Below are 72,089 nucleotides of genomic sequence, written 5' to 3'. Positions count from 1 at the left end.
AAGAAGTAAACATCCGATTTGAGCAATTTTAAGAAGCTAAGGGTTTCTGCACGTTTTAATGAATCGTGGCAACCATTAACATTAGCCGAAATAACGGACAGAGACATAATCAAGACAACAACCAAACAAGCCATTGGAAGATACGTAGGTAGATAGAAAGTTAGGATTTATTCAGATGGTCGACAAGTCTTGTTATCTTCCTTTGGTCCCCCAACGAAAGTTTGTTTGTACTTCTGTAGTTGCGAAGACTTCTCTGCAGCTTCCCGACATCATTAGTAAACTCTTTAGCCTTTAGCAGGGGCTTTGGAGAACCTTTAACGTATTTTAGAAACTCGATGACCCTCCTGTTCGAGAAGAGATCTCCTGATTCGTTTGCTTTTATGATGGCAAATGGGTCAGACTGTACATCTGAAGCTTGAGACATGTTGTCGAATGAGACGGATATCTGGGACATTGTGTCAAAGGAGCGATCCAGATCCATAGCTGATCCATCCTCCGCATCATCATTCCCAAGCTCCGCAATGGGTTCATCAGGAGGTTGTGCGTTTGTTGCAGATATAGTTTTTTCAATACGTGGGACCTTGCGCGAGGCCGAGTCACTATTGTGCGGTGACGTTGATGGGGTAGGCGACAAAGACCTAGCACGCGACTTTCTAGTTGCTGGCTTGGATGGAAGGCACGCTTGATGACTGTCATTCTTTGTCGGAACTGAATCACTCTCAGCAGCATTTCCAGATACGTAAGGGGCCGTTAGAGAGAAGTTCAAGCCATCGAGAGTGAACGGCAAGCCCGTATCCACAAGAGTATCGACTGAGGGCGTGTCAACTGGTTGATGGGGCTGTGCATTGCCAACAAGAGGGTTGAAACTGTCTATTTGAGAGGTTTCCATAGGATCTTGCAGAGAATCCGTATTCAATCCTAGGCGTGGTTGAGTGTCATCTTGAGAGGAATCTAGATTTTGACGGTCAGTGCTGGCCTTTGGGTCCACAACAACACTCCTGATTGATTTTGAAACATAGTCTCCAACGGACTCCTGCGCTGCAGGTCCTGCGACAGTGGGAATGGCTGGGGTGCTTGTTTTTGGATCATTTGTCGAAGCCAACAAAGCGGCTTGTGCTTTTCCTGCGACAGGAGGAGCCACAGTAGTTGAATTTGCTTTTGAACGACAACGACGCGTAGGATGGCCGATTTTCTTACACATATCGCACCGTAGATTGTTATCTGTTGACAAGTAGACCTTGACCAGGTCAGGACCAGACGGAACCATCAGAGTATACGGCAGCTCTGCCCCGGGATCGAGACTTATCCTAGTTTGTCTACGAAAAGACTTGATGTGACTTAGGCCCTTTTGCCTGGTACCAAGAGGGATGTAACGGATGTTATTGGTTACTGTTCCGAATTGACGAAGCTGCATTATTATGGCATCGTTGGGCAGAAAGGGTGGTACTCCGGAAATAATGAGGTTGGTAGTCGGCTTTCCAACCGGATGAACGTCTAAGAAGTGTCCATTCACAGTCAACCCATGAGCAGTGACAATATTCGCAAAAGTCATAGACGTGAAGAAAACCTTCGCTTTTCTCTCACATTTAGAAGCAGCGACAATATTCTCTGCTCCGACAATTTTAGCTATTGGGAGCAAGTAATCGTCCAAGGTAGCGTCATCAATAAACCTGCATTGTATTCCGTGTTCTCGGCTCATACCCCAGAAAAGGTCCTCTTTTATCAATTGACTCATTGGATTATCCAATACCTCTGCAAATGATTTGCTGCTATTGATTGGTGATCTAGGCCCGTCTGCACTACCAGTGCCTGACGTATGTGTAGGCCTATTGCATGGTGTAGTGTATGCCTTGCTAGGCCCAGGAACCTGAGAATCCTGCATGATTTTGAAAACCAAAGTTCCCAAAAGCCCACAAAGGCCACAAAAAGTGACCAAAACTTACCAGCCAGAAGCTAGCCTGAATATTAACGAAAACAAAGAACCAAAAAGCGAAAAGAAACGTGAAACCTAAATAAGCGAAAACTGTGAAAGTATCGGAGACCGACATGAAACGTGACCTCCCCCTACGAGAGAGAGAGAGAGAGAGAGAATATTTCATAGCGAAGATACTGCTATGACCGTCACAACAAAAGGGTCTTCATGAAGAAAAGAAAAGAAAAGAAAAGAAAGGGAGGGAGGGAGGATGTCGACGATCTGGTCCTATTTATAATGCAATAATCTTGAAAGAACATTGCTCTCAATGTTTATTTCTCCGTTTCCATGACAAAATCCTACCGTGAAACCAGAAATCACTCGTCCACAACACAAGCCATTTCAATCTTCCGTAGAAAGCGCATGCGCACTAACTCAAACGCAAGCGCTACCCTCAGAGGTCTCATTAGGGAGTTTTTTTGTACTCTTGCGCGGCCAACCCGTAACCGTAGTTCCTAAAAAATCATTGATTTCTTGGTTCTCACAGTACGCCAGTGATGATTTAGCAGTTGCCTTGCCAAAGACATGTTTTTTGAAGTTTCTGAAACCTGCGTTTTGCGTTTTTCGCTGATTTGTGCAAAATTCAACATATCTCAAAAGTTCAATGGTTGACCCTCGATTTTTAAAAATTTTTGTGTAGCGTAGGCAACTGTCTTTCACGGGAGAGTGGTTAGTACAAGAATTATTCAGGAAGAAATGTATATATATATAATATTTGGCGTTTGCCGTGATTGTCCGGCCCAAGTGGCAATATTGCCATTTGGGATGGTGAACAGTGCCAGGAGCAAATGCGACGCTTATGATTTATTTAAAGAAATAAAATGCCCGATTTAACATCCTACAGAATCAGGGGAATCGGGCATTTCCAGTGATATACGACACAAATGGGTTTTCCTCATGCAATCACTTTGGAAACGGATTTTAAAATAGATGTTACGTCCTGTTGATGGGGCACTTCATCATCGCGTACATTTGGGAAAAACTCCCTAACGAGACCAAACTATTCAGGACAGGGGGTCGGCTAGGGTCTTTTTGAATTCAAATCCTACACTTGGGTCTTAGGATCATTATGCTTATCTCCGGGAAAAAATACCTATTCTTCTCCTGTTTTGTTTAGTTTCCTTCCCACATTCTCCCCACCTATTTTCTATACTGCGTCAGCGTCTATTGGGTCAACTGCTATGATGGCATCATCCTAACTATATCCCTTCCTCTCCCCACCACCAACTACACGCCATCATTGACATTGTGTGCTAGCCAACTGCTTCTTCGGCCAACTGCCATGATGGCATCATCTTAACTATTTACCCAAGCCATATAACTATATGCGAACCGACGGTTCTCACTGCCTTCTAATCTGATGAAACTGACCCTCCCTGAGGACATCGCTCATGGGGGTAATTGTCACAACATACTGCTTATAATTCAAGCAGCCTGGTTGGTGAAATCATGATCACTTTTGATGTCATAAAACCCCATATAAAGTTGTCGCTTCGCTTCATGCATGTCCTTGTCTATTATATGTCACCCAAAATGCACACCCACTTTTAAAGAAACAAGAATGGTCACTGACCTAATGATCTTCCACCAAATGAGGAACCTGCAGAACTAAAAATCCAGATGGCAGAACCAATACCAAAAGGGATCTGACGAATACAGTGGCAAAATTTATTTGGTCTCTATGATATATGATCAAGGCGCACACTAGCTCTGTATTGTTTACATAGTGCATTGGTGGTGGTGTAAACGGAAAGATAGTCCCTCGAATCATAGAGTCCTTCGGTCGAGTGGCAATGGAATTTTGCTGACAGTACAGTGATGAAGCAGAATTCCAAAGCAATCACGACAGCTTTCTCCTCAATAACCCGACGCACATCCAGAATTAGCCCTGCTAGGCCTGGCTACAAATACTAATCCTTGCCCAAACCAACTCACAACTCAGTCGTTGGACTCCAAGCAGTAGTGCAGTAGCATCTTTTTAAAAGGTAAGTGAATTATGCCATTAATTCTAAACTTTTACGTCGTGGTGTGGTTCGCCGCCCACTTCCAAATCGGTTTACACTTTCGAATCGGTTTAAAATATCATGACATCCACAATGTTGTGATTGCGGCGCAAACAGTCGAAAATGCGATTATGTTCAGCTCATCATCAACAGTTTACCACCTCCATTTGAGTTCATCCCCCTCACCTTGCAAAGGTTGCTGAACGTGACCTTGCTAATGCTAGCAACATGTCGACCCTTTATACCGGGACCCTCTGTATTTCAAAAGAACCTTAATCCTATGTTAATGCCTACTGACATCGATGAATGATATTTGACGCGGTTTCAGATGAATTTCACAACGCATGCGATTTTCGGGTTGTTTTCGTCACTCGGGTGGAGCGTGAAAGAAAAAAACCACCGCCACATGCCTTGTCCAATCAGTGTTAACATATCCTTACTATATGGACGCAACAAACATATCGTTTTCGATACATTTGCTCTTTCCATTTCTCATTTGACATGTTGTTTTATACGTCAAAAAGAGGTGTTTTTGTTCTTCAAATCGTTTTTCTTTTCTGACCACGCTCTACGATGCGTGAAAAGTCAATCACAATGGCAAGGAGAGAAGGCATATCTGCTTTGGAGAATGGTGGAGTTTTGATGGCTGGTTTAATCAAACCTTCCAGAGTAGCTTGAAACACGATACGTCCTTTGGGAGGTCTACATTGAGCTGCATGTTCGCGCACTCGAAGTTCTTAAGCTTTGCGGAATTCTTCATTTGATTTTAAATTGGTTGATCGCGCGTAAACACACCACAAACTGCTAAAGATCCCCTGTTTGCTGCAGCGATGAAAGCAAACTGGTTTAGTGTATATGTGTGTATTTTTACATATTGAGATTTGTTTTAGGGCAGTGCAGTGTAGCGTGAATTGAAAAAGCATTGCATGCGTTGTCGTAATCCGCACGAAAACTTTTTTAGTTCGTTTTTTGCAGGGGGGCGTCAAATGACCAAGCCCAGAGGCCATTCGCTATCTGAGAGGTTTCCGATCCCTGTAATTACGATTGCAGCAACGCACACAATTCATACGGCTTGGTTATTTTACGTCACACTGCTCCCCCAAACACCCAGACGAACGAGTTTGTTCTGCTGCGATTCAAGCAAACTCGCGTTTGGCGGGAACCAACTTTAAACCTACATCCTTATATGGTAGCATACCACTGATCGCGATTGCAAGAACGCTCTTAAACGCCTTTGCTCTTTCATGCTTCACTGCACCCAAACCGCAACAGCACCTCTTGCTTTGTGACATCGGAAGTGGCTGATGCGATTCCGACATCGCAAGTGGCAATGCACCATATACAATGCATAAATCGTTATTGCACTGGAATATTTTGCATTATCGCGTAAGTTGGCATTCTTTCAGATAAAAACCTACCTTATCCATGGACGTTGTCTGGTACATGAATATAGAAACTCCAGCTCCAGTGTCAACACTTGTACAATTTTATGTGCGAGTGTGTTTTTCAGTCGATTTTGGGGTTGGGGGGCTTTTGAGCTCTTATTTTTACGCGCCTGTGGTGCATACTGGTGCGTTGAAACGGTAGTTAGAGCAGGATGATACCTTGTTATGGTCATCGTAGTAAGTGGCGAGTGTTGGCCAGCAAAAAGCTCAAAAATCTCAGTTTCCTCTTTTCGCTACATTCCAGGAAGTTACGTCTCTCTAGCAAGATTTCTCACAGAAAAGATGAAGACCATTTGTGTCCTGTTCGTTATGGTGGTGATCTTCTCCTTGGTCCTTGGTAGGTGTACATACAACGTTCAAAGCTCTGTTCCTACGATTATCATCGGTGCTATTTACGACAAAAAGATCTCACGTCTGCGGGTAAAACGGGTACCGAATCGCTGGGTTTGAGATAATGTTCTACATCATGACATTAACTTTATGAACGAGTACAGATATTAATCTTTGTTATCTCAAAGCCCATTATCCAACCTATTCTGGGGAGATCAGGGGTTTCTCAAATAACGCCCCCTAGCCTCCTCGGAGCGAATTCTTCCTCCAATGATCGGTGCAGGCTGATCGAAAGCTTGACCGAAATTGCGCGCCAACTTTCTCTACCGGGAGGCGAGAGACAGCGCTTTTGGGCGGGTTATAGGTTTGATTAATTATTTGGTATGCGATTGAGACAACGCATGCGACAGTGCATTTGCTATTTCACACGGCTTTTTCAGCTGACACTGTACTCAAACAGTACAAAAATTGTGTGCGTGGTGAAATTCATGGGACCAAGTCTAAATGTATTTGGTGACGCGATTCAGCTCCCATGGATTTCAAAACTTATCCGATGTTTTGCATTGCTTTGGTGCAGTGCAGTCCGGCGTAAAATGACAAAGCAGTGTATGCCCTGTCCCAATCGCATTCACTCTACCCCAAACTTACTACCCTTAAACACCTGAATTATCATACCCCGTTTATCCGTTTGTTGCAGGAGATAAAGTCGAGGAAGGATTCAAGAAAGAACCCATTCCCCTCGTACGACGTCATCGTGAAATATTTCCCGATCTCGAGCCGGTCTTTATGAACCAAAACGCTGTATATCGGCCGCTATTTCGGGATCGGGAACTCGGGAAATGGCGGACTAATCAGTTTTCGGTACGGAATAGCAAAACCTCACTATTGACGCCCTTTTATCCCGTTTTCTTCCAGGACTGATGATTGCATTCCTGTCGGTAACTTTTGTACCAAGACCTGGACTTGCTGTGGCAATGCAGTGTGCACCTGGGAATTTAAATGTGAATAATGATCAGACGACATACCAGTACGAAGGATGAAAAGACTTGGATAGAACCTTACAGCATCCTTCTGTACCACATTCGTGCTGTTCCGTAATTGCTCCGACCAAGAATCAATAAAGATTAGTCTTTTTTGCTTCTTGCTATACCAAATAAAGAATAAGTTGCAACAAATAAGACTTGTCCTTTATCCAATGACCAGAGACCATCATCCTTTGATTCAGTGTTTTCTTTCACTCCTATATGTTACACACATACATCGAGAGGCCGAGTATCATCCATACTGTATTATGCTATAATATTTTGTCTGCTTTGGAGAATGGTGTTACAAATAAATGTCCACATCCTTTAGGGCATCCTGAGCCCCAGGCCAACACTCGGCACCAACGACCGAGGGGATGAGGAAACGACTGACACTGGTTTTTCGAGGACCTTTTGGGCCGCTGGGCGAAAACTACTGGCGAAATTTCTTCAAAGTTTGGCCTTGGACCCAAAAGTACTTTTGCCTTTCAGCAACCAATAATTGGTCTATACCTTGCTTAGTCAGTCATTCTACATCCGTGCAGTGGCCAATCAGCGCTACCCGTGGGGCCTAATGGTACCTCGCTTGCAAACAATTTTCCCCATCAGCTCCTGCTACCTATGGGATCATTCCAGTATGTCAGGTTATTGGTATATAATTCTATGTCGAGTGATAAACCCTTCATCATTGTTTTGTGCCTTTAGCTATTTAATAGGATTTGACTGGGAATACTAGGCTAATAAAAACCATCAAGCTCTTGTTAGTTTTGTTCAAAATTATTATCTACAGGATAGAGAAATGTTACTGTCAACTTGATTGTTGAAAGAATGTATTTAAAAACAGTTGTGATCCATGGTTTTTATATGAATAACATACTTCTCTAGTTGACATTTAAATTTAAACAGATATTTAGATAATCAGAGTACACTATATTGTATTTCCTTTGTTGTACTACAACGTTTAGGCCAACAATAGATTGATCACTCCTTAGGGGAAGATTTTCTCTTACAGACTCCCTGGGCAGTCGATTGCGTCAACCTAGTTCGGTCTCCTTATGGTGAGGAACGAGGCCGGTCCACTGCGCCCGGTGTGTCAACGCAGCAGGTTCACGTAAATTTGGCGTAATTGTAACTTATACCAAACGTCGATAAAAACCCGCAAGGTTTCCACTGGGAAACAAAAGGGCAGAAAGCACAAGGCTTCAAATAGATGGTGCTGACGCCAGAATTACTTAAAGGCGATATGCCGTAGCATTACTTAAACGCGATAAGCCGTTACAATCTGATTACGTGGCCAACCAGTATATAAACCCGAGGTCACAAACTGAAATAAAGGACGGTGAGGGTTAACGACAAATCACGCAAACACCAACTTTTTAATAGAACAAACTAAAAGAGGAATAGGCTTCAGAATACACAATGTACCTTGTTTATGCACATTGTATTTATATATGAGTAACACACCTGCGTCACGTGAGAGATTACCTAAACTAATATCCCCCAGACAGTCAGGTGACTTCAGGTGACTTGACTATTCTGCCAAACTCCTTTGTTCAAGCCCCCAGTTGACCCGGGACAATTTATTCTTCGAATTGAAACCGACCTGGTCTGGCCCCTCCTTAGTCCCTATGACGTTCTAACGACAATGGCATGTTGCACCAAAGCTCAGTCGTGACCTGCATTGTGGAACTCTCTAAACTAACATTGATTTTTGTCTACAGAGTTTAATCCCTACAGTTTGACAATGTGGTTGCTCGGTACTCGCTCTCAAATTACACTCCTTAATGCGCATGGTATAAATCATTCTTCACGTACGTCTGTTCAAAAGTTTTCCTCTAGACCGATGTGTAACCACTGTTTACGTTGTCACCTGTCGTCTCTTTTACTTTGGCTTGTATATCATTCGCGTCATTCGACACCATCGTGTGTTTTTTGGAGAAGCTCGCCAACTCTGCCGCCGGTACATCTTCCGCCGTTGCTTTCCATCGGAGAATCACCGGGAGGATATCTTTCCCTTTCAACGAATGTTCGGGCTTTAGCTGAGCTGTCACTGGCAGATAATGGCACCAGGCCTTGTCCTGTATTTATATATGAGTAACACACGTGCGTCACGTGAGAGATTACCTAAACTAATATCCCCCAGACAGTCAGGTGACTTCAGGTGACTTGAATATTCTGCCAAACTCCTTTGTTCAAGCCCCCAGCTGACCCGGGACAATTTATTCTTCGAATTGAAACCGACCTGGTTTGGCCCCTCCTTAGCCCCTATGACGTTCTAACGACAATGGCATGTTGCACCCAAGCTCAGTCGTGACCTGCATTGTGGAACTCTCTAAAATAACATTGATTTTTGTCTACAGAATTCAATCCCTACAGTTTGACAATGTGGTTGCTCGGTACTCGCTCTCAAATTACACTCCTGAAGTAGTGGTGCCATTAATGCGCATGGTATAAATCATTCTTCACGTACGTCTGTTCAAAAGTTTTCCTCTAGACCTATGTGTAACCACTGCTTAGGAGTGTAATTTCATACTTACATGGGCCCCCTTTCAGAGTAGAGAGATCAGATAAATTTTACATAGTTTCCCGCTCATGCATGTAGCTTCCATAACCTGAACTTTACCATAACAATGCAGAACACTGTACATGCAACCAGGAACTAATCATTACTGATGTTGGTACTAAAACTTACTTCTTAACTTTACTTAGTTATGCTACTTTTACCATACAATGACTCCCTGTCATGAAAGTCTTTATCAATTATTTCTCTACGTGCTATACTTAGTATCAAGTATAATTACTCAAACACTCATGAAGTTCCGTTTCATGAGTAAATCTTGATGCATAGTAGCCCTTCGCTAAGCTATATCTCACTGCCATGGTGTTCTTCTATCATGACCAACTCTCAATGCGCAGCCGTCCTACGATATGCTTATTTGTTTTCCTTTCTATCTTTTTTTATTCATTTTCCTTTTTCCTTTTCCTTTTTCTTTTTCTTTTTCTTTTTTCTTTTCTTTTCTTAATTTTTCTTTTCTTTTCTTTTCTTTTCTTACTTTTCCTTTTCTTTTTCTTTTCGTCACGAAGACCCTTTTGTCGTGACGGTCATAGCAGTCTCTTCGCTCTGAAATATTATCTCTCTCTCTCTCTGTCAGAAGTTCCTTTATCGTGACAGTCATAGCAGTCTCTTCGCTCTGAAATATTCTCTCTCTCTCTCTCTCTCTCTCTCTCGTAGGGGGAGGTCACGCTTCATGTCGGTCTCCGATACTTTCACAGTTTTCGCTTATTTAGGTTTCACGTTTCTTTTCGCTTTTTGGTTCTTTGTTTTCGTTAATATTTAGGCTAGCTTCTGGCTGGTAAGTTTTGGTCACTTTTTGTGGCCTTTGTGGGCTTTTGGGAACTTTGGTTTTCAAAATCATGCAGGATTCTCAGGTTCCTGGGCCTAGCAAGGCATACACTACACCATGCAATAGGCCTACACATACGTCAGGCACTGGTAGTGCAGACGGGCCTAGATCACCAATCAATAGCAGCAAATCATTTGCAGAGGTATTGGATAATCCAATGAGTCAATTGATAAAAGAGGACCTTTTCTGGGGTATGAGCCGAGAACACGAAATACAATGCAGGTTTATTGATGACGCTACCTTGGACGATTACTTGCTCCCAATAGCTAAAATTGTCGGAGCAGAGAATATTGTCGCTGCTTCTAAATGTGAGAGAAAAGCGAAGGTTTTCTTCACGTCTATGACTTTTGCGAATATTGTTACTGCTCATGGGTTGACTGTGAATGGACACTTCTTAGACGTTCATCCGGTTGGAAAGCCGACTACCAACCTCATTATTTCCGGGGTACCACCCTTTCTGCCCAACGATGCCATAATAATGCAGCTTCGTCAATTCGGAACAGTAACCAATAACATCCGTTACATCCCTTTTGGTACCAGGCAAAAGGGCCTAAGTCACATCAAGTCTTTTCGTAGACAAACTAGGATAAGTCTCGATCCCGGGGCAGAGCTACCGAATACTCTGATGGTTCCGTCTGGTCCTGACCTGGTCAAGGTCTACTTGTCAACAGATAACAATCTACGGTGCGATATGTGTAAGAAAATCGGCCATCCTACGCGTCGTTGTCGTTCAAAAGCAAATTCAACTACTGTGGCTCCTCCTGTCGCAGGAAAAGCACAAGCCGCTTTGTTGGCTTCGACAAATGATCCAAAAACAAGCACCCCAGCCATTCCCACTGTCGCAGGACCTGCAGCGCAGGAGTCCGTTGGAGACTATGTTTCAAAATCAATCAGGAGTGTTGTTGTGGACCCAAAGGCCAGCACTGACCGTCAAAATCTAGATTCCTCTCAAGATGACACTCAACCACGCCTAGGTTTGAATACGGATTCTCTGCAAGATCCTATGGAAACCTCTCAAATAGACAGTTTCAACCCTCTTGTTGGCAATGCACAGCCCCATCAACCAGTTGACACGCCCTCAGTCGATACTCTTGTGGATACGGGCTTGCCGTTCACTCTCGATGGCTTGAACTTCTCTCTAACGGCCCCTTACGTATCTGGAAATGCTGCTGAAAGTGATTCAGTTCCGACAAAGAACGACAGTCATCAAGCGTGCCTTCCATCGAAGCCAGCAACTAGAAAGTCGCGTGCTAGGTCTTTGTCGCCTACCCCATCAACGTCACCGCACAATAGTGACTCGGCCTCGCGCAAGGTCCCACGTATTGAAAAAACTATATCTGCAACAAACGCACAACCTCCTGATGAACCCATTGCGGAGCTTGGGAATGATGATGCGGAGGATGGATCAGCTATGGATCTGGATCGCTCCTTTGACACAATGTCCCAGATATCCGTCTCATTCGACAACATGTCTCAAGCTTCAGATGTACAGTCTGACCCATTTGCCATCATAAAAGCAAACGAATCAGGAGATCTCTTCTCTAACAGGAGGGTCATCGAGTTTCTAAAATACGTTAAAGGTTCTCCAAAGCCCCTGCTGAAGGCTAAAGAGTTTATGTCGGGAAGCTGCAGAGAAGTCTTCGCAACTACAGAAGTACAAACAAACTTTCGTTGGGGGACCAAAGGAAGATAACAAGACTTGTCGACCATCTGAATAAATCCTAACTTTCTATCTACCTACGTATCTTCCAATGGCTTGTTTGGTTGTTGTCTTGATTATGTCTCTGTCCGTTATTTAGGCTAATGTTAATGGTTGCCACGATTCATTAAAACGTGCAGAAACCCTTAGCTTCTTAAAATTGCTCAAATCGGATGTTTACTTCTTACAAGAAACGCACGCTTCCTCAGCAGATGAGGCATTTTGGAACGTTGCTTGGGGTGGCACTATTCATTTTTCTCACGGAACCATAAATGCTAGAGGAGTAGCCATTCTCTTCTCTTCCAGGATGCTAGGGTAAGATGTTTCGGTCAATTATCCCGTAGCTAGTAGGTGCATTCATATCCACGGTACCTTCAAAGGACACGGTCTCAACTTCCTAAATGTTTACGCGCCCAACAATGGGGCTGATCGTATAGCGTTTTATAAAACAATTGGTACATACCTCGCTTCCATAGACAACGATGATCCTTTCATTGTGGGTGGTGATTATAACTGTACCCTTACGCCTAGTTTTGACCGACTGAGCGGCAAGGAAACCAACGTTGCTTCGAGTCATGCTTTGAGAGACGTCATCGATAAGCATGAGCTAATTGACATTTGGCGTTCAAAAAATCCAGATAAGATTGAATTCACATGGTCCTGTCGCACGAACCTAAGGAATTCCGCAGCGAGGCTTGATCGTTTCTATGTTTCAGACTACATTGCAAATCACGTTTCTCAAGTGGAGACCCTGAAAGCTTTCAGGTCTGATCACTCACCGGTAAAACTTCTTATCCAGTTACCAAACAAAACGTCAATTCCTTCACCACACTGGTGTCTGAACACTGATATCCTCTCTGAGACTGCATATGGCAGGGAAGTTCGTGATTTGGGACATCTTGGCAAGCCTGCAAAACCCAGTATGACTCTCTCTCTCTTTGGTGGGAGATTGGAAAGAATCGGCTCAGGTTGATCTCTAAGCAACATTCCATAAGGAAGAACAGAATAGCCGCTGCTGAGGAGAACAAACTAAATCAAGGGATTCATAGGTTGGACTTGCTTCCCAAGCCACTTGACTTGGCCGATACAGCTGAGATTGAGGAGAAAAAGCAGCTACTTCAGACTTTGAAGGAAAGGAAAATTCGCGGAGCATGTGTCCGGTCACGTTTCCAGTTCTTGCATCATTTTAACGCGTCAACGTCTTATTTCTTTAGCTTTGAAAAGAAGAAGGGCATAAACAGGACAATTTCTAACCTGAGGAAAGAATCTGGAGAAGTGGTCACTGACCCCAACGACATACGGGATATGGCAAAAGATTTCTACTCCAATCTCTTCGCAAAGGAGCCAACTGATTCCGATGCTCAGGATCATTTGCTTCGTGATCTACCAACACTATCCGAAGACCTCAGGAACTCTTGTGATAGTCCCTTAACGCTCGATGATCTCACGGAAGCTTTGTCAACCAGCTCGAGTAATAAATCCCCAGGTATAGACGGTCTACCTTTTGAGTTTTATAAAACGTTTTGGAGCATACTAGGTCCTGACTTACTAGATGTTTTCACCTATGCTGTCGCAAAAAGCGAGCTACCTATATCGTGTAGACGCTCAGTTGTTACACTTTTGCCTAAGAAAGGGGACCTCAGTTGCCTAAAAAATTGGCGTCCTGTATCACTTCTGTGTTGTGATTATAAACTCTTCACAAAGGCCTTATCAAACCGTTTAAAACACTGCCTACCGGAGGTCATTCACCCTGACCAGTCGTATACGGTTCCAAATAGGTCAATTCTCAATAACATATCGCTTCTACGAGATACGCTTTTCTACTACAACAAGAACAACCTAGATCTTGCAGTTGTTTCCATTGACCAGGAAAAAGCGTTTGATCGGATTGATCATGATTGGCTCTTTCGTGTCCTCCGGACTCTTGGTTTCGGAGAGTTCTACATATCCTGTATCAAACTTCTAAACGTTGATGCTGAGTGTATTTTGAAAATCAATCGATCTCTTGGTGCTCCTTTTGGATTCACTCGTGGAATTCGACAAGGTTGTCCATTGTCGGGGTCGCTCTATGCTATTGCAATTGAGCCTCTTCTCAATAACATTCGGATGAATCCTGATATACAAGGGTTGTCTTTTCCAGATACGGATTTACCACCTACTAAACAGAGTGCGTATGCTGATGACTTAAATGTCTTTATTACATCCAATCCAGGGTTCGTGGCTTTAAAAAACTGTATCAGCACTTATGAGAGGGCCAGTTCGTCCAAGGTCAACTATACAAAATCCACAGGTCTATGGTCCGGTGCGTGGCGGAATAGACCTGATCGACCACTCGGGTTGTTGTGGAACAACAAGGGCGTAAGAAGTCTCGGAATCTTTCTTGGCAACGAAACGTTGTTTGAAAAACAAAACTGGGATAACACCATGGAGAAGCTCAAGGTGAAATTTGGGGCGTGGACGCCTGTCCTTAACTGCTTGTCTGAAAGAGGCAAGGTGTTGCTTATTAACAGTCTTGTTCTGTCGACACTTGTATACAAGCTTCAAGTCATTACACCCCCGGCTACATTGGTGGCTGATGTTCAGCGACTCATGCTAGATTTTTTCTGGACCAACAACAAACACTGGATACCTTCGGAAATTTTGTCTTTACCAGTTTCCGATGGTGGCCTTGCGCTTGGCAATGTCAAATGCAAAATCAGAGCTTTCCGTCTACGGTTCCTCAGAGACGTCCTTTACGGGGAAAGGGGTCATCCCTGCTACGCTGTTGCTCTCTACTACCTCAAGAGCCTTCTAGGCCTCAACTATACCCAGGAATTTCTAGTTGCTCGTTTTCCAAACGAGATCATCCGCACTCTCCCAAGGTTCTATTCGGAGTCAATTCGTACCATCTCCCAGATCTCCATAATTCGGAAACCTGACACTCTAACCCTCGAGCAAATTATCTCCGAACCAGTCTTCTTTAACCCGGATATTCTCCCTAACTTCTCTCCAGTAAACTCGCTCTTAGCCAAGGCTGGTGTATCTTTACTTAGACATCTTCTCCAGTCGGATCTGTCCTTCAGGAATATTGATGAAATTCATCGAGCTGTACCTGACAACTCCAAACGACTACTTTCAAAGGAGCTAAAGGCCCTAGTTGAGTCCCTTCCTAGGAAATGGGTAGATTTTCTCGCATCTCCAACTTCAAATGTTAGCTCCTTTGATAAGCCTCAGCTAAGGGATGTTCTGGTTGCAGTTCCAAGGATTCATGAGAAGGGTGATGATGTCTCCCTAAACGGGGACAACCTCCCCTTCGCCTCCATAACAGTCAAGCAGGCATATAATGTCCTCTGTCTGAATGCCTATCAGGAGAAGTATTTCAGAAGGCCTGGTCACAGGTGGGATGATTTTTTGGCCGGGTCTGATGTTGCTCCCATCTTCACCTCTACGTTTTCAAAGCCTATCAAGGACGACCACGCATTTACTCATTTTAGACTTCTACATGGTGCAATGCCCACTGGTTTGTTCAGATATAACGCAGGTTTTGTAAACAACCCCCATTGTCTGTTTTGTGGGAGTCACGACGACCTACTACATTCCTTTGTACAATGTCATCATCTTACCCCTCTAGCTCAATGCGTAGCAAGCTTAGTGCTGAAAGTCAACAACGAATACTCTTTCTCGATAAAAGACTATATATCGTTATTACCCCTCACCTCTCTCGCAAACAGGTACATCAATTACATTTTTGTCACCGCCCAAGCAGCAGCCTACAAGGCACTTGTGCATAAAATCTTTGGTGAAGGAGCCACCGATCCGCTAGAGATATTTAGATCATTTTTAAAATACCGTATCAACATAGACTACCTCTATTACAAACTAGAGGATGAAATCATGGTATTTGACAATATGTGGTGCAGGAATGGCGCTTTCTGCACCATCAATGATGCAGAAGAATTGATCTGGAACTTCTAATTTTTCACATCTGGGTTTTACAATCTACCATTTTAGATTTTATCACTTTTGTTTCAGAAAATTCCCTCTAACACTTAATTACGTAACGTCTTTTTTTTTAGCAGACAATGTCTTTTTCTAACCGCTTTTAATAGACGTTTCAATATCTAGACCTCAAAATCAATATCAACAAAAGCCAACCAATTGTTATTCACTCCATGCAAAACCACTCCCTGGAGAGGTGCCGCAGCCTAAATGTACGTACCTTGCATTATATTAGTGTAGGAGTGCTTAGATAGGGCTGTATTTATCAGTAGAGGTCATGAAGTCATTATCTAATTGTCTAACTATGTATATGAAATGTACCAACTTCTCGTTTGGTTAACAAAATCTTTGCTTTTTTTACCTAACAACTTTCTTTAACCCTCCTAACTAACCCAAACAGAAATGAGGAGAATGTACTGACTGCACAAGACAGTCCAAATAGTACTACATACTGATCTGTTAATATCCTCTCTCTCTCTCTCTCTCTCTCTCTCTCGTAGGGGGAGGTCACGTTTCATGTCGGTCTCCGATACTTTCACAGTTTTCGCTTATTAAGGTTTCACGTTTCTTTTCGCTTTTTGGTTCTTTGTTTTCGTTAATATTCAGGCTAGCTTCTGGCTGGTAAGTTTTGGTCACTTTTTGTGGCCTTTGTGGGCTTTTGGGGAACTTTGGTTTTCAAAATCATGCAGGATTCTCAGGTTCCTGGGCCTAGCAAGGCATACACTACACCATGCAATAGGCCTACACATACGTCAAGCACTGGTTGTGCAGACGGGCCTAGATCACCAATCAATAGCAGCAAATCATTTGCAGAGGTATTGAATAATCCAATGAGTCAATTGATAAAAGAGGACCTTTTCTGGGGTATGAGCCGAGAACACGGAATACAATGCAGGTTTATTGATGACGCTACCTTGGACGATTACCTGCTCCCAATAGCTAAAATTGTCGGAGCAGAGAATATTGTCGCTGCTTCTAAATGTGAGAAAAAAACGAAGGTTTTCTTCACGTCTATGACTTTTGCGAATATTGTTACTGCTCATGGGTTGACTGTGAATGGACACTTCTTAGACGTTCATCCGGTTGGAAAGCCGACTACCAACTTCATTATTTCCGGGGTACCACCCTTTCTGCCCAACGATGCCATAATAATGCAGCTTCGTCAATTCGGAACAGTAACCAATAACATCCGTTTCATCCCTCTTGGTACCAGGCAAAAGGGCCTAAGTCACATCAAGTCTTTTCGTAGACAAACTAGGATAAGTCTCGATCCCGGGGCAGAGCTGCCGTATACTCTGATGGTTCCGTCTGGTCCTGACCTGGTCAAGGTCTACTTGTCAACAGATAACAATCTACGGTGCGATATGTGTAAGAAAATCGGCCATCCTACGCGTCGTTGTCGTTCAAAAGCAAATTCAACTACTGTGGCTCCTCCTGTCGCAGGAAAAGCACCAGCCGCTTTGTTGGCTTCGACAAATGATCCAAAAACAAGCACCCCAGCCATTCCCACTGTCGCAGGACCTGCAGCGCAGGAGTCCGTTGGAGACTATGTTTCAAAATCAATCAGGAGTGTTGTTGTGGACCCAAAGGCCAGCACTGACCGTCAAAATCTAGATTCCTCTCAAGATGACACTCAACCACGCCTAGGTTTGAATACGGATTCTCTGCAAGATCCTATGGAAACCTCTCAAATAGACAGTTTCAACCCTCTTGTTGGCAATGCACAGCCCCATCAACCAGTTGACACGCCCTCAGTCGATACTCTTGTGGATACGGGCTTGCCGTTCACTCTCGATGGCTTGAACTTCTCTCTAACGGCCCCTTACGTATCTGGAAATGCTGCTGAGAGTGATTCAGTTCCGACAAAGAACGACAGTCATCAAGCGTGCCTTCCATCCAAGCCAGCAACTAGAAAGTCGCGTGCTAGGTCTTTGTCGCCTACCCCATCAACGTCACCGCACAATAGTGACTCGGCCTCGCGCAAGGTCCCACGTATTGAAAAAACTATATCTGCAACAAACGCACAACCTCCTGATGAACCCATTGCGGAGCTTGGGAATGATGATGCGGAGGATGGATCAGCTATGGATCTGGATCGCTCCTTTGACACAATGTCCCAGATATCCGTCTCATTCGACAACATGTCTCAAGCTTCAGATGTACAGTCTGACCCATTTGCCATCATAAAAGCAAACGAATCAGGAGATCTCTTCTCGAACAGGAGGGTCATCGAGTTTCTAAAATACGTTAAAGGTTCTCCAAAGCCCCTGCTAAAGGCTAAAGAGTTTACTAATGATGTCGGGAAGCTGCAGAGAAGTCTTCGAAACTACAGAAGTACAAACAAACTTTCGTTGGGGGACCAAAGGAAGATAACAAGACTTGTCGACCATCTGAATAAATCCTAACTTTCTATCTACCTACGTATCTTCCAATGGCTTGTTTGGTTGTTGTCTTGATTATGTCTCTGTCCGTTATTTCGGCTAATGTTAATGGTTGCCACGATTCATTAAAACGTGCAGAAACCCTTAGCTTCTTAAAATTGCTCAAATCGGATGTTTACTTCTTACAAGAAACGCACGCTTCCTCAGCAGATGAGGCATTTTGGAACGTTGCTTGGGGTGGCACTATTCATTTTTCTCACGGAACCATAAATGCTAGAGGAGTAGCCATTCTCTTCTCTTCCAGGATGCTAGGGTATGATGTTTCGGTCAATTATCCCGTAGCTAGTAGGTGCATTCATATCCACGGTACCTTCAAAGGACACGGTCTCAACTTCCTAAATGTTTACGCGCCCAACAATGGGGCTGATCGTATAGCGTTTTATAAAACAATTGGTACATACCTCGCTTCCATAGACAACGATGATCCTTTCATTGTGGGTGGTGATTATAACTGTACCCTTACGCCTAGTTTTGACCGACTGAGCGGCAAGGAAACCAACGTTGCTTCGAGTCATGCTTTGAGAGACGTCATCGATAAGCATGAGCTAATTGACATTTGGCGTTCAAAAAATCCAGATAAGATTGAATTCACATGGTCCTGTCGCACGAACCTAAGGAATTCCGCAGCGAGGCTTGATCGTTTCTATGTTTCAGACTACATTGCAAATCACGTTTCTCAAGTGGAGACCCTGAAAGCTTTCAGGTCTGATCACTCACCGGTAAAACTTCTTATCCAGTTACCAAACAAAACGTCAATTCCTTCACCACACTGGTGTCTGAACACTGATATCCTCTCTGAGACTGCATATGGCAGGGAAGTTCGTGATTTTTGGACATCTTGGCAAGCCTGCAAAACCCAGTATGACTCTCTCTCTCTTTGGTGGGAAATTGGAAAGAATCGGCTCAGGTTGATCTCTAAGCAACATTCCATAAGGAAGAACAGAATAGCCGCTGCTGAGGAGAACAAACTAAATCAAGGGATTCATAGGTTGGACTTGCTTCCCAAGCCACTTGACTTGGCCGATACAGCTGAGCTTGAGGAGAAAAAGCAGCTACTTCAGACTTTGAAGGAAAGGAAAATTCGCGGAGCATGTGTCCGGTCACGTTTCCAGTTCTTGCATCATTTTAACGCATCAACGTCTTATTTCTTTAGCTTTGAAAAGAAGAAGGGCATAAACAGGACAATTTCTAACCTGAGGAAGGAATCTGGAGAAGTGGTCACTGACCCCAACGACATACGGGATATGGCAAAAGATTACTACTCCAATCTCTTCGCAAAGGAGCCAACTGATTCCGATGCTCAGGATCATTTGCTTCGTGATCTACCAACACTATCCGAAGACCTCAGGAACTCTTGTGATAGTCCCTTAACGCTCGATGATCTCACGGAAGCTTTGAAACAAGCCCTGTTGGCTTGGAAAGTTCGCGGAGCTTGAAATACCCACCTGGGTTACCGCTCAGGGTAGGATTGGACTCTGCATCAATTAGATCAAGAAGATCTGCCTCCCACTTCTTAAGTTCAATTGGCTTATTCCCAGTAGCGGTTCTGTCTGCCTTGGTACGCAAATCTGTCTTCATGTTGTTCAACTTTTTCTTGACCTGCTTCTCCGTCATGTGGATGCCACTTTGTTGTTGATATTCAGCGATCAACTTTTCTATGGCTGCGGCCTTCTGTTTCTTCACGACAGGAGTTTGGGACTTGCTCAGAAGAATCGGATAGTCCTTCACAATTCTGACAAAAGTCGTCTGTTTACATTCGGACGTTTCGGCAATTTCTTCATCATTAAAGTCCGAAAGAGAGAGGCTTTCAGTGTCCAACATGACTGATAGAATGACCAGTACAAAATGACTGAATCACCTCTGTGTTTCACTCTATGCACTACAAAACAAGGCCTATCGTTACTGTCCCCAGGAATAAAAGAACTATTTTAAAAACACCCTTGTTACCTCATCACATTCACGTGGAGGATCAATTTGAGTCGGTAACCCAGGCCTCAGACTAGTAAATACTAGTAGTTCAGAAGTATTTACTTTTCAGTAAAAGCAAATGCTGAAGTAAAAGCATTTACTAGTTTTTATTCATATCACCCAATGTGGCAACAATGATAAATCATTTATATCATTTAAGTATAGCGCTGAAAAATGGTCGAAAGTTTCCGAACAGTACCATCTCGATAGTGGTCATGTCATGTTTCAACTGTCAACCCAAGAAATACATGCATTCATGGCCTACTATATAAGTTTTGCCAGTATCATGAATTACCACATTACTGACAGTAATGTGGTACCAGTACTAAGAATAAGATAAACAAAATGATGTGTCAATATTGGTTACAAATATTTCAAGGTTCACACAGTGTTCCATGACATTCACGTTTTCAGTGATACTGAAACGAGATAAAATACAATGAGGTTAAAAATCGTTTTATATAATGTTTTCACAGTCCAAGAGATAGTACATACACAATTAAAACAATTGTTGTGAACATTAAAATTTAATTCTTACCAATATTGCTGGTGAAATTTTCTCCGTTTATGATTGTATGGTTGAATAGATTGCTCAGTGGATTAGATACAACTTGACTCCTGAGTATTGTCATTTACTGCTGATCCCAAAGCGGATGGCTTTACCACATTTTCTAGGCCTGACATTAAGCTCACTTGATGCATCATATACTGACTGGGAAAAACACATATTGTTTCCCATTCGGATTCCGTACCTGTTTGGTTTTCTGTCTGTGTTTGCGGAAATGGTTTTCTATCTGTGTTTGTGGACATGGAAGGGGAATGTTAGATATCGTCTGTTCATGCGTGTTTTGGCCTTTTTTGACTCGCCTGAGCAATAGCAGAGCAGAGCTTTTATCTGCAATGGCATAGTTGCAGATCGATTGGACATTCTTATGTCCTGTCAACTGCTGAATGACAGTAGGTGAAACACTCCCTTAAAAGATCTGTGCAGGTGGGTTTTCTCACTGAATGACTTGTGAACTTGCCTTTGAGGCCGGCATTCTTGGCCATCCTGGGCATCATTTGTGCCTGAGTATTCCCACCCATAGGCATTGCCCTGAACCATTTAGAACAAGCTGCACCATTGAAGTTAACAGGGAGAAAGAATGGAACTGGGAGAAAGAATGGTGCCGATCTGGGGTTTCAATCTTGAACTTCTTATAGGCCTTGATCGGGCATCTACAACTGTTTGCTGTTGCACATATCTTGGGATTGAATGCCCTGGTGGTGCGATTATTGGCTTTCGTGCTTCTCCCAGCAATCCATAGATATTCATTGCCCATTATCGGTTTTCAGTTCCATATCCCCCCTTCCCACTTCAGTTGCTGCGGTTCATCCCTCCCCCGGAATCCCAGTAGTTTAGTTGTAAAGTACCACACAGTACTTTGGAGTGACTGCCCATCATGCGAACCCAATTGTCCGTTGTCCACAACAACTCTTCATCCGTCTCAAATGGGGCCTCGTCGGTCTTATATATTGGGCTTATTGCCTAGCCCATAGGTCTTTACACTTTTCTGGCAGGAGGTCAAGACGTCTCTTGCAAGTCTGAATATTTTGGATTCCAGAATGTTTTCTGGATATCCTTTGGGCTTGAGGTAGCTGTCAACGCCACGGAGATGGCTTGTCATGGTATCTAGTTCGTATGGCTTTCCATCCGGTTTCTTCAGTGCCTTAAGAACGACCCAAGTAAGTTATTAAGTTCTCTGAGTTCAATTTCTTCAATGTTTTTTTTTCCTCATTTTTAACTTCTTTTAGCCATTGTAGATCTTACTTTCCTCAAAGTGGTTTTTTTGGTCCTTCAACAAAATTCATTAGTTGCTGCAAATGTTATTAACACACTCAAAAACCAAGAATTCATAAAGACTAGTCCATTTGTGAGCATAGTTTCAAAAATAACTAAATTATGAATTTCGTGATATTATGAAATGTTTATTTTCATGATAATTTGATTTCAACTCCGATATCGTTATTTCAACATTTGACAGAGCTGTTGGAGGACACATTCTGTATTCTAACCCAAACTTGAAAACCGAATGTGTTAAACGATAAGTTAAATGCATTTACAAACCTGTTGGGTTTGTATTTCGGCTCTTAATTGTTGTTAAAGGGAGACTATATAGACAGGAGCTAGGTTGATCAGATTAGTAACAATGGGCCATATGAATAAAAAAAGTATTCACTTTTACTTCACTTTTTGAAGTATTTACTGCTGTCTGTATGAATAAAACTAAAGTAAGTACTTCAAGTAAATAGTATTTAGTATTAGTAAAAGTGTGTACTATTTACTAGTCCAGTAATTACTCAAAAACTAGTAAATACTCTAGTCCGTATGAATAAAGTGAAGTATTTACTTAGGTTTTCCTAATAAATACTACAGGTTTTGAAGGTAGCTCTAGAGCTACCTTGAAAGCCAAAGTGACCAGACACACATGTCTAAAATGGCAGCATTTATGCAAGTTCCGCGCCAAAGAAAGGTGTATGAGCCAAGGCGAACATACCGGGATATAAAATATTGACATTTGTACCGTTTTGATCAGGAAAACGTTATTTGGATGGGTGAACACTTTATAGATGATGCGACAGGAGAAACTAGAGGTGGTGCACTAACGACAAAACAGCAGGTGGAAGTGTTCCTTCAACATGTGGGAGACCCAGGCTTTCAAGGTGTCTGTGAGGATATCGGGATTCATCAGTCCACAGTTTCAAAAACCTTTGCAAAAGTTTTGAATCGGATTGTTGAAAAGGCTGATTTATGGATAAACTTTCCTAAGGACCAGTGTGACAATCAAACTGCAAAAGATGCTTGGTAGGATAAAGTCAAGATCCCGTGTGCAATAGGGGCACTTGACTGAACACACATCAGGATACTAAAACCAGGGCGCAATGGTGATGAATATATCAATCGGAAAGGAGCAGCATCAATTAACTAACGTTCAAGCTACTTGCGATGGTGGTGAGAGGTTTACCAGTGTTGATGCTGAATGGCCAGGGTCCGTTCACGATAGTCGCATATGGAAGAACTCTGTTGGCAGATTCATGAAGAATTCCAGAACGGATGCACTTCTGCTGGGGGGATAAAGGATATGGATTAGCACATTGGTTAATGACACCTTTCAAAGACCCACAACAGCCAACTGAGCGATCTTTCAATCGTTTGTTTACAAAGGAACGGGTTATAATAGAGATGCTTCGGCCAGCTGAAAAGGCGGTTTCCAATTCTTCAGGAACGTGTCCGACACAACTTGCGAAAAGTTGCTAGTGTGATTGTAGCAGGCTAGACCCTGGCGAAAAGTTGCTAGTTTGATTGTAGCATGCTTTGTGCTACATAACGTGGCAAAATACTTGCAGGATCCTGATGACTTTCTAGAGAACCAGGCCAACAATGATGATGATGATGATGATGATGATGATGATGATGATGTTGATGATGGAGAGGAGTATAACGATGCACGAATTCGCCAGCGGGGACAAGACAGGAGGAGAATGCTTGCCGAAATAATCCATGAAATGGATGACTAGTTTACGATTCGAACATTAGACTGATTTAACCCACCTTAAGTTGGTGTTATTAACAGTATTTTGTGGAAGGTGCATACATGATGGATAGTAACCTGAGATTACGTTACAATTGTAATTGCCCGTTGTCTGCAATTTCTAGCAACCCTTTTAAGTTTCAAAATGGTTACTATGCATCATTTCTGCACCACCACGCCAAAAAATTAAATCCATCGTCGTATTTCAACCCTGCTTTCATTTTATATTTCATCACTAACTACAGAGAATCCGACAGAGAAGCAGTTGCTTGCTGTTGCTGTAGACGTACCGATTTCAATTATTCAAGAAGAACAAGGCGTTGTAGCTCCTGTGTCGACAGATTTTCCGTTTCGTCCGTCTCTGGCAGGGTACATGTCTTGCTTTTTCGTGGTGGAGGTGATGGGATTCTGACTTTCCGTTGGGTTCGAGGTGAAGTTGAGACACCTGGATGGGGTGAAGTTGGTCGACTCGTGGTTTCTTCAGCTGTTCCACTAGAAAGAGTCAGAGATGCTGAGCGCTTGGTTCCTATGCACACACCAAGGCCACCTGAAATTAGAAATACATACTGTAGAATCGGTCATGAGCCGTTGTAACTTTCCTTGTGGCAGCGCCGGCATTATGAAAATCCATTCCATAGATAGTGCTGACCCCTGGAAAGTTGCAACGGCTCCTGACTAATTCTACATCAATCAAGGGAATTTTGATTTATTTACCTGCCACTAAATTGCTCTATTTTCTGTTGAAAAGATAAATTACCGATCCAAAACAATACCGATTTTAATGTTAATCATTTTCAGAAATTAACCCCACATAACTTGCACCTCTACAGGGTGTCCCAGATTACGTTTGTTCTTCCTCACCTGGAAATTGCCTTATTAACGCGACTCTAAAGTACAAAAGGAGACTGGCTTGAGCTGCTAGACTTTGAAATTGGATTACACGTAATGCTGGAGTTTGCTGGAGCGAGTCTTGTTTATGGGGATATTTCAGAATATGATGGAACATTCTGGGACACCCTGTTTTGTAATGTTTACAGTTTCTCTAAGATAACAATCAACAAAGGGTTAATTTGGACAGGATTTGATATTTACTTGGTGTGCAACTTAGAGATGGATTTGACTCGGCATCCAACAGTTCGAAAAGCACCTTATCTCAATTTTTCAGCTTTATTGGGCGATTTCCAGTCCTCGTCACGTCAGCCTTCCCCTTAACGTCGTTTTTCATGTTGTTCAATGTTTTGGAGATTTGTTTGTCAGTCATTTTAATTCCAGTTTTTCTCTGGTACTCGGCAATTAGATTCACCATTGCTTGTGCCTTCTTTTTTTTACACTGGGTATTTGCGACTTGCTCAAAAGAATTGCATTATCCTTCAGAATTTGGACAAAGGTTTCCTGTTTGTCACAAGCCGCATTTGTAGATAAATCCAAAGAATCCTCAGTATCTGACATTTCTATTCAATCCTGGACCTTCTATATACACAGTTCAGGATGTGCCTGATCTATTTACATGATCTATGAAAAACAATACGGAACATCTAACGCATTGCAATACATAGTATTATCCCAAGTGACCTGAGAAACAAAGAAAGATCTGAGCTCAGGACATCAACAAGTACATACTAGTCGAGTAGAAGTAACTGCTTTGAAGTACAATGTAAAAGTAAAAGTTTATTCATACGAAATGGAGTATTTACTTTTACTTATAGTATATACTAACAAGTAGATGCTTTTACTGCTTACTTCTACTAGCTAGTAAATACTCTCTTTTATTCATATTGCCCGATATGTCGCCACTAACTCTAATTATCTCATGGTGCATTCAGATTTATGTGACTTGCAAGACGAGCAATGTACTGATAACTGAATCACACCAAGTCAACTGATGACCACTAATTAACCCCCTGTATCATTAATTATGATTGGTAGTGCGAGTCCTAAGGAAAATTCCAGGAATCCAACGAATACATTTCTTTAGGATGAGGAGACCGACAAATATAACGCAAGTAGATTTTCAGGGAATTGAAACGAACTGCCACCAAAATCATACCTTTTTGTTAATTCTATTCCACTCTGATTTCAAATTAAATTATTGACGTCAGATTTTATGCGGGATTTCTCCACAGAGACAAAACACAATATAGTAGAACCACCTTGTCACGCTTCTATAACTGCGCGGAGTATGTTTATTTCATTTGCGCGTATATCGGTTTTGCAAGGACAGGTTGAGTTGTCATAGTCTGAATGGCCAAGTAAAAGTAACAAATCTGTGTGGATGTATCAAAACTTAATCCGTTGCACGTTGGATGGTTAATGCAGGCTTGCGAACACAGAATCTCATTGATGCACGTCTCCGATTGGATCAATCGGACCGCAGTGGTAGTTGGGTTGAAAAGTTTGAAGAAATGTTGTTGGCAACCTGGAACTGAAAGTAAAGAAATTAAGAAGTGCACTTTACAAACTACTCTCGCCGTGAGTAGATTAACCAGAGTTTATACTCGATATTAGAACTGTAGGGGGTTTATATCTGTTTTTATCCGTTATTGAACCATTTTGATTAAGTTTTCTTGCATTTACATGTCCTGATTACATGCAGTGGAATCACACAACTGCGTAAGATATTAAAATGTAGCACTAAAAAAAGACAAAGCCCTCACCTTTCGCTCGATTGTCTTTAACTACAATTGCCCTTACGGCGATCTTCCTGCCACTAACACCACCTCCAACATAAATCGTTTTTGTTAAGACAAAATAGCTACTGAACTTCTGCGTTCCAATCATTGGCCAATCGGTCGAGGAGACGCCAGTCTGCATTGCCAAACCGTAATTCAAACTGGCATCGCTGTGTAAGCCAGTGTGATCACCTGCTTGAACCTGTAAAAACATAACAGATATACACAGTATTATGTAAAACCAGGAGCGTGCAGGGATATAATGGTAAGTACTAGGTTATTTCACTAAATTCATAGGTGACGGGCATTCGTGCGACGACAGTGGAAAAGTCGTGGTAGACTATTCATTGTAGACAGTTACCTTAAAGGGTGTCGACAGAAATGTCTTATTTCCGATGGTAGTGTCGGTTACCTCTGTTGAGTGGACCAGGTCGAACGTCCTGGAAACGCCAGGGACGGGCCTGAATATATCCACATAGTACTTTTCGCTGTTGATCTTGTTGTACAGTTGCCATCCGATAACATATCCTTCTTCTTTGAACGTGTGCGGAGCGGCCAAATAGATGTTGACCCACCCGCCGTAGCTGTGGGGGAGAGCTGTCGGTTCGTATCCCTGAAGATACAGATCCTTGCAGTTTGGGACCACAGCGACAGTCGGGATAAGTCCGAGAGACAGCAGAAATACAAGGGTGTGGTGATTTGCAATTCCAGCCAGGTGTTTTGATAAGTTCATGATTTCTTCAGCAACTTTTCTTATTACTTTCATCTCTGCTAAACTATGCAATGCGGTTATGGTCCCCTTTCAAAATCATACTTTAATTAATAGATCCTGTGTTACAGAACAATTATTTCCGGTCCGTGTATATATTGAAATAGTCCAGCCCTTTTATATACGAAGACTTTTACCAACTTTTACTTGGCTCGAAACGGCCCGAAAACATGGGCATGCATGGATATGTTGTGCCGCGGTATAACCGGTGTGGTCGTCTTATCTTGCGTGTTCAGACCGGTTAGTATACACCTATTTATAACCAATCCCAGATCCAAGGTCCATTTATATCTTGGCAACAGCAGATTGGATCAATATACATGCTGTCGGTTGGAAACAAATCGAAAATTGCTTGGAAAGGATCCGATGGTCTATCAATTATACGGCAAAACTGACTACTTCTTCTCATTTTCATTTCTCTCCAGGTGATCATGAGGTTCCAGGTATTGGGCCATGTTGTTTCTCACCACACTTTTATTGCAAGTTGTCGTTGCATACATCCCTGGCATCTGACATCGGGGTTTGATATACCCAGATTTGATTATCTGGCCTTCACTCACATCACAATACACAAGCTAGTTAGCTTATGAATATTTTAGATGTGGTATCTGGAATGTCTGACATGTCGAATAATAGAAATGTTGTAAGTTAGACCGTTGCTGTACGTACTACTTGTATTTCCATAAGAACTGTAAACCTTTAAAAGCGTACACCGTTCGTAATTATAGTTTGTTCAGGAAATAGAACTGTAGTTATACACAATGGCGTAGTGCAGTTTTTAAGCATACAAATGCTGAAACATTTGTATATCTGTCTGCACAGCGGCAATGCTTAAATTTATATCAAGAACGAAATCTACAAATTCAATTTACAAATTCCAAACATTTAACGAACGACGTAGATTAAAGATTTGATTTTCTAAAAGCGTTTTAAAAATAATTCCGAGACAAATTAGTCTAATGATATCGTCTAATTGCCCATGAGGTGCAGAAGAAGAAAATTTAATTGCGTTGCATGGTATCTACGGCTGACGCGAAAAATCGATATATTTATGTGGACACAAAAGCAACAAGCACGGCAGGGCCTCAAAATTAATCAAAAGTGTCTATTCCCCAATGGCCGGTGTGCAAGGGATAGTAGTCCTAGGGCTGATATTCCGTGTAACAATAGCCCGCATTGCTAAATGTTTTGGTTAGGGTTAGCGGTACAATAGATCATGCTACTTAATTGGTCAAATACAATGCTACCGGACTATGACTCCAGGGGGACTATATCCGCTGTCACACCGGTATACACAGTCCCATTTTAAAGTACGGAAAATTCTAAAGGAAATAAATTCAACGACACTGAGGATAGTTTGCAGCCCTCAATGGTTTCAATAATTTCATAAAAGTCAGTAATATCCAGGCTATGGTTAGGGTCAGCAGGTTTATCCACAATATTTGTACTATTGTGAATGTAAATTAGCCTCCTTTTTCTTTTTTTTTCTTTGTTGGTTGGCCCTTTCCGTTCTTCTGCTTTCCTGTAACTTGTGGTCGATCTCACTCAGAGCTCCACTGCACTTATTCCTGTTAATGTTTCCCTTTAAGCCAATGGAAATTTGTAATTATCCTTATACTTTTGTCCAGGGCTGCTAATGCTTGTATGCAATAGCCCTGAGTTTTTATTTTTGTAATTGACCACATTGGTACTTTTCAATAAAAATCTATATAATAAATTGACCGTGTCTGTCGGGAAACGACGTCCAATTTTAATGCTATTGGCAAAAATACACGTGTAGGTTCTGCCCTATTTTTCTCGTACAATAAAATGCTATACAATTTGATTTGGCAGTGTACGACGGGGTTGCGTGTTCATGTACGTTTGACCGATTACTGACTGGAGACATGGGAGTCGCAACAAACCGCAATACCTCATTATAAGCCTGATTGGTTTCTCCATCCATACGAAGGTAATTTTTGTATAACGCAGGGTTGCAATTCGTAAGTTATGGTCTACTAAGGGCCTATAGGCGCCTTTTAATGGTCGTATTAGGATCCATTGTTTGGCCCTTATCAGCCGTTTTCTTCTCTGTTTCCGACGGGAGAAGCGCGAAGCTCCACTCGCCAGGGTCAAGACGGCTGCACAAGCTGCCGAGACGACTTTTAGTTTGGACAGTACCAGAGGCATTTTCAAAATGGAATGGAATATGGCATTGTGTTCAAATGCGACATAAGCAGGGCTTACTATTTTAACAGGAAGTCACGGGAAGTACATTTCAATGGGCCAATTCTTTGTTGTATATGGTGGGCAAGTGCACATACTAATTCCGACGGGATATAGCCCATCAAAAAATAAGCGATTCGCATTGAAATACCCTATCGTAACAAAACAATGTGACCAATGGACTCTACTTCCGGGTAATATAGCATGCTCGTGTGTACATTGTGATTAGGATCTACTGGTCTATAGTGCAGGATATGACCTATGCAAAATGTTACGTAGGCCTAGGGTATTGAATCCAAATATTATTGAACAATATTAACCCAATCGGGTATCTACCATCCTCTTGGTAACAGGGCCTACAACACAACTTCTCCTTACACATGTTTCTGACCAAGTTGAATTCCACGCCCGGCCATTCCCAAAGGTGGCCACGAAAAAACCCGTTTCGCCCAATAGAAGCGTCGCATTGTGATATTAAAAACCAACCTGTGCGGCAGGTCAGGAATGACCGATTTCGTACATCTAATACACTACAACTTTGTACGCATTCTTTACTCTAACCGAGGTTGAGGTAGTCAAAAATAATCACCATGGCGGATCAAGCTCGATTCGAAAATGCGAGTCTGCATTTGCAGTCTCAATACGGGTTATTGCGGGCACAAGATGTTTGCAAGCCTCACGAAATATCTTCCTCCCATTCTTCAGCAAAACCTCCAGGCCGCAAAAGCGGCATAGTTGCGTATACATTCCAGAAAAACAAAATTTGGACAGTGAAAATTTGCAGAAAGTTTGGTCGGTATAAATAGAAATTCTTGGAATCCCCAATAAATTAAAGGCTATATTTAGGTTGCACCCCAGCCTTCAACACACGAATTCACAGTTGAATTACTACAAGACACAATTAAACTCCAAATTTCACATATGAGTTGAAGAAAGTCAGAATCTTCATGAGCATTTATTCGTGGTTTATAACAAATCTATAATGCATAATATCAGAATCTTGTACGAGTATTTATTTCGCAGTTTATAACAAATCTATGCATACATCACACGGACATCCGGGGGAAGAATAACGGAACAGCCACTCTACATTATGAAACTAGACTGGGTTCATCAGGACATTGAGGGAGTAAGTATGTACTGAGTGAAATGGTCTGATATTGTCGGGATGGGTATCTAGTGGTGAATCCTACCAACACTTGCGACCCCGCTAGATACGATCATTTTCTCAACCGTACGTAATTTCCTACAAAATAAATGTACTCGTCGACGTCGGGTACGGAAATATTTCTATCCAACAAAAAGTTGGAGAAAAAAGTGTACGAAATATTTCGTAGGAAAAGAGTTATCGTGTATAGCGGCCATTAATTTATTATGCAGAACAGCTTTAGTGAGGTAGAGCGAGAGTTATTTCAAATACCAGTAACTTCACTCTTCAAAGTTAAAACGGAGAGGTTATCTTTCACCAGAAGCTCTTTTTTTCTTAAGACCCGGAAGCTCCAGCTTCCCAATCTTGATTTGGTGAAACTGTTGAGTTTGAGCTGTCTGTAAATTGTTCCTCTAATGGTTAACATGGCGATTTCCCATGGCTACAATACCTATCCAATGTTACAATGTCCAACCACAATTATTCATCCTCCCAAATTGAGCATTGCATCATGTTATCCAAATTTTTAAAGAAATACAAATACAATTCCACGATTGTGGACAAATCATGCCTGAAAGGCTAACGACTCATTCTTTAGACTTCCTGAACCCTCGCTATTGTCGATATAAATCTCACCTCAGGTGCATAATTTTAAAAATTAAGCTGGAATGAGATTTGTCAAGGGGTGTGTATTAAGTGTGGTACAAGAAAGGTATCTATTTCGAATTTGATACTGGATGGGATTAAGGATTGGCCAAGGATCTAGGTCGCGTCAGGACAGCATCATGTAATAAATCGATGAATTCGGGGCAAAATGTTCGGGTAAAGGTGGGCTACATGTTTATCAATATTCCATCAGGTTTGTAGATATTGATGCTTTTGTGAATACTCTTCTTATTGTACTACTCATGCATTAAGTAATGCAGCCATATTGGTAGGTAATTCGCCCCGTGCATTTCATTAACATAAAACACTACTCTAGAGGTATTCTTTGACACTAAAATCGTCGATATCTCTCCCTTGATACCCAACGGCATTTTATGAAACAAACAATGAAATGTACCTGTTACCAAGTATGGATTAAAGAATCTATACATACTGTGACAGTGTGCCAACAAATGAATATCAATTAAGCAATGTAATTCCCTTGATTATCATGGACCTTCACTTTACACCACATACGCTAGTAAGATACTTTTTTCCTACACTTCGACGGTTCCTCTAACTTTTTCCTGAATTATCCGACAAAAGTCCGACATTGTCCAACTTTTCCCCGAAAGATCAGATTTCTAGAAAACTTTTGAAAAATACTAAGGCATCCCAAAATTGGGTATTAAAGATAAAAGGCCTAATAGTGGGAATGGGGTTAATGAGGTTTGAAACAAACACTCAGAGTGACCCTAAATGTACTAATTAGCTCCTCTCATGATTCAAAGACCCATTGCATGGCGCACTTGAGTGCATATGGGGTTGGTTCACTCCATGTTCGAGCGGGTGAGACATTTACAAAATAGGTTTAACTTGATTAAGCATACGGAACAAACCCTAATATGAACTCAAGAAATATTGAATGCTAAACTTTGCTCATTTTCTCATTTTCACTTGGCGTAAGACTGAATATTGCGTTTGTAGCCAAAATGTAATGGCTATGCTTTAATGCATTCTTTTTAAAGTTCGTATTTGATGATGCATTCGATTCTAGAAAAATTTCAAAAGTAAATTTGCTGTTAAACAAATCACTGTTCAAGTTATATGATAATTTTTTTCCAAAGTGCCAACATCATCACAATAATGCTGAACTTTTCGAAAAGGTGCTAAGGCATTATCATGTGTGTGTTGATAACTTATAAATATTCCTGAGTACGATTTGATATAACCAATTGTTTTTATTAACATAAAACTCGATGCGTTTCCTGATGTTAGAATGCTCAAAAGACAATGAAGTAATCGTGGACGAAGCTTTAAACACGTCCGATCATCTACCAGTATTCTCGGTAATGAAGCCCTACACACGCGCAGACAGTGATGGTACCGGCTCCACTGCAAATCATTTTAATGCCAAACGCTCGAAACGCATAAAACTCCATTGGGCACGTTGTATCCGGTCGGATTTCGGTAAAATCGAACAATATCGGACAATTCTAAAAGCCAAACTACCAGTGTTTAAACCCGATATCGTAAGTTCAAGTGATGAGGTAGACAAGTATTACAAGGATATCATAAATGCGATGGTGAACGCGGCGGAGCTTTGCATACCTAAAAGCCGGTTTAACAAAAGACTCCGTCCTTATTGGAACGATTGTCTGAAAGACTTACACATTAAAATGCGCAAAAAACGGCATGCCTGGGTATTAGCAGAAAGACCCAGTGCACCCGTCAATACGATACGGAAGCAATATAAGGACAGCAAAAGGCTATTTCGGGCTGAAATGAGGCGTGTGAATGAAAACCTCGAAGAACAATTTTATGACGAAATAAACGAGGCAGCAGAAGTCGATCAAATTCAGTTCTGGAAATTGTAATGTAAGAACCGCGATCCCAAAGGACCACCTCCGCCAATGTGTTTTGACGGTGAAGTGGTTTATGATACACGAGATTGTAAATGGGCCGACTACTTTGCGAATCTGTACACTCCGGATCGTAGCGGTAAATACGACGAAACATTAAGACAAGAAGTCGAAAAGAAAGTGCGCGAAATGGAAACGGAGTCGTGGGAAAACTACATTTCTGTGTTGGACACTCTTTTCACTCAGGAAGAAATCTCGTTATGCAAGACTTTCCTCACAAATGCAAAGCAGCAGATCTAGACGGGGTTTCAAATGAACAGCTTAAGTATGGGGGTCCTGAACTTGCGAAGGCACTGGCCAACCTGTTCAACCAATTCATGTTAGCAGAGCACATACCAAAAGCCGCGAAACAAGGTGTCATCCATACCCTGTTTAAAGGGAAAGAACAGATGTGAACCCAACAGTTATCGCCCGATAACCTTATTGCCAACAGTGTACAAACTTTTTGAACGTCTCATTCTAGAACGGATTAAGAAATGGACCAATATCGACGCAAACATTGTATTCCCAAATGCACAACAAAGCGCATATTAAAAACAACGGAGTTGCGTTTCAACTTCCTTCGTGTTTAAAGAAACCGTTTCGCATTTATTAGAAAGGCACTCGAAGGTTTATACCTGTTTCCTCGACGTGGCTAAGGCCTTTGATACTGTCTGGCTAGACGGTTTGTTCTACAAACTTTTTTTACTTTGGTGTGCGTGGAAGATTATGGCGTCTTATTAAGTACTGCTATCACGACATAGAAAGCTGTGTCGCGGAAAACGATATGCGTTCCGCCTGGTTCAGCGTTAACCAAGGCGTTCGCCAAGGAGGAGTACTCTCCACTTGGCTTTATTTGCTATATATGGATGAACTCCTCTATTCTCTCGAGGACACCGGTGTTGGCGTAAAACTCGGACAAATAGAAGGTGGCTCAACCTGCCATGCGGACGATTTAACCCTTGTCGCGTTAGCCAAATATGGTTTTAAACTGTATGATGTCATGTAGCTTTAAATATTCTGTCAAGTGGAGGTACGACTATAACTAGGACTAATGCATAGGTATTGTTTTTGGTGAGACCCCACATCAGTGGCAAGCGATCAGCTGCGATCGAACTTGGTGGCTGGGCGAAAATCGAGTGAAAGAAGCCACCACTCTAACACATCTCGGAACAATACAGGGCAAATATCGCCGCACGACAACAATAGCTATCACAGCCGCGCAAAAGCTAAAGAAAACTCTTATGTGCATCTTAGGGCCGGGAATACAACCGAACAAATTCAACCCAATTCCAGTCATAAACTTAACCGCAGGATACGTCTTCCAAAGGCATTGTATGGCAGCGAACTCTGGTCTAGTATGTCAGAAAGGGACTTGATGATTCTCGAGCGAGCCCATCGGTTCTGCCTCAAAAGGATGCAAGGTTTTAGCAGGTTAACTAGAACTGTGACTGCACAAGCCATGATTGGCAGTGTAAGTCTAAAGGCTTATATTGATAAACAGTGTCTTCTCTTCTTCGAACAACTGACAAGGATGCATGAACAATCCCACCCCAGACGAATCTTTGACTTTAGATTTCAGTCAATGAAAGATAGAAAAAACAGATCCGAAACCTGTCTCGGATACATTGAAAACCTTGTAAAAGTCATGGACAAATACGACCTGTCGAACGCCTTAAACGTGTACACCGATAGCGGTGAACTCGCGCCATCAGACATTATCTGGAAGTCTTTGGTTGACAAGTCAGTTCTTGATTATGAAAACAAACGTTTTTCCGCCGAGTGTGTAAAAAACAATCTCCTAAGAGTAGCAAACATTGAGAAATCTTTAGATTATCCCTCTCTGATATGGATCGCTTCTCAGCAAGATCGAAACACAAACAGGACTATGCCTTTCTTGCGAAATTAAACATACTGTCAGAAACAATTGTGGAGACTCAATGCAACCGTTGTAACCAACGCTATACCGATCCGCAGGTGCACTTCTTCTGTGGGTGTTCAGGCTATTCAGCCTATAAAGAAGATTTCTGGGAACAAGTTGTAAATGACCTCCCAGCTGACATAAGTGCCCTTCTTTGGAAATTGAATGATGTAGAGTTAACAGAAACTTTGCTGGGTAAGCAACACAGCTCATCAGACTTTGATGTCAACATGACCCTCTTAAAGATCACAGCCAGATGCTGGAATGTACATGTATAACGTAATGTAAATGATCTCATGTTAAACTACTATAAGCTTGCCTTATAGTTATTGCTCAAATGCATTTGAACTTTTGTACATAGCATCTATATATTATTATTATTATTATTATTTTTATGTCTCTGTATTTTGTTTGACTTTCAGTGAAAGCGTTAGAATCTTCTATAAGGAGGAATAAACAGATATATATTGAGAGGAGCTAATTAGTAGTATTCACATTTAGGATTGTTCACATCTAAATCAACATAAGCCTTTGAACTTTAATGCCCTATTATTATTTTAATACCCTAGTATTTTTCACAGGTTTTCTAGCTTTCAGGGAAAATTCTGGCTTTTGTCAGATAAATCAGGAAAAGGTTAGAGAAACCGTTGAGAAGTCGGAAAGAGCCTCCTAACAGTGAAATTGGCTAACATTAAAAAGTCAAAAGAGGCGCTCTTACAAAAAGTACTCTTTAAAAGAGCATGGTCTTTAGCTCTGACTTGAAAGTAGCAACAGACTAACTAACTGATCGAGATGCCAAGCGAGTTCCACACCCTGTCAGCTTGGACTGCAGGAGTTCCACCCAAAATGCTATCCGCCTATAACGTATGACAACAATCAGCCCAAAGACTTCAGATCGAACGCCAGGCTGGAGGTTCGTACTTTTGAATAAGCTCCGCCAAATAGTGTGGTGCCATTCCCTTCCTAGCCATGCACATCCCACCAGGAGCAATTGCAATTGACCTTGAACTGATCGGAAACCGGCTATTGATTGACAGCCAATATGCAATTTCCAAAGCACTGGTCCGGGGTACGAATAATCTTGCGAGCAGCACAGTTCTGAACTATATCTAGTTTCAAAGTCTGTACGAGTTTACACTTAAATTTTTTAAACTGGCCGAAAAATATTGAACGATTTGGTCGCCAAAAAGACTTAGAAAAAGTCCATTCATGATAATTTGATTTCAACTCATATACTGTGTTCTCCCACTTAACCGAGCGCCAGGAAAATGGCTCGAAAATGACTAAGTCCAGAAACATGGCAGTCTGTAGTTTTTACCCGTGGGCTGCAAACATTCAATATGACAGCCAATTATATTGATCAATGGTTATAGGAAGACAACCTTGTAAATGTTGTCAATTCAATAACGCCTGGTCGCGGTCAGAGCCAGTAATCCCTGCAGTCAGGGTGATGATTATTGAAGTTACGTAAGTTCATGTAAATGGTTGACCAATCCAGAGTCTTTCAAATGAATTTATTTTATCTAATCGATTATGGAATCGTTTTCTTGTGGGGGAAATCCAATAAAGGGCACTTTCGTGTCAAATGTCATAATTGTTGTCTGCCATCTTGCTTTGACCACGTTCTTCTGGTAAGATGCACGCAATGCGATGGATTTTGTGGGGAGGCCTAGCAGGCACCCTGATGATGTTAACGTATGGAATGGAGCATGGAGATGATGTTGACAGCCCTGACCCTGATACCACTACTGAGGACGACGACGACGACGACGACGACGACGACGACGACGACGACGACGATGATGTACATGATGTACATGATGCTAGCCAGGCTGTACCTGGTGCATGTAGGCACCAGAAACAGAGAGACATAACAATTGGAGCATGCTATATGATTACGTCATGCTGAAACTGCGACATCCTTTGCTAGACACCACCGCATAGCACCGCAGACATTTAGACGTTGATTAAGCACACAGGATGACTTGTTTGCCCTCCGAAATAGATCAACTCAAGACCATAGAAGACGGAGGAGACAACGGCAACACGGCACTGATGCACAAGGTAGTGTTTCTACAAGCATTATATTCCTCGCTAAATGAATTTCCTTCCTTGTTGGCCTATACCGACCGGACTAAGTCCGCTTCTGTGTCATGGACGGAAGAATAAGTCGCACTATACATCAAAGCGACTGACCCTGACCATTGCCTTTAACAATATCAGTATTATTGTTCCTGGGACCTTTATTCCTATGACTAACATTTCGTTCATACCTGTGGTTATCGGCAATCAATATTTCCAAAGATGTTAAACGTGTTAGCTTTTTTATTTCAGCATACTGGCCCAAAATGGAAAACAATTTGAACACCTGGTTCATTGAGCGCCGAAGACTTGGTTTCCCTGTTTCCGGTGAGGATATTAAAGGGCAAGCTGAAAGAGAATTTCGGCAATGGTGCGCAGAGCTTCCGAACGAAACGAAGGCCGAAAGACAAGAACAGAGACCCCTGCGATACCTTTTCCATGCATCTGCACATTGGCTTAGCAACTTTATGGAAAGGTGAGTTTCATTCCGCTGTTGCATGGATCGGCCTTAATGGATTGTATGCGGTGAATTTTAACAATATGCAAATTCCGTTTAAGGAAACAAATCATCTATCGAAGGAAGACCAAAGATTCAAGGGGGTTACCTGACAACGCCCAGGCTTTGGTTGCCGACTACCGGGGAGATTTTGCCGACCTCATCAGAGACGCTGATTTTGATGTCATCATGAACATGAATGAGACGTTCGTGTTGTTAGATATGGTGCCAAGATCAACAATGGAAGCGACTGGGTCTCAGAATGTTGACATTAGATCATCCCAAGGCAACCCGAAACTTGGATGCACGGTGACTCTAGTAGTTACGACAGACGGACGAAAAGGACGAGCCGAGGTCAACTTCAGAGGCTTGGCACCAGATGGTGACGTCATTCGGCAGCTTCAGGCGAATGCTCCAGACAATGTGCGAGTGAGTATTGGCATAGAATACTAGTCCGTGCTTGTAGTACAGGACATGTACCTGACGTCATCAGTGTTGTCATTGACGGTTATTCTAGTTAATGGTAGTATTTTTTAGGAAAATCAGAACTTCTTTGACTAAGATTGTTGTAGGTTTGTCATGGATGCAACCAAAACATTGTGCGTGTCTGACTGTTCAGAAAAGTAATGTAAATGTTCATACTTGTTGTTTATTTTTCCAGGTAACTGGTAGTCCACAGGGTTGGGCCCGACATCAATCGCTAATCGAGTGGTTGCAGGCCCTGGTTGTGCCATTTGTAGCAGGGGCCACGTTCCTGTTACTTTTAGACAGGTATCCGGCGCATCGAAATCAGCAATTTCGTGATGCAATCACCGCAGAGAATGGGACAGACACTTTCATTCCAGGACGATGTACTTCGCTGCTGCAGCCCTTGGACTTGACCGTAAACAGGAGCTTCAAGTGTCACCTGAGGACCATTTGGAAAGTGTGGAAAATCGGCCACACTGACGATCAAGGACATAGTGAGCGGATCACCAGGCGGGATGTGGTCAGGATGATCAGCCTCGGCTGGGAAAGGGTCACACAACAGACGATTATGAACGGTTGGAGAGCCAGTGGCCTAGTTCCTGAGGACGATGACGAAGTCGGGGAGGAGGTAGAGATGGTAAATGATGAGCTTGAGCAGTTTGTTGAGGGGATTGAGTTTTCGGAAGGAGAAGAGGATGATGATGTTTTTGATGATGACGTGTAAATCCCGTTTGGATAATAAAATTGATTGGTAAATTGATAAGTAAATCTTTTCTTTAATTTATTCGTTAACAGCAAGACTTCTTTATTGGGACATTCTGCAGACCCATGAAGCTGGATTTATTATAGACCCCAGATTAGAAATTTCTGGTCAGCGAACACTATAGGCATAAAATGAGGACGCTAGTTGTATTGTATTCATTCATTCAGTACAGGACTACCCCATGTCAATGTTCATGTCTTTTATCCACTTACGTTGAAGGCATTGGCATTGCCCACGAAAAGGGAGTCAATTATCAGCTGTGGCTGTTCTTTCTAATGTTCGCCTGCCACCAGTAAAATCGGCCTATTCATTTGGACTTAGTCATTTTACGATTCAGCCGCGCTCGGTTAAGTGGGAGAAGACAGTACATGTATACATATTTATTTCAGCATTTGACAGAGATGTTAGAGAACCACATACTATATTCTAACCTGGCCTTAAAAAACGTCAGGTTTGTATTTCAGTTCTTAATGGCTATTAAAGGTAGACTATAGACAGGAGCGAGGTAGATCAGATTAGTAACAATAAGTCGCAACTATAACACTAATCATCTCATGGTGCATTCAGATTTATGTGGCTTGCAAGACGAGCTATGCATTGATCACTGAATCAAACAGGACCAAGTCCTTGATCTTTGCACATGAGTCAACTGATGACCACTAATTGACCCCTAGCTTCTGCCAATAGTCCCCAAAAAAACGCTTCCCTAATTTGTATTAAGTTAAAACTCGACATTAACAAGTTAATGAGTATGGTTATATGGGGTAAATTACTACAACTGCATTTCATTGTAATTCTAACTTGCACTGAAGATCAAACAGTCTCAAACCCGGTGGAGTCCCCGACCAACTATTTTGCCTGATATAATATTACACTGTTTTGTTTCTATTGCGGTGATATCATATTGCACACAATACATATTGCAACATAAAGCGTACAACGCGGACTGCGTGTGGATGATTTGATTTCAGGTGTTGAGGAACAGTTTCAGCAATTTAAGAAGTTGTCCAACACTGTGGTATTTGGGTATTTCGTACTCGGTGCTGTCACAAATATATGCCATTCATTACAGTTCCAACCACTTGGGTTTCGATACTCTGATACGAATTCAGCTATATATGATCGCCAGGTTACATTTACTCCAGTCTGATTATCGGCTCACTGCTAGAATAATTAGAAAGCCTAGATTCGTTCAAAGTGTCACTTGCCACACCTAACTGTCATTTATTTAAGTAATGGCTCAGATTGGTGCATCGATTTTTTTCATAGGTAGGTTAGATTATGGGCGGTTATTATGTGGAAATGATAACTTAACCTGGACTACTGGCATGACTGACATTGCGTCTGAAATAACTGGCATTGCATGCAGTGGGGTGTATTCTGCTAAAATCTGCCTTAAATTTGAGGCGAAGTCCAAACGGCAGGTCTCAATAATCATCAGCCACATTCTTTTTACCAATATCCGTTCGATTTCCCTTTATTTTTTTCCAGCACAGGTCAGCAAGGCAGGTTGGAAAGCCTGCCTGGTTCTCAATCGAGCAAACAAGCTAATTAGGAATTGATCTAAAATTTGTGTATCATTCAAAATGATGTGACTTAAGGTAGGAAAAACCTATGCCCCTCGCGGCTTATTATAAACCGCGAGATGAGAAATGGCGAAGTCGCGAGATGAGTAATCATTATTTTCTGCCACAAGATTTTCTAAACAATCAATCACCATTTCTGATGCTGCTGTCCACTACTCCATTCAATGATAGTAGGGCCGAAGACAATACAAAGGCTACATGAAACTGCATGTTCATCTTGACCACAAAGGTTTTTTCAATTTATCAAGATATACTGTGAGTATAATACCACGAGGTTCAGGATGCTGCATGTATCAAGACTATTTTCCCGTTACGCCTGGTGGCACAAGTCACCATATGCATGATTGACCGATAACACAGGGCATGCACTTGGTGAACGTCTGGTCATCCCTAGAAATAGCGCGGGCCATAGTCTAACCATCGAAACTAGGCTATCAATTAGGTTAAATAACACACATCGCACAGCGGAGTCTATTTCAATGGGCCAATCAAAACAAGGATAGCTCCCTATAAACTACTACAGCCTCGGTCTCATGAATGGTCGCCTTTTCAGGTTCCATATTTGCAATACAGCCTGTGGCGCATGGTACTCTCACCGAGGTTGGCATCTCGCGATTTCACATTCCGCATCTCGTGGTTTATAATAAGCCGCCCCTCGCTATGTGGACACTGTAAGCGAACTCATGCCTTCTAAACTTTTATATAAGAACGGAGAGCATCCGAGATGAGAGCATCATGTACAATGATGTATGTAGTTGTGTTAGTTATTAACACTAGCATTCAGCGTTAAAGGATGCACAAGCTGTCGTATCTAAAACAGGAATTTAGTGTGTATCATTGGCAACACAATAGTGATTAAGAGTAACATCGCCTTAAAAACAAAAATGACTGTGGTTTATAGTACATCAGAAAACAATACCGTGTTTTACATCGCACCTGTTTGGACGACGGACCAAACAACATCATCACCGGAAATCGCACTGATGCTTGGATTTCTCGACGGGTTGACAAAATACTTTTGGATAGTGACAAATGTTCTTGGCATTCCTGGCAATTTCATGTCTATCCTTATCAGCCTGTCAAAAGAAAATAGGAAATTTTCGACCTGTGTTTACATGGCTGGCATGGCAATCTCCGATACGGTACTTTTGTCAACAACAGTTGTGAATTTCATCGCACGGGATTGGATGAAACGATCGTATACGGAGTTGCAATTTCAGTAAGTATGATTAATTTGACGAATACTATTGTTATCCACACAACTGCAGCCGCTACAAGGAAGCGAACATCATGAAGCAAATTGTAAATACTAGATCTAGAGCTTGTCACCCAGTTTTCCATGCAAGTTAGCTACGATAATACAGAGCCGATCGAACCATCCATTGACCATGCAAAACGTTAACATGTTTAATGGGAATATGAAGTAAATTTAGGTTTAATCGGCTAAAAAAGGCTTCAATTTAAAAAAGAAAGACGTTGGATGCAAATGAATTGTTGGTAAACGGTCTCAAATCATTCAGCGTAAAAAAGAGCCCCATTGGAAAGATCTTTTTTCCCTCTACAGGTGGCTTTACTATTTGGTTTACTCCACTGCTATTCTCTCGGGCCTCTTCCTCGCCATGATGTCCGTCGATCGCCTCATTGTTGTAAGATTCCCACTCTCGGCTAAGGAGCGATGTACCCCAGCCAATGCGTGGAGGGCAGTGATCGCCAGCACTGCTGTTGTTCTGGTCATCAGCATTCATATTTTCTTCGCATACAAAGGTAGGTAGTTTTTTTCGTATTGCTTCCGTGTATGGATGTTCAAATTCTTTTTCTTTTTCAGCATTTGATCTGCACTTGGAGAAGTTGTTATTCGTCAGGGAACACGTATAATTCATCCAAGGCGTGATGGGCTATATATTGGCCTAACATGACCTCTACTACGACTGGTGGCAGAGCCAGCAGGAAATGGTCTTGCTAATTTTCATTCCGCGCTTATTCTTTCAGAATTTGCGGGCGTCCTCAAGGTGATAATTCCTGATCATTCAGCCCTTGAAACCCTATGCAACATGTACAACCTTGTATGCGGTAGTTTGATACCATTTCTCATCATCGTCATCTGTAACATTGGGATCATAATTACACTGAAAACCGCCTCGAAAAAGCGTAAAGAAATGGGCGTTGCCTTGTTGCAAGAACAAGAAACTTATCACTTGAACCGGATGTTGATTTTTGTCTGTGTGGCTTATGTTGTGACGTCACTTCCGCATCGGCTGTACGATTTGGTCCTTGCTGTTCCAGTTCTACATCATCTTTATGACTTTAATGATGGTTATTGGTCCCTGAGATACAAAGTACAATATATCGGCTTTGTCACACTTTGGCATATGAATTTCGCCAGTACATTTTACCTTTACTGCATCGGGGGAGGAAAGAAGTACCGCAATGACGTTAAAAAACTGTTTCACTGCATGACCACGACTTCGAACTAAGAACATAGGAAAAGAAGCACAAAAACAACAGGTTTGACCAAAAAAAAATGTGTGAGTATGCGTGTGGATGTATTGGGGGTGGGGCTGGGATGGGGGTGGGGGGATAAAATATCGAGAAATGCTAAACACAATTTCATAAAGCGCTACTTACAGTAATTAGTCGCTATAAAATGCTATGGTTCATTTATAACAGATATTGCCCCTTCAATAGCCACACTGATACAATGAATACGCTGGGGCGCCACTAAGAAATGGATGACAAATGGATGAGAGAGGTGCCGGTTCAAACTCCCATATTGAAAAAAAAACTAGATTAAAAACCCAGGGCCCTCATAATAGTAGGCTTTGCCAGGCCCCAATCGACGTCCACGCCCGTTTGTATTCCTTGAACATGTATTACCGATTAATATTGGTATCATTATCACTCTTCATTCAAAAACAGTCGATAGTGTTTCGGATTTATACGTGCCGAGTATGTTGCTCGCAGTTTGCTTGCAAAAAAAACCAATTAACGGTTACGATGAGCAGTGATTGCGGCTGTTTCATATTTCAGTACGAATAGATCAACTAGTGTTGTTTTTCTACCAGTTGCTACTTTACCAAGCATGCGGGAACAGAGACGTGGGATTTCCAAATGACACAGTACGTTGTTCATAACCGAAACGTTGTTCGTACCACCGATTCGAAAGCAAGTTGACTGGCAGTTACCCGCTATAGTAACGCCTTTGTCTATTCCTGTTGTACAACTGGAGACGTCGAGTTCAGAATCTGGAAAGCTGGACAATCTGGAAGGCACTACTCTTCTTTCAGATGACATTTTAGTAAGTAACATTGTCAAACCGAATATTATCAAGTCAAAAAAGATTACAACTCGCAACTTCGATCGAGAATCGACTAGAACTTTTGCCCAAATCGGGCATTGATGTCGTCTTTGGCGTCAAAACTATGGGCCGTATTCAATATGGTGTTTTAGCGACTGTTTAAGGGTTACGCGCGTACAAATTTCTTGATCGCCCGATCATCGCCTGTCTAAAGTTATACGCCAATTCAGAATAAGCTATTATCCAACATGCGGTTAGCCGACGTCTAAGCAACAAAAGAAAATTTAATCGCCGGGCTGGGCATGTTTATGTCCGCGTTTAGGTGGAACGCAAGTACATGCAGCACAGGTTTAGACATCATGGAGGCGGTTTTACAAATTCTTGAGTTTGCACAAGAGGAGGAGGAGGAGGAGGTACTGTTGGGCCGTCCTCGTGTCGAAAGAGTATTTGAGGTCCGAGTGGATGCGCTCCGAAAGTATAGCGACAGTAAATTTATCCGCAGATTCCGGGTTTCCAAGGACACATTTCGTTGGCTAGTAGATTTCTTAGCCCCGGATTTGATGCCACTAAAGGAGAGTAATCATGCTCTGAACCCGGAGCAGCAGGTGCTGGTTGCCATGCGCTTTTATGCCAGGGCATCATTCCAAATGGACATTGGTGATATGTGTGGCGTATCCCAGGCAACTGTCTGCAGGGTGGTTCATCGCGTTTCCTCTGCTATTTGTGCCAGACGTCAGCAATTCATTCACTTTCCAACCACACCGGAAGAAAGGAGAACTATTGCCGAAGGCTTCTATGAGATTGCCCAATTCCCTGGGGTCGTTGGTGCTATAGACGGTTCCCATGTTGCTATAGTTAATCCTGGTGGGGAGCGTGCGGCCCATTTTATCAATCGTAAAGGTTGGTATAGTATCAACTGCCAGGGTGTTGTGGACCATCAACTTCTTTTCACTAACATTGTTGCCAGATGGTACGGTTCGGCACATGACTCGCGGATATTTCAAGAATCACAACTATTCCGTAAATTTCAAGCAGGGGAATACAGAGGCATTTTGCTAGGGGATCCGGCCTACACTTGCAGCACGTTCATGCTTACCCCGGTTCGCAACCCAACAACACCAGAGGAGAACCGTTACAACAATGCCCAACGACGTACCCGGGGAGTGGTTGAACGAGCATTCGGGATTTGGAAAAAGAGATTTCCCTGCGTCTCCAAGGGAATGCATCTGAGGTGTTCAGTGAGTATCATAAACGGTTCACTGGTGATGGAAACGGTTTACTCCCCCTTGTGTTGTACGCTTTGCCAAAAAAACACGTTAACACAGATAAACTGACTCTGATATTAAATTTCATTTTTCAGTTGGATCACAACATGGCAATAATAGTTGCGACCACCTGCTTACATAATCTCGCCACACGAATGAATGATCCTGTACCGGAGCCAGAAGCTGACCTTCCTCGACGTGAAATCGGTGAACCAGAACGACCCATCAACCCGGCTGAAGTAAATTTCAGAGGAAACTTATTCCGACAACGATTCATCATGCAGCATTTTAATCAGTAAGAGCAACATAAATGGATGAATTAATAAGTGGATTTGTCCCTTCAGAATTCAAAGGTCGATTCGCTTCTGTTTAAGTTTTTCTTTGTAATATTCAGTTTTTGCTTCATAGGCCTTTCGTTTACATATAGCTGCCTGTTTCTGAAGTTCCAATAATTCCATCTTCATGTCGTGTTCCTCTTTCAGATAAGACAAGGCTTCGGTCGTCTTCTGTAATGCTGAACTTGTCGGCTGTCTCGGAGCGACGGCTCTCTGCTGATGTGTGGCAACGAGTGTCTGCTGACGTGAACTGGTGTGGGTTGTTTGCTCACGGCAGACTGTCGAGGACGGCGACAGCCTTCCACGAGTTGAGGACTTGTTATTCCCGCTGAAAAAGGAGTGGCATTTTAACAAATCAGAAAGTACAGGACTATCGTGTTCAAAAGATGAAATGAAATTTTTCATTTTAATGACTGTTGAAAGGAAAATTAGGGCAACAATTTTCATCCACCATTTTCAACGATTCTCTTACCAAACTGACAATTGATCCTCGTTGCTTCTCACTTCTTCTAACTCGACATCTGGTTCGGTGTCATCATCGTATTCAGTGGGCAAATGATATGCACTGTAAAAGAACATTGGTTAATCAAGTGCTTGTAAATTTTCGTAACTTGCTTTGCAGTTCATTACATCACGAGAACCATCCCAGATATTTTTGTTTTATACTGATGCCACTCTGTATCTTGTAATGACAGTAAAATACACGCACTTCCTGCAACTCAGAAATGTGTATTTTTCATAATAATCATCAGAAGGCATACTTGCCTCTTATTTGTATTTCCGCTTGAACTGGTGCCTGCAGTAACATCCTCATCGCGAGTGCCGGTGACCGCTCCAGTTAAATCATCGTCGTAAGTGTTCTTAATCTGCTCCAAATCTTTTGCTATAATGGACAAAATTGCGACTGTTTCTTCGTCGAGGTCGTCAACTTCCGGTGCTCCACCGCCAGTCTTGGCCATATCTATTTTCTTATCCCGTGCGACCGTTTTGGTCTTCCCTTTCATCCTTCTCCATAATTCCTTGAGGTCCTTTGCAGAGGCCCTCGCCCTCTCGGGAAAATTCGCCGCCATTTGTTTCTCGATTTCGTCCCACGCCTTCTGTTTCTTTCTGTTGGAGGAGGTATCCGATCGTTTGTCTTCTATCACCTTCACCTGCAGTCTAATGAGCTGGATGAGGCCCATCCTTTGCTCGTGCGTAAAATTTTCCGCTCTTTTCGGTCCCATAGTTGCAACTACCATACAAAGTGTGCAAGGCCTGATCGAGCCCATTTAAATATCCCTACCCGTCTCGAATTACGTCAGTTCATTAAACTTGGTCTGGTGTCGACAATGAAAGTTACGCGATGATCGGGGATTTGACCGCGTACAGCTAAATGTCCGATGATCGCGACTTTTGAAAGGCCGTTTAGGCCTCCGTTTATACGCCCGCGTACAACATCAATTTAAACGGCGCTTAAGAGGTAATCACTGTTTAACTAAACAGTCGCTAAAACAGCATATTGAATACGGCCCTATATCTTTTGAGATCGATTAGACTTTAAAACTTTTCAAAAATGCTATTCAAACGTTAAACTCAACAAGCATTCTTATCAGGTTACTGAGCAATATAAATACGTATGCGGGAAAACCCTGCACAGATATAGAAATGTAAGATTTTTTCGAGGAGAACAACTATTACGCCAATTCTCTCCATCACCTGGGCGCCCTTGTCACAATCACCGTGTGGTGGTTTTCCGGATTGATTTTTTCATATTGCGACTTCGAATGGTTTCAGAGGGACTACAACCGCCCAACCTCATCCCAGTTATAGCCCCATTAATATCAGAATAAGAAGATTTCAACAAGTTTTTATCGTAAGAATTAAACCTTTTTTTAAAGGATTCGCTAAAGAGTCGAATGGTGAGCATTATTTTACCAAGAATGCACGCAATAGAATGAAGCTCCACCAGTGAGGAGTTTAATAATGCATGTGATAACCGCAAGATTTGTCATCACTCGTATCTGAACAATGCGCCACGTGGAATAGATCAAGCAACTCCTCATTTATCTCATTGAAAATCGACGGCAGCAGCAGTAGTAGTAAAATGTTTCACAATAACAACCATTCCCTGCTTTACGGTAACAGCAGCAATACTGTACTCTTCATCGTATCATCATCGGTAGTTTTGCCAGCCTCCCAACCAACACAGCCACAAATTATCTCTGTAATGCTCTTGTCTTTGGATGTATTGACTAAATACTTTTGGATCGTAACCAATGTTCTTGGTATCCCTGGCAATATTTTGTCCCTATTGATCAGCTTGTTGAAGGAGAATAGGAAGTTTTCGACCTGCATTTACATGGCAGGAATGGCAATTGTGGATACAATAAATCTGGTTATAATAGTTGCGACTTTCATTAAAATGGATTGGATGAAATCCAATTACACGGAGTTTCAATTTCAGTGAGTATGAGAAGTTAGGTCAATAGATTATGACCCATACTACCCTGGGCTTTCCAAGACTCATCTACACATCAGTTTGGATATTGAACGACTCATCCGGGCGTACCTGTATGAAACATACGCACTGGTGACTCGATCGGGAACCACTCAGTGACTCCAATGTCCCTGACTACTTCGGTGTCCCCCCAATAATCCAGCATCTTACAAGTCCGACGTGCAGAGAAAGTTCCATAAGTCCGACGATCTCATAAGTCCGACAATAAGGCGTTATATTTGGGAATTATTTGCCAGCACTCTTCAGATAACTAGGACCAAACTAAACGAAATGTGTTACTTTAGCATGATATTCTACTCGGTCTTGAGCACCCTCTTCGACCATTCAGGGAACTAGAAATATCAGCTTTTAATTTTTTTCAAATTGGTTCATACAATACATGTACATATTCTTCTGACTAATAGTGCTTCGGACTTGTGGGGGGGGGGATCACTATTTCCCCAAATAACGGTTTTTGGCAGTGATTTTCCATTTTATTTCCAAAACAAAATGCCATTAATTAGTGTTTTATTGTCAATCATATTTTTTGTATGAATTCTTTTCTCAAACATGTTCATAAAAGTATTTTGAGCTGGAAATAGTTATACAATTCATCATTTAGATTTCAAGCACTTGGACTTTTCTGCAGAAAGAATTTGATTTACAGAGGCGTTTACTATTGCAGCTTACATCATGTAGAATTAATCCAGCTACGGTTGATACTTTTTCTAGCAATGCTTCCTAATCCAAATAGAGTTTAGCTCCAATATCGGTAGACATGTATCCGGGTTAATGACCAACGCTTAACCTAAAAATGTCAACTCATAATCCCAATTCTATTACAGGTGGGTATACTATTTGTGTTACTCCGCTGCTATTCTATCGGGCCTCTTCCTCGCCATGATGTCCGTTGATCGTCTAATTGTTGTCAGATTCCCTCTCTCGGCAAAGCGAAGATGTACCACATCCAATGCTTGGAGAGCAGTAACCGCCAGCACTGTGGCGGTGATGGTCATCAACATTCATATATTCTTCTCGTACAAAGGTAAGTATGGTCAGGGAGAACCCGCCACCATGCGGCAGCTTCGTGAAGCGACAACAACAACTCAAGGCCACGTAATCAAACCCGCCTTAAATAACCATTGGTATTACTAAAGGCAATATTACCCAGCAGTCGGCTGCCCAGTCAGCTCCCATTCTACATAAGTAGTTTCCATTAACAAATTGAACAAAAAGGAAAATCAAAATCTGACTGAATGAGCGCGCTTTTCCGATGTCGACTCCGATTTGACCCGAGATCGCTCTCCATGTGTCGATCCTTTCCACGTGTAACGATGCACTAGTAAGGCGATTCTTGTAGCCATGGATCGTGTTGATATCGATTTTTCCGACGTCACGGTGATGGCGCTTGAGTACCCCGCTACTGCGACGATAATGTAAATGACGTTGCGTCATAATAACGGGGTGACGTGAACTCGGATCTCGGCGTGCATGTAAGTGGCGGGAAAGGACTTTCCTGCCAAGACTTGTGCGTAGAAGGAATAACGAGTAACGCGTTTTTCTACTATCTGAGAATTGAGACAAAATTGGAAAAGCATCAAACACGTCTAGAAAAATAGTTTACTGATGAACCAGTAGAAGAACATCAATACTACAATAAAAAGCCGCCCTTTCCTTTAATCCGAAAAAAGCAGTTGAAACTTTTTGAAGCCGCGGTTTGAGGTCAATGCGAAGAAGGAGCGTAATGCATTTTATAACGGTAAAAAAAATCCGCTGAAGGTTGGGTCAAAGTTTACTTTTGCAGCGATTATCATAAATAATTCAATGTAGTTCCTTCGAAACGTTTACGATTCATGCTAATGGGTGTTCTTCTAAAGCCTATAAGGCGATCGGACGCCTTCCTAAATGCCGCTATGGCAAAATCGTCAGACCGGTCGTCTTGCTATGCGAGCGCCCCCCCCCCCCCCCGCATTGAGGAGAGAACAGTTCTAACCAGCCTCTTTAACATTGCAAAACCAAAGCGTTTCTAATCATACTGTATTTCTGAATGAAAGTCTGCACTTTATATTATGAATAGAGAATGGATCTAGTTGATCTGCATATTATACGCCATTGGTGATATCTTTATCACCGCGATGTAGCCGTCATAAGCGTCGTCGACAATCACCGTTTTACTACCATCATTTTGATAGCGTCATCATTCTTGTTGTCGGATGTTGGATTTATCTTCTTTTAATCAAACGATTCTACTATAAGTTGAAACCAATTTAATTTCAGAATTTGCGGGCATCCTAAAGGTCACCATTCCCAATCGTCCAGCCCTTGAAACTCTTTGTAACATGTACAATCTTGTCTGTGGTAGTTTGATACCATTTCTCATCATCGTCTTCTGCAACATTTGGATCATAGTTACATTGAAAACTGCAACAAAAAACCGTAAGGAAATGGGTGTTGCCTTGTCACAGGAAAAAGAGACGCATCACCTGACCCGGATGTTGATTTTCGTCTGCGTGGCTTATGTTGTGACGTCACTGCCACATCGTCTGTACGATTTGGTTCTTGGCGTGCCTGCTCTACAAGATCTTTATGACTTTAATGATGACTATTGGTCTCTGAGATATAAAGTGCAATACATCGCAATTGTCACACTTTGGCATATGAATTTCGCAAGCACGTTTTACCTTTATTGTATTGGTGGGGGAAAGAGGTACCGTGACGAAGTCAAGAAACTACTGCGCATGCACTGTCTGCAGCAAAGTCAAAGAATATAGCTATATAATGCTATCATTGGGTTTGATGGAACCAAACCTAATTCAAAATTTAGACGATTAGTTATGTATTGCCAAACCGAATATAATGGGTTATTAGAGGAGATAGCAACTTCTGGTTGCCGTAAGATATTTTTTTCAAGAGGATTTTCTAGATTTTCGAATGATGAACATAACTTTGTCAAGCATGTAGTTTGAAGTTCGACCTGCATGTAGTGTGGTAAATGCGATCGATTGGTTATTCGTATCGGAACGATGTGTTATGTGGAGTAGATTGCGCAACCTCTCGAACTCTTTGCAAAGGGATACATCTGGTTGTAACTTAAAAACTGGGTTGAGTGAAATCAAATTACACGGAGTTTCAATTTCATTGAGTATGAGATGGTAGACCTTTTTTTTGTATTGTGATTTATTCAATGAAATAGCCAGGGCCATTGTGCTCACCTCATGTGGAGGAAAGATGGATAAATAGCATGGTAATGTGTCATGTAGTGTTAGGTTTGATGTAGGTCCAAGCAATTACAATTTCCCCAAAATGGCCAATTTACAGTACATTCGACCTCTGTGACCTTGAAAAGTAGGTCAAATCAAAGAAGACCCGGGTGACACATTGAATGGTTGTCAGAATTAGATGTACCTATGATATAAAATTGGTGCCAATCGGGCAAGTCATTACTAGGAATAATGGCATTTTGAAGAATTTAGGATTTGGCCCCCTCCCTGGAGGCCAAACGGCAAATCAGATCGCACCAAACTTCAGTACCTGAGATCACCTGACCAAGGGGTACATGTGTACTTAATTTGTGATCAATAGTCATTGCAGTTAAGAAACGTGCCATAGTTACGGCCTGACGGCGAATTTACGCCATTTGACCTCTGTGACCTTGACAAGAAGGTCAAATTAAAAACCTGTGTGACATATACTGTATGGTGGTTAGATGTACCCATGATATCAAATTGGTGGCAATCGGGCAAGAAGTTAAGGAATAATCACATTTTTAAGGTTTTTGGATTTTGCCCCCTGGTGGTCAAGTGGTGAATCATATTGGACCAAACTTTGGTCCCTGAGATCACCTGACTAAGGGGTAAATGTGTACCAAATTTGGTATCAATAGTCATTGCAGTTTAGAAACGTGCCATCGTTACATCCTGACGGCCAATTTACACCATTTGACCTCTGTGACCTTGAAAAGGAGGTCAAATCAAAAACCCGGAGGATATATGATGCACCTTTGCTAGAAGTACCTACCATATTTTTTTCAAAATTTCCCGACTACTATTAAGGGAGATATTGCATATTTTCACTTTTAACGTTTGGCCCCCTGGTGGCCAAACCATGAAACGAATCGGACCGAATCTTGGTCTCCAAGGTGTTATTACATAAGGGTACATGTGTACCAGGTTTCAACTCAATAGCTCTAACAGTTACGAAACGTGCCCTGCTAACGGACGACGGACGACGACGACGACGACGACGACGACGGACGACGGACGCCACGGTATGGGATAAGCTCACCTCTGCTAAGAGGTGAGCTAAAAATAGAATTATACAATGAAGAGTTACACTAGGGCTGAAGCAATACATTGATAGCCCTAGCTTATTAACAACGAACATAAAGAATGTAATTAAGACAACAAGACGGCATTACAAACACGCGAAAAAATGGAAGAACGGTTAACCTTAGTGAAATGAAAATGGAATGAAGACCACTTCGAATACATGAGAACAGGAGCTTAGGAATGTACAGGTTGATTTTAAAATTGACATATTTATGGGGGTACAATGAAACTGCGATCCGTTTAACAGGGTATTGACTTGATAAGAACGGTTGTTCCGGAGAAAAGAGCCGAGGTTAAAATCTGGCAGTGCTGCTAAACCAGAAAACCTCCATACTGGCTCGGAAAATGAGGTAAAGTAGATTCATCATGGATATGTTGAAACTTTTCCTGAAAAGAGTCAAGAAAAACGTTGGCTATATCTTTACTGCTACAAAAGTTATTGTTACCATCGTTGATGCACGGAGTGCCCGTGCTGAACCTCTTACCTAATAGTTTCTTAATGGTATACCAGTAATTTTTGGTACCCGAGGTTTCGGAATCAAGCGAATTACATAACTTATTATGATATTCTGCTTTAGCTACCTTGACTGCCTCAGACACTCTGGTAGTGCTCTCTCTGAACTTTTGACGGTTTAACAATGAATGGTCATGCAATAATTTCCGGTAACACTTATTCCTTTGATTCATAGCCTTCCCAACATTATAACTAAACCATGGCATGTCATTATTACCTCTAACAACCCTTTTAACACTCGGGATATGTTCACTTAAAATATTGTAGAGACTATCGGTAAAAGTAGCATATATCATTGAAGCTCATCACCCTGTCCCAATCATAGCCCTTAACTGCAGCGTTCAACATCTGCTGGTCCACACGTGCAAAGTTCCAAGAAGTGCGCTCACTCGATGGTGCCTTACCAGGGGTAGAGATATCCAATGATGCGATAGTACAATTATGATCGGACAGCGATATTGGTGACGTGACATTAGTGTCCAGGACAAACCCTGGATGGTTACAGAAGATAAGATCAATACAGGACTTTGAGTTGGCAGTAATTCTTGTTGGAACATCTATGACTGGGTCAAGGAATGTTTTACAGAAAGATCGTACAAGAGGTTTCCTTCGATAGTATCAGTGTCTCCTCCTCACCACATTTGGCTTCTTGCATTGAAGTCACCTCCACATATAACCGCATCTACCTTGGATTTTAGAACAGAGCCAAAACATTTATCAAGCTGTTTAAAATAATTATTTCTTACATCGGCCCGCTGTGAAGGAGAACGGTAAAATACACCGACCATAATTTTATGTTTCTCTACAGAACATTCTTACCACAAACAGCCAGCATCAGCAACCTCCAAATCATGTTTTCTCTTTACAGTCACAGATTCATGGACATATATTAACAAACCTCTGCATTTAACATCATAGAACCTATCGTCTAAGGCATGATATCCGGGTATCGTACACTTACCCATATCAATATTTATACCAACTTCACCGACACAAGCTATTGCAATGTTGTCCATTTTTAACCTCATATGTAGTTCACTAAATCTCAGGCCACCTTCTGCCATTAGACTATTTATATTTGTAAACAAGACCGTTATTGTTTGAGCTTGGCCTGGATTCGGGTGAACGTCACCAGAAAGCATAATAATAAGCAACGCACTACGACTAGGATTAAAAAAACTGACAAGTAGGTTCAACAGGCCACGCACAAACAGACACAATAGACTTGTAGTACATGATCAATGAACAATTGACCTGGGATTGATAGCATGGCGGTGATAGCGCACAGTGAAACTCACTATACTTATTAGTATAAGAAGTATGAGAAGTCTCGACACACCATCTATAATGAGTAGAATAGAATAATACCACAGGAAATTAGACGAGCCGACCGACAAGAGAACAACGGAAAAACAAACAAAAGTCAAACACAACATCAACCACAGTACAATTCCACAGTTTGAAGGGAACCCACTCCATTCCTTCTTGCTAATTTTTAAGGAGTTGAACAAGCCAACATTGGGCCGCCAAGTAGTTAGGTCGACTCCCATCTCTAACTGAGAAGACTAAGAGGCCACGATAAATGGCCAGGCAGATATAGCTTACCCTCGGACAGGGTCATCTTGCAACCAGGCTGGAAGGTCTTCATAATATTTAATAAGTACGTCATTTTTGGCAACTTTATAATGAATCATACCATCAACGCTCCACACGCTATCGAGTGCACCTACCCTTCTATGTTTAAGAAGCTGCTGGATGGTGCGGAAGCGTCTCTTAGTTAAGTCTTCAAAGATGAAGATAGTAGAACGCCCCTTCAGCATTGATCTACTTTTCAGGATAACACGCCTGAGGTTGTAGGTCACAAATTTACACAGAATTTGGCTTTACCATTTGAAACCTTGGATAAGAAGTGAGAGCGGGAAATGTCTTTCTCTGAGATATTAATGTCCAGCATTGACTTCACAAAGTTCACTACAAACTTGTCAGTGTCCCCGGTTGGCTTAATGTCATTTACTGGAACATTGCAAAAGCGCACCGCATTCCTACGCACGTAGGCCTCGAGTTCTTCATGGGAGTCAGCCACCACTACGTGCAATTCTTTGGCAGTTTCTATCCGTTTCAACTTTTCCTGCTGCAACTCTAGACCCAGGTTAAGAGCATCCTGCTTAAGCCCACTGGTTCTCTTATGTTGAGCGTCTATTACCGATTGCTTGGTCACAAGTAGTTCCTGAAGTTGCTTATTTTCCTCTTTCATAGACTTCAAGGTGCTGTCAACTTTTTCTTCAAATTTAGTTTGAGCAGCCTTCAGATGCGAGCTTATGGCTCCAGCGAGTATTTCGATAACGGATGGTTTTGCGATAGTCTTCATGATTGAGTCCTCGCTCACCGTTACAGCAGTTTTCTCAAACAGATCAGGGTGCGAAGACTGCCTTTTGAGGGGCGGGGACGCACCCGTGTCCGATGGGTTTCGCTCCTTTCGTTTCTTAGATTCACTTACAGTAGATTCGCTACCAGCTTTCCCACCATGCTGAAAACCCTTATTCCTTCCCATGTCGAACGTAAAAGGATAGGAAACAACTCGAAATCGACAGTCTTTGTGCTCAGTGTATACAATGTATAATACACAGAGCTCCACGGATTTAGCATTTCAACACAAAAGAACTGTCAATGCACCTATACGTGTAGATGAATGTGCTTGCACGCTCAACAAAGCTCCGATGTTGAGAAAACTGTCAAAGGAAAACTTCACAAGCTGATATTTCCGCACATATGCAGAAATATTTCGCTAGTCAGTCCTCAATACGACCTCGGGAACTTAACAAAACGTATCAACATGAATAACACCGACCATACATCCAAGGAACTTCACAAATTTGATCCCGAAGACACAATCCAGCCCGGCACATGCACTCACGTCGCCATATTATTACATGAAGTCAATCGCAACGATGGTAGACCTGTCCAGTAGGTTGTGGCCCATATACTACAATAAACTCACAGCTCGTCATTTACGCGAGGCTTGGATACCGAACGGGTCATTTGGACGTGTACCTGTATGAAGCATACGCACTGATGACTGACTCAATCGGGAACCACTCCGAGACATTCAATCAATAGGGAGTTTACGTAAATCCCCGGAAACGCCAACGCCAACGCCTTATCCATTATTCGATGAGATAAACGTTCGCGTTAATGTTTTGGGGGCTTCATTCAACTTTTTAAAATATAACTTAAACTTTTAGATGATGTAATTATCGACCTTCGGTGAAAATTCACTCATTACTGAACGGGTAACGCGGAAACGCACATGAATATCGAGAAACCTCAAAGGAAAACTTTAACTGACCATTTTACATTTACCAAAATCATACAAGCGAGCTCACCTAGTGGTTTTGCTTTGAACCATCACCCATCTTCCATATTGTATAGCTCATTTTTTTCATTCAAAAGCAGTCGATAATATTACAGATTCATATTTGCCGAGCATAAATGTTGTTCGCCAACTGCTTGCGAAAAAAAGGCCAATTAATTTGTACGATGCATAGCAACCATGGATGTTTCATATTTCAGAACGAATAAACATACACATTTTCTTTTTCTATCATTCGTCGCTTCAACGAGCCTGCGGGAAAAGAGAAACGTGATTTTCAAAACGACGTAATCGTTTATAACAGCGATTTCATTTGTTCACCATCCACTCGAAAGCAAAATTGGCCGACAGTCTCTCGTTATCATTGTTATAATAGCACCTTTGCAGGATCTGACACATTGGACAATACATCGGAGTGCCTCAGCAAGTTCTGTGCTTTCAGCAGGCCTGGAGTAGTTACGGATTGTCAAACCGAATATGATGGGTCTGAGATACTTGCGACTTCTGGTGGCCATAAAAATAAAGATTTCCCCCCAAAATTGTGTGCATTAACTTTAGCAGGCATTCACGCACCAATGGAATGAAACTACACTTGAGAGTATGAGGTTTGATAACAAATGTGATAACCGACAGATTGGTCATCACTTGTAGAATATCACGCCTCATCTTGATCTCTTTGAAAATGGAACACAATAGCAATAATAAAATGTTTCACAATAAAAACTATACCCTACTTTACAGTAACAACAGCAATACGGTGATCTACACCGTATCGTCATCGGTAGTATGGCTGACCTCTCAATCAACCCAGCCACAAGTAATCTCAGTAATGCTCCTGTCATTGGACGTGTTGACTAAATACTTCTGGATCGTAACCAATGTTCTCGGGATCCCTGGTAATATTCTGTCCCTCTTGATCAGCTTGTTGAAGAATAATAGGAAGTTTTCGACCTGCATTTACATGGCAGGAATGGCAATTGTGGATACAATAAATCTGGTTATAATAGTTGCGACTTTCATTAAAGTGGATTGGATGAAATCCAATTTCACGGAGTTTCAATTTCAGTGAGTATGAGAAGTTAGGGCGGGTTGTGACCGATACTACAATAGACTTTCCGTGAGTCATCTACCCAGCAGTTTGGCTATTAAACGACTCATCCAGGCGTACAGTCTAGCTCATAAAAAATATCAATGCCTACGCCTCCTGCACATATATTGTATACTCATTACACCGAAGACGCCTTTGAGAACGCAAGGCGAAACGTTGTGTGGACTGTAAAAGACACTCAGAGTTAAATCCATAGAACTTTTGAACTTTATACCTACACCTTGATATCTCCAAAACTATTCAACCGGCTTTAAGGGGTCCACCTATGTTCCCCGGTACCTATGTTCCCCAATACCTATAATCCCTCAATAGGTACCTATGTTCCTCGGTACATATGTTCCCCGGTTCCTATGTTCCCCCATATAACTATAAAAGAGGGTACATTGGGTGATTTCAAAGTTGGTTTTGGTTTTAGTGTTGGGTGTTAGTGTCAGTTTTATTCTTAATTTCTACCCCTAAAAACCTATGTCTGGATAAGACCAATTCGAGGTTTTAGTTTAACACCAACACCTGGTTTTATCTAAACACCTAAAACCTGGGCTGAAACTAAGAAGAGGTTTTATTCTGCATGTGGGAGAATGGGTTAATGTCTTTAATAGTTGTGCTGCCCATTCCAGATGGCAGCACAAACTGGTCTTGCCTTTTTCAATACACTAGTTTTAATGCTCTTTAATACCTTTAATCATTACATAATATGTATACTTATACCTATTTAAGTGAATGTTTGGTGTGGCCCAGTGCCATTCCTTGAGTTTATCACTCTACAACAACCTTATCCTTGCTTATCCTTAATTCTATGTGCTTGCAGGTATGTACATATTCGTGTTCTGTAAATTGTAAATATATTCCGTCATTAAGTGAAAAAAAAAAAAAAATATGTGGGAGAATGGGTTAATGTCTTTAATAGTTGTGCTGCCCATTCCAGATGGCAGCACAAACTGGTCTTGCCTTTTTCAATACACTAGTTTTAATGCTCTTTAATACCTTTAATCATTACATAATATATATACTTATACCTATTTAAGTGAATGTTTGGTGTGGCCCAGTGCCATTCCTTGAGTTTATCACTCTACAACAACCTTATCCTTGCTTATCCTTAATTCTATGTGCTTGCAGGTGCCTGTATGCCTGCAGCTAATTTGGCCACTGGCCGGAAATATCGGCCACATGCAGGTAAAACAAACACCAAGATGGACAGAGGTAAAACCTTGGAAAAACCAAACATGCATGTTGTTGTCGTTGTTACTGTTGTTTCACTATTGTAACCGCTTCCGATCTATATAAATTTGTCGTCTCATTTCACGTCCATCATTATTCCAATCAGCGTTCAAAATACCAGCAACTACTTCTTGAAATGGTACGAACAACATGATTTATTTTTTTCTTAACACCAACACCAACTTTGAAATCCAATTGGTGTTAATGCCTAAGGTGTTAGTTTTATTGGTAATACAAAATGCACTACAAATCTTCCAAATATAACACCTAGCTGGGATTAAGATCAGACCTTGGTGTTCCAATAGGTTTCAGTGTGAAACTAAAACCTAATTTGAAATAGGATAATGTTAAAACTGAGTGTCAAAACTAACACCAGAACTGATTTCATTTGTGGTGTTGTGGAGAGTTTTAGTTTTAGTCCCGGTGTTAGTTTTTGACACTAAAACCATCCCTTAGTTTTAAGCTAAAACCGGACATAATGATAAAACCAACAAACACCGACTTTGAAATAGGATGAAACTAAAACCCACTTCATTTCAATGCTGGTTTAATCGAGGGTTTTAGTGTTCCATTTAGTTTTAAAACTTAATCTAAAAACTGACTTTGAAATCACCCAATTTACTAATTTTGTCATGAAAGAATAAAACTATGCTTGGACGAGCGGGGTTCTCCAATACTGCCCCCCGCATGGTTTGCAGCTCGATCAACCGTTTAGACACCTGTTTCATGGGCATGTTCCTCATAGAAAAGTACCCGAATGTTTGCATCGTCCAGGTCTTCATTGAATTTAGCATTCCTTTCTCCAGTACCGCCAGTGAATATTTTCATTGGCAAATCAATGTGTGTTGTATCTGTATCCATTACTTACAAGGACTTGACAACCACGATTACCTGCCACAAGCCTTACATCCATGGCTACATGTAGTTCGGAACTGCAAAAAATCCAGAAACTCGATGTCTATTCTTTTTGGAAAGATAAAATAATTTCCTGGAATTGACGACTTTCTGTAAAGATGTCGCATTTTCGGGAATTCGAGGAAAACATACCGTATAACAACCTAGTCCTAAAATCCTGTTTCTGTGTGAACATGGGTTACGGGAAACATAGGTATGCTCCCGTTTTTAAGGTCGTTGCAAATGTTGTACTATATATGATCATTATGATTACAATGAAGTGATCTGTGGGTTGAGATTAATTAGCTTTTCAAAGTGGCGAAATTAAAAGATAAAGTTCACTGTCATGACAGTTCAATGCTGTTACTTAAGTGTCCCACACTATACCTTCTTGACGATATACTGGATCCACTCACCAATAAGATCCCAAGCCCGACAATACCCGATTTCTACAACCGCCTCGATGGGTAGAGCCTAAACAACCGGGCATAATAGTAGGCCTTTCGCAGCCATAAAAGGGGTTGGATATCTTGTCTTCGTTTCTTCCAATTAGTCTTTAATTGTAATATGAAAAGATCCGCTGTAGAGTCATTACTGTTCATGACGATTACGTTGTTAACCCTTGAATAGATATCCCACCCCTTTTATGGCTGCGAAATGCCTACTATCGTGTTCGGCTGTTTAGACTCTACCCATCAAGGCGGTGGTACAAATCGGGTATTGTCGGGCTTGGGATCGTATTGGTGAGTGGATCCAGTATATCGATGAAGTAGCATGGGCAAACACTGCAGTTAGTTGGTAAGCCCCAAATATGCTAACCTTCCCCCTCCATCCAAGTCCGCCACTCCAACTCTTGCAGACTTCAATCTATTCATGTTCCCGCCTTTATTCATTTACGAATTCTCCGATTTTATCAAGAAACTTATTGGGAGCCACCAGAGTTCGTCGTCACAGCGCTTGATATAATGTGTACTCAAACCTAATTCTATCACAGGTGGATGTATTACCTTGGTTACTCCACGGCTGTTTTATCGGGCCTCTTCCTCGCCATGATGTCCATTGATCGTCTCATTGTTGTAAGATACCCTCTTTCGGTCAAGCAAAGATGTACCACATCCAACGCGTGGAGAGCAGTAGCTGTCAGCATTGTGGCTGTGATAGTCATCAACATTCATATTTTCTTCTCGTACAAGGGTAGGTAAACCCTCATTATATCTAACTGAAAATCCCAGTGTGATGACCTCGATCATTTCAATTGGCATACGATACCGGCGGTATCGTCATCATCGCAATAGTCAACATCAACGTCGACGGCAATCCTCATTATCATCGCCGCCCTTTTCAGCGTCGTTAATTATTGTTGTCGGGTTTATCCACATGAAATAAAACCATTTGACTAAAGTAAAATTATAAGTTGAAACCAATTTAATTTCAGAATTTGCGGGCATCCTAAAGGTCACCATTCCCAATCGTCCAGCACTTGAAACTCTTTGTAAAATGTACAATCTTGTCTGTGGTAGTTTGATACCATTTCTCATCATTGTTTCCTGCAACATTTGGATCATAGTTACCTTGAAAGCAGCTACAAAAAACCGTAAGGAAATGGGTGTTGCCTTGTCACAGGAAAAAGAGACGCATCACCTGACCCGGATGTTGATTTTCGTCTGCGTGGCTTATGTTGTGACGTCACTGCCACATCGTCTGTACGATTTGGTTCTTGCTGTTCCAGTTCTGCAAGATCTTTATGACTTTAATGATGATTATTGGTCTCTGAGATACAAAGTACAATACATCGCAATTGTCACACTCTGGCATATGAATTTCGCAAGCACGTTTTACCTTTATTGTATTGGCGGGGGAAAGAGGTACCGTGACGAAGTCAAGAAACTACTGCGCATGCACCGTCTAAGAATCTATAATTAGGACCATCAAGCTATTAATGTGTTTGGTGGAACCAAACCTCATTCAGTAAGGAGAAGAGAAGTTGTGAATGGATGTGCTTTGTTGTGTAGCATGTACACTAGAATAGGAAGTAGTGATAACAAGTGCTTGGCCCTAAGTGTTTCATAAAGTGACTTAGAATGCAGTAATATCTGGTATACTTTCCGCTCTGTTTATGGTGTAGCAATAGCGGACCGTCACACAGGTGCACAAAGGTACCATAGCGGACAGTCCGCTGTATATGTTTGCATTTTAAGTCACTTTATAGGACACTTTGAGCCAAGCGCTTGTAATCACATCTTCCTATTCTGGTGTACATATGCTACACAACACAGTCCGTTCAATAATCTCTACAACTTAGGCAATCATGGTAGTAATAAGCGTAAATTGCGCCATTTATTTGGCATAGAGCTACAAAACCACTGATTAATCTACTTCTTCAGGACAGCTTCATCAATATAAACCTAAATAGAACTAGAAATACCAACCAGCAAATCCACGTCGAGTGCCATAGAACATGACATATTCGTGGTTGAATCTGTCTGTGCTTTCAATTTATTTGCAGTGGTCTGCTAGCCGCTTCGGTTACCATATAGCGGACAGTGATATGTTGCCATTGTCCAAATCCCCACACTGGATATGTGCAGTAGATCGCACAACCTTTTGATCTCTTTAAGTGGAAGCCTGTTGACCCGCGTGAAAGTGAAATAGGAGGTTTTCGACCGTCCTTTGTATGGCTGGAATGGCAATTGTCGATACCATAAAATATGGTTGTAAATAAAAAAAGTATTAGATGAAATATAATTTCACGGAGTTTCAATTTCATTGAGTTAAAGACTCTCCGCTAGTCATTATCTCGAGTTTTGGACACCGAACGGCTCATTTTGGCGTGTGTCTATAACATACGCACGTGTGACCGATCGGGAGCCACTCCGAGACTCCGATGTATGGCATGCATGCCAAAGAAGAATTTACTCAGGAAATTAATTTTCAACGCAGGAAGCCATTTTTCTAGTAGAAATTGCGGGCTCTTGTTCAGGGCTATTTCACAGCAAAATGAATTTGAAAGTTACTTCACAGAATAAAAAAATCTGTATTTTGCTGGAAAAAAAATCCTTCTGAAACATTTTTTATCTAAGAATAAATGCGCCAGGACACCACTCGTTCCAGTTTAGTGGGCAGGACAAAAACTTCTCCCAATGGTCACGTGACCACAAAAATGATGACGTGTCCTTAAAGGACCATTGGCATTATTAAGGGCAATATTACCCAGCTGTCGGCTGCCCAGTCACCTCCTATTCTATTATTAAGAAGTTTCCATCAACAAATTGCACAAAAAAGGAAACATTCAAAATCTGACTGAATTATCGCGCATTTCTGATGATGACTCCGATTTGACTCGAGTTAGCCCTCCATGCATCGACCCTTTCCACGTGGAACGATGCACTCGTCAGACGCTTCCTGGAGTTAGGATCTATATTGCAGCTTGTGACGTCTTGGTGATAATATCGATTTTTCCGACATCACGCTGATTTCGCTTGATTACCCCGCAACTGCGACGATAAATGGACGTATTGCTGCGTCTTGATAGCGGGGTGACATGACTCGGATCTCGGCGTGCACTCACGTGGCGGGGAAGGTCTTTTGTGCCAGGACTTGTGTGTACTAGAAATAACAAATACACTAGTCTTAAAACTGTAGACGATAAAAGAAAAAATACTTGAAAGAAGCTTTCTTTTACCGTCTTAATTCCCTCATCAGCGGCCATTACTCAGAAAAACGTATTCGTATCGAGTACGTGATAAACACAGTGCATGCACTTAAACCATAACATGAATTGCTTTGAAAACACTACCATTTCAACAAGTACCCTTTGCGGTTGATGAAAAACATATTTTAAAGCCAAATCGGTAGACGGAAATTGGTTAAAATCTCAAGTGACTTTGGAGGACGTTTCGAAACCAACTTGATTTCGAAGACGGCTCGTTTTAAACAGTCTAAAAATAGGTTTAGAGATTACATCACCTCACGAAAACATGTAATTGCATGTTACATGTGTAAACCGCTGACAACAACGGCGCTATGTTGTGCAATACGGCGCACTTTTTAACATCGTCAAATTTGCCGTGACGAAAAAAGAGCATCAAGAGAATCATCTGTCTGAAATTACAAAAGAATATTATCAATCACCAACGGAATAACCCTAGTGAGAAATTTGATGTAATTTGTGTTTTTATCTAATCTTCTTCAGTCACCTCCTCACATATTGCTGCCAGGGGTAAAAGACTGGGGTGAAGAACGACTCTCTGGTGAGGAGATTTATAACTGCGCGTGACAATAATATTGACGGTGGAAGATGCCGGCTTTGCGATTTTCTCGTCAATAATGTCCAAATATGACTTTATTTCTTAGTTGATTTTGAATTTGGTGCATATAAACACTGTACAGCAACATAAAGAATACAGTAATTTGGTAGATTCTGTAGATACATGTTCACTTTTTATAACATTTGCACATAGTCGTAGCGCTTTTTCCGGGTTCTTTGATATGCAAATGTACATTTTCACGTGCTTTCATCTACGTCGAATTGCTGATATCCGTGCATCGAAGTATATATGGCGTAAATCCGAGTGTCTCAGCCAATATACGTCGATGGTTCATTCGACTACAAATACACGCGTTTTTCTACTATCTAAGAGATGTAACAAAATTGGAAAAGCATCAAACGCGTTTAGAAAAATATTTTACTGGTGAACCAGAGGAAGAACAAACATGCTGCAATAAAAAGCCGCCAATTCCTTTAACCAATCGTAGATAAGATAGATGATGACGTCATCTGTTTGCGTTCTGCAGGAGTCAGGACGGTCGTAAAAATTCTGGACGAAAACTAAATCCTGGCGTGTTTTACGGTACCGACCAAAAATATTTAAAACTTGAAAATGAAATATTCTGACGTAAATACAATTATTATAAGATTAGGAATATTTCACCTGTTGTTGTCAATTTTTTTTCCTGAGAGAAATTTTTGTACGGTTTCGAAATTTGTTGCCTGATTCTGGCATAAGATTCAGTCCTGATGTAAAACATCTGTCCTGAATAAATTCCGCTTTGGCATGCCATACTACCAATGTAGTTTCTACCTACTTCCCCGAACAGCAGTGAATCACGGGGTATGAGAATTTAGGCAAGGGAGCTTTCGCAAATACCCCGAAGCGTCAAAGTGGACGCCTATGTCATTGTTCGACCTCCTGATATCGATGTCGAACAATGGAATAGGCGTTCGCATTGATGTTTCGGGAGCTTTGCGAAAACTCCCTATTATGCTGTGACCCACACTACAATGAACAAAGCAGTTCGGAATTCAACCTTTTTTTACAATTTATGCCCCGGGACCCCCCCCCCCCCCCTCCTCTTTGGACGCATTTGACAACGTGGGCACATATCCTGAAAAGCCCTCGTCACCACCATCTCTGGATTTTCCCTCAACACATTGATCTCCCGAATTATGCGAGCTCTTACTTCTGCTAGACCTTGAACTGGAGTCTCATAAACCTTGTTCTTCAGGTACCCCCAAAGAAAAATATCACAGGGAGCAAAATAGGGTGACCTTGGTGGCCACTCCACTGGGTGCTTCAGCGCGATTACTCGTTCTCCGAACAAAGCAGTGGCCGTCAAGGTTTCCTGAACTGCGTGAAGGCGATGAGCTGGAGTACCACCTTTGCCCACCATAAGCGCCTGAAAATACCCCTCCCAGTTATGACATAACACTATTAAATTAATGAACCATTGATAATGAACCAAGTGTGACGACAACTGCATTGAATTTGGAACGAGTTCATTTCTGCCTGTCATTTTAAAGTCCATGGTGCTCAGTCATGCGTGACTGCATGGACGTCACGATGGTATCAACACAAAGGTCATAGCTTCTACTTTACTCTGCTGCAACGTCAAAAGCTGTACAATGAATGGTTTAAAAATATCAACACATTTCGCCCGGATTAACTTTTTAATGAGATACCCTGTAGTGTAGCAGAAAAAATATTCTGCCAATGCATTTTTTCACTTGATAGTTGAAAAGTGTTCTATCCTTGAAAACATTTGAACGTACATACGGACCTGTGATATATTTTTTTAAAGTAACAAATCCACTATCACTGCACGAAATGGGTTGAAATACTCAGCTGATTTTGTTTTACTGTGATCAGTATTCTAGCTGTGATATGAGTTATAATTAGATTATACTGGGATACCCTGAGATGGTATATATTCCGAATATAATGATCAGTGTATCGCAGCATATTCTTTACCCCTAGTATACTGAGATGTATATCTAATTATACTAGATTCATTCGTATCAATGTGTTATACTGAAGAATACAAAGCAATTGTATTGGATATCAAATGTGAAGTATAACACATGATACATCATGGTATCCTGCCAGGCTTTATGATAGAAACTTGAAAAATGCTGCGTCAGTATTACTTAGGAAATGTAAGTACCCCTGTTATTGTGCATTCTGGGATTGAGTATCAATCGGTTATATTCAGTTTTATTGCATGATATGCCGCTTTAAAAGTTGTTGTTGGATGTAGTATTAGTATACCGTTGCAATACTGTCGCAGTATTACAAATGGAACTTTCTCACCGTTTTTACCTCGATAGTAAAATACCCAAGGAATATCGCTCGATTCGTCTGCTCGGCTGTGTATTCGCCAGAGGATGCCAGTGCGATCGCCAAGAGCGTGAAGACAAGACAGTCGCTCTCAAAGGCACAACCTGTCCTCAGTTGTGCGGGTACTTAACTGGTGAGGTGGACGAGTCATGGGCTAACTACGAACAATGTGGCTAAGCCAACGCTGAAGGCTCGTGGTTGAGGACTCACACAGGTATTCCAACCCAAAACAGGGTAGCTAAGGAGATCTAAGGATTAGGCCTACTTGTGGCTCTGAATGGTGTTAGGGACAATGGTGTTAGGGGCAGTTTGCACCTTCAAATAGAGACACTGAATGCATAAGATTGGACAGAACTCCTTGGAGTTTTACTTGGCCTGGGATAGATCTATCGTATGCCATGTGACCTTTTAGGGCGAGTCTGATGCCCTGAGTACGACCATGCAAGGGACCATGTTTAAAGACATCTGACATTGTGTCAACTTTCAGACAATCACTTAAAACCCATTTGTTCTGAGAAGCCTTTAGTTGGTAGCTACATAGACTTATATTCCGAATCTGCCATCTATGTTTTAGGGACTCAATTTTTTTTAATCTATCTGTTTTACCACTATCAAACTGTTAAATCCAAATATTTGCTTCTAACTCCATTGTAAAGTGCCTTGGAGCATGTTTAGCTTGTACAAGGCACTATAATATCCGGTATTTATTATTATTAGTATTTATTATTGTTTAAGAGCTTCTCGAAATTGTAAATTATGATTTGGAGCTATTGGAAAGACAACATTTAGAAAATATGAATGCTGAAAATGATATCGAGGTGATATTAGGGAATAATCATGATCATATTTTGAAAAGATGTAACAAGGACAAGAGTGTAAATAATTTTGGATATCGTTTCATTGAGTTATTGAAAGAACACAACTTGATGATTGTTAACGGTAGTGGGTGCAGACATAGGTATTGGTGAATAAGGGTTATAGTAGGCACGTGGTCGATTATTTTCTGGTCTTGTCTGACTTATTTTCTTTGCTTACTTTACTAAATGTGAAGTCAAGAGTTTTGAGCCGTTTCAGATGTTCATAGCCCAATATTATGCAGCATTAGAGCAACAAAGCAAGGTAATGATCATTAATGTAATAGATGTAATAATCGAAATATAAAAAAAACCCTGGTCCTGCAGGAGCAAACTCACCTTCACCACTAACTCACCTTCACCACTAGCAAACTCACCTTCACCACTTAGTGGTGAAGGTGAGTTTGCTCCTGCAGGACCAGTTTTTTTCCAGAATTTTCCCATCTTGACTTTAACATTGATATACAATGGAAATCTACCCAACTCTCCATATACAATAGCGTTCGGTGTTGAACGCTTTAACTGAAGTACATATTTACAGAATAGCAGATGCAATCTTTCTATTGCATTGAGGTTCTAGAACCCCAAAATCTCGCTACCAAAGGTCAGTCTAGAAGCTACGGTCGCATCAAATAACTGTAGTGCTATATCAATATCTAAAGATTGTTCTCCCACTCTGTTCAATAGATAAAACAATGCTTTTCTGCCTTGGTCACTCAGTGCCTTACGGCACTTTGCAAATGAACCATTGTAGTTGAAAATAACGCATAGGTATTTGAATTCCGAAACGGTTTCAATAGCTTCACCGTCAATAAAAAATACTGGATGGTTAGCAGAACGTCGGCTTTCAAAAACTATAGCTTTTGTCTTTGTTTGGTTTATAATTAATTTCCATTCTTTACAATAATCAACTAACTCATTTAAGCTACGTTGGAGACCAGCCGCATCTGTCAGCAACCAAAACTGTATCATCAGCATAAAGCAAAATTGATAAACTTAACCACGGGTCCACATCTTTGACATTCATGTATAAATCAGTTCCAAAGTTTTACATAATTAGATAAATTTGGATATCTGTGGAACTTGGCTGGGATGTAATTTGCGTCAACGTTTGAAAAGAAGGGGCATACAAGGACCTGGTGAAATTATTCCAAGGTTACATTTATTACATGTACATTCTTGTTGTGGAGTGTTGTTATGTCTTCCTAATTCTATTGGGTATGGATCGTGCATCTAAACGTACACAGTAATATACGTTGGACTTGAGGCAGACAAACGAGATAGTTCTCAAACCCCATGAAATCTTATAATCTCTCCATGAATTAAAGATTTTGGAGAATTTATCAAAGTATTGCGCCATTCTTGGAGATACTGGTCCTGCAGTCGTCTTCTAACAACTTCTCCTAGATAATTAACATTGGGGAACATCTGTGTGAGCCAGATGTCCCCGAGCCCACAAAGTTCCAAAATACTTTTGACAAAAGTGACCCATTTGAGGTTTTGACCGTTTTGGTGTTTATTGTATGTACTTTTATACATTCTTCCCGCTATACTATTGTCTGAACCACCGCGAGTTGGAGTCCGGGATCTGTGATTGGATCTCGTACCGGTTGGTTTACGTTCAGGAACTCGTCGTTGTTGTCGTTTCAGATTTTGACTTGATTTTCCTACAATTTTAACCTCGCCTTCGATCAGTTTATACACAATCGTTCTCGTAGATATACTTGTCATGCGTAACAAACACGATGGCGCTTGGGTTCATTCCTTTTATTTCGTAGCACCTCTCATAGAGGGCGCGCCGCTTATCACGTAGTTCCATCGAGTAATCGTCGATGATACGCATGTTCCTATCACGACAGTCAAATCTAGCGGAAAACACCGAACTCCTATCTTTGAAGTCCGTGAATGCCGCAGTGATCGATCGAGGTCGGTTACCTGACCATGTTTCCCCACTGGGGTTTCTATGTACTCTATGAAACACTATTCCTCTCACAATTTTCTCGGGCAATTTGAATTCGTACCTTCAAACATCCCGTACTGTTTTCTCACAGTCCTCGTTTGGGTTCTCAGGAACACCAAGGAACACTAAATTATTCCTACGAGATCGTGCTTCGTTATCAACTAAACGATCCTCTAGATTAGAAACAATACGAGTGTTATACTCCGCCTGAGCTTTCATACGGACATGGACGATGCCAAGACATTTTTAGGGCGTCCAGAGTCTGAAGTTACACGATATCTGGCGCTACACGATATCTTCCATCGCCAAATTGACAATGACAATTATTGAATTGTCTGCAGATATGATTATGGTAAAGATGGTTAAAACACCTCAATGCAGTTTTGATGTTGTGCAGCCGTTCATGTCATCTCCGAACACCCTGGATGTGCTCCGCCATGCTGCTTGCCATCATTGTTTCAATCAGGTCCCAACAGGAATGGAAAGTGAGGACCGAAAGAAGTGTGGGAAGTTGGCATAACATGTATCGCATTTATTTGGCTATACAGGATATTTCCTATCGGCAAATGACAATTGTTGATCCACCAAGCCCACGATGCTCCTGGTAACAACAAGTCCAAACAGGGTCCAACGGTTCTCATCAACGTTCACCTAATTGCCAAGCTGGAATCACTTTTCGACTAATTACCAAGGACCAATATTTGACCATAATCAAATAGATGACCCTTACAAATTGTAATGACATGACGTTGCTTTATTCCCAGTCCTGAATAGCCTTTATCATAGTAATGATACACGTCCACACCACGCCCTGTGTTTTTTAAACACTTTTTTAAATCTCACATTCCAGATAACCAACTTTTGTTGCTACTTCTGATTGCAGTTCTTCCTTCACAGCGCTTATTTTAGTATCAATTATTTTTCCGAATTCGTTTTTTAGCGTTTCCATCGAACTGTCGATCTTTCGTTCTAACGTAATAGTGTGTATCTTAGGCTATTGAGTGGGTTTATCGCCATTTCGCCTACAATCATTTTGCCTACAGCCATTTCGCCTGGAGTCATTTCGCCTACAGCCATTTCGCCTATTTCCAATTTCGCCTACTTGCCATTTCGCCTACCTGCCATTTCGCCTACCCACCATTTCGCCTACTCGCCATTTCGCCTACTGCCATTTCGCCTACATACAGAAAATGCCATTTCACATAATTCTGAATATATTTGTTTTAAATCCTCCATATTGATACCAGTATAAGTAAAAAATACATGTTATCAGGTCTTAAACCTACTGTTGCAGAGGATTTGCAAATCCACCACATTTATTTGGTATCTGTCAAAAATATATGTTTGGCCCTATGTAGGCCTGTTGCAGAGGATTGTATCCCATTTCCCTTTTAGAGTCCCAATCATCATACACTAATTTGTTGTTGTTGAAGCTCTAATTTGGTTACTAGATTAATTACTGGATTATTTGGATCACTATAAAGTGTGTCACACAACATAAGCAAACTAATTAAGCATATAAAAGGATTCACAGACAATAGGAAACTGAAGAAAATGGCTTCGGTGGTAGAAATACTTGTAAGGGGGGGATTTAAAGAGAGCTTCATTGGTCACATGTATCTGGCAGATATGAGTACAGTCACTATACCACAGGTGGGGCTAATGACTACAAACGTATGGATTATCAAAAAATAGGTTGACAAATAGTGCATAATGTTCCATAATTCATAGTATTGTAGTCAATAGCGCCGCCTGATGTATAGTGACCGTACTCCTATCTGCCAGCTAAATATTCGCCTCAAACCACCTCTATTCAATACAAATATCCAGAAAGTCCTACTTTCCTTCAAATTCATAAAAAAACAAAAATAGCAGTAAAAGTAGACGAAATGGCTAGTAGGCGAAAAGGCAAATAGGCGAAATGGCTTGTAGGCGAATTGACAAGTAGGCGAAATGGCTAGTAGGCGAAATGGGTAATAGGCGAAATGGTTATAGGCGAAATGGCGATACACCATTGAGTGTGGACGGCGAGCAGGGTGCTGCTGTGGCGTAATTCTGAGCTAGAAACAATGGCGGACACGGTGACCGCTACTTGCGAGCACTGTTACGCTCCAACTCTATAATAGTGCCAACTCTGATGGACATGATTCCAACTTTAATATGCCAACTCCAATGGAGATAGATAAGTACTCAGCCGCAAGATATCTCTACCCGGTGAACGGTTTGTTCCAACTCTAATATGGCAACTATACGAGAGTTTGCAATCAGTCTGAATGATTTAAAAACGCCTAAGTAAGGCAGGATGATCGTTCGTCTTCTTATCCGCAAGGACGCAAAGATCTCCCATGGTCCATTCAGCTGACTTCCTGAACATCCTGAAGATATTGGGCACAAAAAGAGCAACAATTTGATTGTAGCAATTGGTATTTTGGTGTTTAATGAATGCGGTTTGTAAAATGACGGCACAGGCATTTGACATGCCTCTGCGTCGGCTGTATGATTTTCATGTTAATTTTTTCAGTGTAGAAAAAGTACATGGTGTCCTCCAAAGATTGTTTGACCGCCCTGCATCAGGACTTGTCCCTACTTATTCATGTTTATTGACATTTGCTCATCATCTTTAGATATAGGTTATTGTGACAGATATTAGTAAGGATAAAACAATCGTAGATCAAGGATATCTCAGTTGACAATTGGCATTGAGATCCAAGATCTTAGGTCCGACTATCCGTGACTAGTCAGATGATCGAGTCGTGGGGACACCCATTACCACTAATATTACCAAATGAGGCAGGTTTTGCATTTCTAAACCTCTTAGACAAAAAGAGGCCTAACTTTGGACAGAAATAAGTAATTAAGGTCTATTTGCACTTTAATTTGGCAAGCTAGCTTGTGGAAAAGGCACGACATCATTTTGTGTCTCAAGGAGTTGGCTAACAAATTAGACCCTTATTAGTCTTTTTCGAACAAAGCTATTGCCTAAAGTGTCTCGAAATGCAAAATTCGCCTCTTTTGGTGCTTTGACTGACGTAAAATGAATCCGTACAAATACATTAAAAAGCAAGAAAACCAAGTATAAAAACATTAAGATCACTTACTATGTATTTTCTAATAGATACAGATAGTACAATTACTGACTACGATATATTTTCCTCAGAAAAATCTCTGGAATGATAGCCTTTGAACGAAATTAAAGGTTCTCATCAAAATTATCATAAAGTGTATAATCATGGTTCATGTCATGTTTAATTATATGTTTAGTTGACTATTTACTAAACAAAACTAGACCTTTGTTCACGGTAAAGTAAAGTGAAGCTACACATGTTACGGTTGTTATTAACTATATCAGATAGGAGCACTTCCACTCATCAA

At 41.6% G+C, this 72,089-nt stretch overlaps 2 protein-coding genes and 1 long non-coding RNA gene across 3 annotated transcripts; 1 reads left to right on the top strand and 2 right to left on the bottom strand.

Moving 5' to 3' along the window:
• Positions 1–24,316: 24,316 nt before the first annotated feature.
• Positions 24,317–26,692, bottom strand: LOC135489643 (uncharacterized). Its single transcript, XR_010447190.1, has 3 exons — positions 26,489–26,692; positions 24,927–26,256; positions 24,317–24,381 (listed from the first exon to the last, which is right to left on the bottom strand). It is a non-coding gene; the product is annotated as an uncharacterized LOC135489643 (long non-coding RNA).
• Positions 26,693–43,905: 17,213 nt separating this feature from the next.
• Positions 43,906–45,638, top strand: LOC135489424 (putative nuclease HARBI1). The gene is made up of 3 exons (XM_064774776.1): positions 43,906–45,019; positions 45,142–45,341; positions 45,529–45,638. The coding sequence occupies exons 1-3, from the start codon at positions 44,084–44,086 to the stop codon at positions 45,530–45,532; spliced, it is 1,140 nt and encodes a 379-aa protein (XP_064630846.1). The 5' UTR covers positions 43,906–44,083; the 3' UTR covers positions 45,533–45,638.
• Positions 45,639–46,100: 462 nt separating this feature from the next.
• LOC135489528 (fibrinogen silencer-binding protein-like) lies at positions 46,101–46,604 on the bottom strand. The gene has a single exon (XM_064774919.1). It carries the CDS (start codon positions 46,602–46,604, stop codon positions 46,101–46,103), a length of 504 nt encoding a protein of 167 aa, XP_064630989.1.
• Between the last annotated feature and the right edge of the window lie 25,485 nt (positions 46,605–72,089).

The sequence above is a fragment of the Lineus longissimus genome, chromosome 6 (genome assembly GCF_910592395.1).
Source record: "Lineus longissimus chromosome 6, tnLinLong1.2, whole genome shotgun sequence".
Lineage (NCBI taxonomy): Eukaryota > Metazoa > Nemertea > Pilidiophora > Heteronemertea > Lineidae > Lineus > Lineus longissimus.
Note: the sequence above shows the minus strand (reverse complement) of the source record. Positions and strands in the feature narration are given on the sequence as shown.

Excerpts from the sequence above, each read along its gene's own strand:
- LOC135489424 (XM_064774776.1), top strand. The coding sequence starts at position 44,084 with ATGTTTATGTCCGCGTTTAGGTGGAACGCAAGTACATGCAGCACAGGT. Across the intron at positions 45,020-45,141 it reads GAATGCATCTGAGGTGTTCA|TTGGATCACAACATGGCAAT; the intron begins GTGAGTATCATA and ends TTCATTTTTCAG.
- LOC135489528 (XM_064774919.1), bottom strand. The coding sequence starts at position 46,604 with ATGGGACCGAAAAGAGCGGAAAATTTTACGCACGAGCAAAGGATGGGC.